This window comes from Diplotaxodon limnothrissa, linkage group LG6, assembly GCF_057381915.1.
Source record: "Diplotaxodon limnothrissa isolate DT_005_m linkage group LG6, D_limnothrissa_male_GT1.1, whole genome shotgun sequence".
In the NCBI taxonomy this organism is placed as follows: Eukaryota; Metazoa; Chordata; class Actinopteri; order Cichliformes; family Cichlidae; genus Diplotaxodon; species Diplotaxodon limnothrissa.
The window spans coordinates 35,592,410-35,664,136 of record NC_140601.1 but is presented as its reverse complement, the minus strand read 5'-3'; the positions used below and the strand labels follow the sequence as shown (position 1 = coordinate 35,664,136).

Below are 71,727 nucleotides of genomic sequence, written 5' to 3'. Positions count from 1 at the left end.
TTGAACTGGAGGACAATTATGGCTTAGCAGGAAAACAGCTGAAGTTGAGATGAAGGTCTGCGCTTCGGTTACTAAGGTCATCAGAAGGCAGAGTCAAAAGTGCAGCCAATCCACAGCCAGACATGTGCTCCACTTTAATAGAAGGCGCCCATCCAAAGGTCAAATCACTGGCAACAAAATTTGTCAGAGCTTCATTTAAAATGATTTTTTATATTATGAAAAGAAAAAAAAAAAAAAGAAACCACACAACAGCACAAGACGCAGACATTTTCCAATGTCACATAAGATGGAAATTTTTTAACAAGTCTTGAAAGGGTCAGACTTGTCTGGACGGAGACACTCGAGGAGGAGTGATCTCTAACAGAGATCTTTTCATTTCTACAGTTTAACCCTCTCAGGCTCAAATTAAACTTTTTGTTGCTAATGCACAACCAAGTCCTGCAGTGGTACTTCTGAGTAAAAAAAAAAACTCATAAAATATGTATGTGGGGTAATCAGGTTGTTAGTGTTTAACTATTGCAAATCTGCAACGCCTGCCTGGAGAGGGTTAAGTGCTCTTTGGAAGACAGCAGGCTTTTTGTAGATGGTAGATTAAATTGTTGTCTATGGGGGCACGGTTTAAAACCTTCAGAGTACATTTCATAACCCACAGATAAGAGTAAAGTGGTCTTTTCTACTGGTTTACACTTTTAACCATTCACGCTTCCCTTGCATGCAGACAGCACTAATGTCCTTGGAATTTATCCATTTCCCATTTGTAGCAAAAAAGCAGCAAAAATAACCAAGAAGGGCACCAGTAGATCCTCTGATGTAAGCAGTAAAAGTGTTTACATAAATGTTACTGAAACAACTGTTTGAAAAAGCAAGATGTATTTATTACCACACCCATCTGCAGCCAATGGACAGGTTTTTTAATCTTCGAATTGCACTATACTGCACTTAAAATAGAGAAAAGATGAGTCACTTCAGCGAAGGAGTGGAGGCAGCGTTTTAGTCTTGTTCAAAGAAAAGCAAGCACAAAGTGTAGAACATAATGTGGAGAAATGGCTGTGATGTTTGTTTATGACAGATGATGTTTTCTGTTTAATAACCAGAGAGGCATGAGTGAATCATAAAGATGAAGCCTCTCTCACCCTTGTAACTGAAGTATAGGAAGGAGGGTGATACTGAAAAGCACACTCATCTGTGATGACTTCAGCTTTTGGACTAAATACTAAACAACCTCCAAACTCACATGTATTCTTAATGATTTATTACCCAGGTGTTGCCTTATCTCCATATCCATGACACTGGTTCAGCCTGCCGTAAATAACCTTGTGTCCTCTCATTAGTAGGACAGCCATGTCTCCCTTTGGCCTCGTTGGCACATACCCACACACAAACACACACAATCCCCTGTGAGACCTGGCCAGCCATCACCATCATAAATCCATGGGACGCACAGTCTGGCAGCGAGGGCTGGGCAGCTAATTATCCAGACACGAAGAGCTGGGCATGGAGGTGACCCAGACGGACAGATGGGGAAACCCAGATATGCATATGCAAGCTGGTGGCAAAACGTCGCGGGTCCTCCGCATGAGAGGTGGACACCCTAATCTCACTTCATGACCGAGAATTAAGTAATCAATTGGCTTTACCCACTTGTTGCTAATTAGGGTCACTTAGGGTAAGCATTTGGCTTACACTGGATGGAAAAGAGCCTGGACAGGTTTCTCCTCATTGCAGGATCTCACTGCCGAAAGGCCACTGTGATATGTGAGGTTTTTTTAAAGTGCAAAATATAAAATGCTATACAACCACTGCATGTTTTAGTTTCTAGACTCTAGATGCCACAGCCAAAATCTTTTACTCATTCAATAATAGTAATAATTATTATTATTATAATAAAGAACTGAAATCTTGACAGCTTGAAAAAAAAAAGCAAATTAACTTCTTTAGGTTTGTGGAGACATTTCACCTCTCATCCAAATCAAATCAAATCACTTTTATTGTCACATCACATGTGCAGGTACATTGGTACAGCACATGTGAGTGAAATTCTTGTGTGCGAGCTTCACAAGCAACAGAGGTGTTGTCATGGTTCGAGGAGGTGCTGGCCGGGCTGGGCAGAGCCGCCAGCGGAGACGAGGAGCTGCTGGAGGGGTCCTCCTGAACCCCCAGCGGAGACGGATGCAGAGCCAGCGGGTGCGGGGTCCTCTGGCACCGCGGGCGCTGACTGTAGCGGCACAGGGCACGCAGCCGGCTTAGGATGCGACGGCTGGGGCTGTGTAGGGCAAACAGTCAGTTTAAAGTGTGTCAGCACCGCGTAATCTTCAGCTGGTGAAGAAGGCTCACTAAGGCTTCCAGCTGAGGTGGGCAGTGACTGAACGGGTTGCTGGGCTAAGCACTGAGCTGGTGACAGAGACAATAACTGAGCTGACAAACTAACAGGCAATGAGGCAAAGGACTGAGGCGGTAACGGAGCGGATGACTGGGCAGACTGTGGAGCCGTTAACTGTGCTGAAGACTGAACTGGTGACAAAACAGGAAACTGTGCTAATAACTGAGCCACTGACTGAGTTATGGACAGCAATGCCAGTTGTAGTGGTAGTTGCGCTTGTGGTAGATTAGGTGTCTGGCTCTGGGTTGCTCTCCTTCTGGGAACAGGAGCTAGGCCTGGCCGAACACCAGTCATCCCCACCCGAGGAACAGATACGGGTGCAGGGACGAGCTGGTCTCTGGCTGCCTTTACCCTGGGGGCTGGTGTAGGTGCAGGAGCTAGCTGGACCTCTGTCGCTCCCACCCAAGGAACTGAGACGGGTGCAGGAGTCAGCAGGGTCACGGCTGACCTCACCCGGGGAACCGGAACAGGCACAGGCGACGGCTGGGTGTCCATCAACCCCACCCGAGGAGCAGGTACGGGTGCCGGGATGAACGGAGCCTCTGCCAGGCTGGGGATAGAAGCAGGGACCGGCTGGACCTCAGCCACCCTCTCCCGAGGAACTGATACGGGAGCAAGGGAAAGCTGGGCCTGCGCTGCCCTGGTTACAGGAACTGGAGTTTGAGAGCAGAGTTCAGGAGCAGCAACAGACACTGGGAAAACCAAGTTATTGACGCCAAACTCAGTTTTAGGAGATCTAGGTTTAAAGCAAGCAGGTCCTAGGAAATCCACTGCTATAACACTCTCCAGGTTAGCGCTAGCAGTCCTGGAGGAGGTTAGCTCAGGGACAGTCACCGAAGCAGTTTCAAAACAGACAACATCAACAACTGTCTCTTGAGGAACGGTGTGCTGTCTAACACAGGTCAGAGAAGGAAGAACGCCAGAGACAGTTCTTTTCAGAATCGAGGCTGGAAGGACAAACACAGGTTGAGAAACAAAGTCAATTTTCATATAGTCCATAGGTGAACCAACTCGGCAGGCTGACTCAGATTGAACTGGATGGGGAGCCACACAGTCCAGGGACGAAGTAACACCCACAACCGTTTTCACAGCAACAGGTTCAGAGGAGTAGCGAACAGGATCAAGCATGCGTTGCCGTGGGTCACAAAACTTGACCTGATCAAGCAACTCTTTAACGCTTAACCCTAGTCTTTCAGTTAGCTTAGCAAAGGAAGCAACCATCTTGTTACCGCTCACTCGAGAAACTGAATGATTAAACACTGGTTGTGGACCTGACTGGGCACCACTGGACATGTCAAAAGACACAACGGGTTGGCACATGAAACAGTTACTAGAAGGAGCATCAGTTACAGAACACTCAGTCTCAGATGGTTTGGCTGATGATGGTGGTGGTGTGTGGCTGAGTTCAGACTGGAAAACCCCAGAGTGTACAGGCTGGTTAAAACAGTTCTGTGGGGCTGCAATGCTGGTAGCAGTGTGTGGGTGAGTCTGGTGTAGGATAGCTGTCTTAGGTTCAGCTGTCTCTACATGTAACACATTCATATCGGTTAAATCAAAGGACATACTGCGAGCTTTACAAAAATCAGAGGGCTCAAAAACACAAAGGTTGCTAGCAACTGGTGAATGATCCGACACCGAGGTGCCTCGCTGTATAGTGTCTCCAGAGTCCAAACACACAGTGGTGGAGTTATCCGATTCAGGAAACACAATGGCGGGCAAAACAGAGTTACTCAGTGGTGGAAAAGTCATGAAGTCCGGGTCCAGAAAACTTGGGCTGAGAGTGTGACGCACAGTCACTCTCACCCAGGGATGAAAACTGCTCCGCTGCTCGGGAACGCCGGCGACGTGAACGCCGTTTTCTCCGGGAAGGGGGAGGAGACGAGCCGGACCGCGAATCCTCCAGCGGACCGGGCTGAACGTCCTCCGACTCTTCACACTGGAGAGGCAGCTCCGGGCGGATGCCTACGGTGGAAACGAGGAAGTCCCGGATGTGGGGGTGCAGCGCGCCGAACAGCCACGGGAGTCCGGACACCATCCGCTGTAGACGGACGGCTACGACCTCCCGGTGTTCGTCTCCTGGCAGCACTTCCCACTCCTGACAGTGATATTCCACCGTGTAGATTAAATCCTCCCGGAGCTCAGCGGAGGGGTTGTGAGTTGCTGGGTCCATGTCGTGGTCGTAGTCTTCTGTCATGGTTCGGCTGTGTGGCAGGCAGGATGAGGACCCAATCGCAAAACTCACAGACTCAAGGGATGAACTCAAAAGGCAGCTTTATTGCTGACAAGATGACAGGAAAATACAAAACTTAAACTGGGCACAATAAACTAATACTTGGAGAGAGACACAGGGAAATCCACGCAGCATGAGGGAGACTACGACGCAGACATAAATACACAGAGGGTTAACGAGGGAAGTGGGAGCACACGGGGAACACAGCTGACACAGATAATCATAACGAGACAGGGCAGGAGTGAACACAACATGACGCATACTGACGAGAGACTGTCAAAGTAAAACAGGAAGTACAGAGGTTCAGACAGGAGGAGAGAGCACGGGGAGAACACAGACATAACAGGCTGGGGAAAACATGGAATAAAACACGAAAGGGGACAAGGGCTCATGAATACATAGAGGGGCACACAGGGGGTGAGAGTCACAAAGGGAAAGCACACAGGGAACCACATAACAGGGCAACTCAGGAAACAGAACCTAAACAGGGAACTGAATACAAAAATACAAGAGAACTAAGAATACTGGGCCAACACGGCCCAGGACCATGACAGGTGTGCAAAAATACAATAATGTAAACAAGCAAAATACAAGAATGGCTACATCTGAAACTAATAAATATATGTACAATATATAATAGTATATGCATTTCTGGATGTGTATACTAAATATTTTTCTACGTGTGTGTGTGTGTGTGTGTGTGTGTGTGTGTGTGTGTGTGTGTGTGTGTGTGTGTACACATATTTTACAAATTAAATAGAGTAAACAATAAATAAAATATATAAAAATATACTGAGTTGAGACATGTGCAAAACAGTGGCATTACTGTACAGTATGGAGTGCATAATGTTGAAGCTCCAGTAGTGGAGGTGAGGTGTCTATGACGTGTTCAGCAGTCTGATGGCCTGGTGGAAGAAGCTGTCTCTCAGTCTGCTGGTACGGGACCGGATGCTGCAGAACCTCCTTCCTGATGGAAGCAGTCTGAACAGTTTATGGCTGGGGTGACTGGAGTCCTTGATGATCCTCCCCGCTTTCCTCAGGCAGCGCTTCCTGTAGATGTCTTGGAGGGAGGGAAGCTCACCTCCAATAATAAAGGCTCACTTTATCAATAGTGCATCAGATATCTCAGACTCTCCACCATTTGTTTTCTATTGAAGAAGCTTCTTGGATCAGAGGTGAAATGTCTCCACAAACCTAAAGAAGCCTGTTGGCTTAAGAGCTCTTAAAAGCTCTTAAGATTCCCATGACCTGTGAAAATACTTTAAAAGCCAAAGAGCACAAATTGAAAAATGATTAGCTATGAGAGGTGCAATGAATGAGGCTGGAAAGGTGGGGTGTTATAGACACTGTAATATACTGGTGGAAATATTTAAAGTATACATGACTCATACATTTATACATTAACCCAGTGGTTAAGTATCTGTGGTTGGTATTTCTGGAAGAAACCTACAAACACCTAGAATGATATTTACACCTGTCGAAATGCAAAATAAGAGGTAACTCTGGATAATCACAATGTTACAGTGCAGTACAATTACAGTACCCACTCATATTTAATAAGCCCGATTCATACTTAAAGGAAAGGAAGAAACTATCTTGTCAAGTGAAAGACAAAATGAAAATCAGTTCAACTTGTAACAGTCTTTGGATATTTTAGAACAATAATCCATAAATGTAGACTTACAAATGAGTCAGACCACTTCCATTCAGAGCTGGCACTTCATGGCTGTCTCCCACCTGGTGTAGTCACGCTCCAGTGGATCGACTCAGTGGGGGAGAGATCAAAGCTCGCCAGACTCAGCCCAGCTGCTGATAGAGTCATACTACTGCTGCACTGGGTATGTTAATGGGGGAGGCACTGACAGACAGGCGATGGCGTCCTGCTGTGCAGCAAGGTGCCAGAAAGTCAAGGTGCATAGATGCAGTATGTGTGTGACTGTTTATATCTGTATGTAGTGGACTTGATGAGCAGACTGTGAGTGGGCTGTGTGAAGTGCCAGGAAAGGTTGGGGTGCTTTAGTATCAGAGTGTCGCACTAAAATATTTGTCATATGAAATGACTTGGTAATTTCTTAATGGGGAGGAATGCATAAGACAGATAGTTGTTTCTATTTCTGACTCTATTTACAAGAATCTGTCAAAAGTCTGCTGTTGGGAACTCAGCTTGAGCTTGACACCAGTCAGTTTAAATAGTGTAACATCAGAGATCTATTGAAAATTATAATTTCTTCTTGGACTATCAGTTTATAGCCCAGAGTAGTGTTTTTATTTTTTCAAGTGAAGTTGTGTGCCATTTATTTACGACTGTGAAATATCCAAGGGAGTGAAGTTCAGGGTGGTAGATGGAGTTGCAACATGACTTGGATGCAGGATACCAGGGTTTGTGCCAAAGATTTTCAATAAACATTTGCTCTTGTTTTAGCTATTTTTCCTCACCCTGGTTTATGTGCCAAACCAATGTCACAGGACCATAACAGTTGATAAATACGAGTCAATAAATATTGGAATCAGAATCAGAATCAGAAACTTTATTGTCATTGTCATGAGAACAACGAAATTAAGAATGGTCCCCGATCATTGCATCATCCCTAGCAATATCAAAATATAAATAAAACAATAAAATTCAATAAATAAAATAGATAGAATACTTAAAATACTAATAAGATATAACAGTAAAACATTCACATACATTCCCACACCCATGCTTCAGACCGTGCATAGATTAACACAAGAGTGGCGTGATGGACATTTTTTTGTAGTATTCAGATGTGTTATTGCAGTTGGATAACAGCTGTGTTTGAGTCTATTAGTCCTTGCTCTGATTGCCCTGTACCGTCTGCCTGAGGGCAACAGTTCGAACAGGGAGTGGCCAGGATGTGAGGTGTCTTTTATGATGTTTTGGGCCTTTTTAAAACAGTGGGCGTTGTGTAGAACTTCCAGTGTGGGGAGAGGGCAGCCAGTGATCTTTTGGGCGGTGTTAATGATCCCTTGGAGTGCTTTCCTCTGAGCCCCTGAATGTCAAAATGAAACTGAATGTCAAAATGAAATAGTGATTAAACACAGCTATTGTTTTACAGAGTTATGCATGTTCAATGTCATTTGGATGCTTGTTTTTACAAACAAAATTCAATTGGCCTAAAGATTACCATTGAGTGCATTCATGTGCAAAGGTTGTTCTTTTTTTTTTGTTTTTGTTTGTTTGTTTGTTTTTAACCACCTGGGACAATAAAAAAAGGTTAACAAAACCTAATGTGTTATCACAGTAAAGTTGGGGTCAGTGTTTCAGCAAACTTTTTGATTTTTGTATTTACAAATCAAGTGAACAATGCTGGAGTGGTATGTTTTAAAGTGTAATATTTTGTAATATTCTTGCTGTCTTGGCTGGTAATTTGGCTGCACTGATGGCTCACATAGTTATCGATCCAGGGTGAGTAGCAGTGAGTGAGTATGCAACTGGATGAATATATCTGCAGTCCTTTATGCAATTTTGATTTTTTTTTTTATTTAGTGGTCTGCGTATCATCATGTATGGTTATGATCGTAGTGCTGTGGAGGACTTGCAAAGTTGAGCACTTTAAAACAACACGCTGTTGTGGAAGTCTCCATTCCTCTGTTTGAAAAGTCAAAAAGTGTTGAAACTTCAACATTCTGTTTCACTGGTCTGTTTGTTACATTGTTTCTCAATATATCCCTTCTCAGAAGTCTCTGATTTTTATTTCATAAAAACATGTGAAACTCAAATCAAACCAGGGTCAGAACTCTGACGTCATGAAGCTTTAACATTTGTCACATCTCTCTAACACCCAACCCGTTCCATCGGCTTTTGTCAGCGCTGGTTTCCAGTGCAATCAGGTTTGTGTTCTGCATGTCACCTAGCAGCTGGCTGCATTCTGACAACCCAATCAAGAGCACCAGCGGGAAACCAGTAGGACCTAGTCACACTCAAAATGAGATTACAGTCCAGTTAGCAATACACCTGCAATCATGGTCAGAGTAACAAAGAGCAAATAGCATGATTTCTGTACTAGTGAAATCACTCACGTGTTTTTGGGCTCTGGTATAGTGTTAGCTTGCACATATTAAAACGAAAAGTTACAAATTTAGCTACAAATGCTTCAAGTACATGTGCATGAAATTCCTTATGTAGGCAATGCAAACTACCCACTACTCACAACAGTCAAGAGTAGCTGTATATCAAATAAATAATAATATACACAATATTGTATGAAACAGTTAAGATTTCAGCAACAAAAAAAAGCTAAAGTTGGGGGGAAAGCAGTGCAGAGTAACTAAGCAGACAAGCATCTATTCCTCACATAAACTGGATGTAGGTGGAAGAAAATACAAGGTTGACTCCAGCCACCCCAGCAGTCATCTGACAAATTCATTCTAGTAACACTGTGTTGTACACGATGGATGGATCTGCCAACTGCCAACCTCTCACCTCCCGGACCAATCAGAAAGGAGAATGAGGTTCATTATTCAGGACAATTAGCCAATGGGTTGAGTGTCCTCTGTTGTTACTCATGGCTCATTTGGTCACAGTCAGATGACAGTGCCATGTCTACTCAGGCTGCATGCCACTCAGGGGAGCTGACACAGAAAGAGTAGACAAGCAGCCAGTTCAAGATCTGCTCAGTCAGGAATACAGCCCTGCTTTCTGGTGTAAGGTGTGCTATATGCTCATGACTGTATTCATCCTCTTTATAGCAGATTCTGCAAAATGCACAAATACTGTAAAAAGTGACAAGAAATAGAGAGATGGGGAGTCATAGCTAAAGACAAGGTAACAACATAATATAGCAAGCATTTGATGAGGTAAATATTTTACAGCTTTTATCATAAAATGTATGTGGGATTAAGCCAACACATTAATTAATCCAGAAGTCTCCTCTCCCACAGTATTATGACAACAGTCTGTAATGTTGTAATCAGTAAAGTTGGCTGTTGTATTTTTGCATGTGGGATCCTAGTTATCTACAAAGGAGACAGCATTTATAATTTTTGATTTATCAGTGTTGTGGCGTGGGCTCGTATGTATGATGTGTGGTACTCCCATATGGGATTCTGCCTGTGCATCAAATTAATGATTAATCATCAACCACAAATGCTGCTGAAATAGCTGATAACTTCTGAAATCTGTTTCTAGTCTTTATAGCAAATAAGAGTGTTATTCTTCACTAAAGAGGGGTGGTTGTGGACTAGAGGATGGGGGTATTTAGTGATGACTGCCCCTTGATGACCGTTTTTTGACTGGCTTGACTTTGGACTTTACGTTTTAAAGCCAAACCTCTAGATACCTCTAGATCTTCTCATATCATTGCCAAAGTTTTGTCACATTTATCAGTGTATCACAAGTACAGCTTTGCTTAACCACTTTCAGCAAGTTTTTGATGTATGTATGAAGGGTCCCTGCTCCCTCCTGAATAGTAGCTCTGACACCTGCCAATCCTGCCCACTCCTTTAACCCATCATTATATGGCTATAAGAGTCTCAGGGCACTGGGTTTTGGTTGGGACCCTCCATGCAATTTGAAGAGTGTTTGGTAGTATCCATCTCCTCCCTGTGATCGTTTGGATAATCATCCAACCACTGAGCTGACTTCTCTGCCCCCATCCCATGGAAATGTTGGCTGACTTTCTTGCATCCTTGTAGTTCTTTCTGGACTATAGGATACACAGGTTGTATGTTTTTATGCCCAGTCTTGCTTTTCCAGTCTCAGTCACCTTCCCTTATATGGCAAATTATATTCTTGTATCCTCTCCCTCTACCCTGGTAAGGTAGATGAGTTAGTCAATGTTGTTTACACCTCTTGCAAAGCTAAATGTTATCCAAACACAGGAGGCGGCTGATGGTCATTTCATTGCTAAATCTGAACCCATATCTATGCTCTGTGCATATGCAATGGCCTGGGAGCCAGCCACATTAAATTATTGATGGAAGTTATCAGGGACCATTTAACCTCTAGTACTAGTTGCTTAGTCGTAGAGTCTTGGTTGATTATGCTGATTGTGCTTACTAGCAGTTACGATGCTTGATGTGTGCTTCATTGATGTAAAGAGGCAGTTTATGGGCTTGTAGGTCAAAGGTGGTGTACTCATATGTCTGTGTGAGTGCCTGCTGTTAGCAGTTCACTAATTATGCTACCAGGTAATTATGGAGTGTTGTTAGTTGCTTCAGACAGTAAGAGTGATTTATGTCTGTTTTTGGTGTCCATTCAAAATGCAACTTTCTCATTTTGAACTTATTTGACCGTTTCTTGTTTGAAGAGTTTGCTGTGATCTGCTCTTAGATCCCTATATGGTTGCTTGTTGAAACTCCCTGAATGGGGTCTTGAATGGGAGAACAGATCTTTGTCTTCTTGGTTTCTGGTGTTTCTCCTCACATTAGTAGTCATAATCGTGAGTCTTGATTTGCAAGTTCAAGGTGCTAGCACGCTAATGGGACTCCCTTGTGCGCCTGTTTTAGCCAACTAACATACACAGTTTCTTGATGGTGATTAAGCACCCTGACATGACTGCTTTTCTGATTTGACAATGTATAAATAAAACTGAGTTAGGGTTAGGGTTACGGCATGCAAACCCCTCTTCCACAGATGACACTTCGATACTGTTTTGATTAGTGCTGCAGTGTGGCATACCAACACATTTTATTTCAGATGCTAACAAACTTGATCAGTGGACAGATTGAGTTGACTAGTCCTGCTAAAAGCAGGCAGCAATAGTTCCTGATTAATTACTTTGACTGACCATGCACATTACAACTCAGCAATACTTCATCAGTACATCTATTATTCAAGGATAGAAAGCTGAATTAGTTTTATAGATTTGTGTGTGGCAGCCGAACGAATTGATTCCTAAGAACAGTGCATAAAATTCAAGTCTTTGCAAAGTTTTGGAAAGCTACTCAGGTCTTTAGGTACAAGGTTTACTGGATTTTGAATTGATTTAATTCTTAAAATATTGAGACTGAATCATGTTCTAGAAATATACCAAACTTTTTGACTTCTACTTGCCAATGTAAATCATTTACACTGTATGGCTGTCTAATCTCATGAGCTGGTGGGATCTTATGGTACCTGTGGGTGTTTGAGCAAACCTGAAGTCATTATTAAATCTACTATTTTTGGTTTTTACTCAAGGAGTTTCATACTTGAAACTAGGGCTGAACGATTATGGAAAATAATCTAATTGCGATTTTTTGCCCCAATATTGCGATTGCGATGCGATATGCGATTATTTTTTAAGGTCTTTGTCTTCTGTATTATTAAACAAAGACAAGCAATACATCATATAGTATGGCCAATACTATATTACATTAATTTTAAACTGTTCTTTCCTGGAAGACAGACCTCTGTTATGATGACATGAGGTGATGCATGAATTGATGACTGACATTTTTATTTAACTTCTTCAATCACAACAGTATATTTGAACATACACAATAGTTTATTTTTAGCTTACAAACATCTGAGCATAAAGTGCTGACAAGGAACCCTGGTGTAAACATTAAAATGAAAGTCAGTACAATGTGCAGATTGCAGAAATATACATAAAAAAAATCAGTGGCTTTACCACACTCAGTTTTTCGGCATCTGTGAACTACTAGACAGTCATTCAATTAAAAAATAATATTAAATAAATAAAACTAATAAATAAAAAATACACACATCTTACTGATCTCTGCAGTCAGTAACATTACACATAAAGTGCAAACATAATAGCAATTGTATAAACACACACACAAACACGCCTTTAAAATTTAAAGGCGTGAAATTGGACGGTTCTGATTAGCGTCACCGCTGTCTCGGTGGAGTTTATTAAACTCGGCCGTCTGCTTCTTGCTATCTAAAATATAACCAGACACTGGTGTAAATTCTCGACTGTCTCATATTTCTGTTTAATAAGTTTTCTGTTTGACGTTTAGTCAGCTGTGTGAAAACCAAGGAGGAACCCACCCGGGGGATTAATAAAGTTTTATTTTATCTAATCTAATAACTTTAATCTCAGCCAAACCGATTTACTCACGAACAAACAAAACACTGAAAAAAGCCCAACAATAACATTTTTAGGTTGTCTAAGTGACTTATATATTACGTTTAACCCGAGCAGCGAAACTCCGCGGTGATCTGAAAATGATGTGCCGGGAGTTGTGCCGTTCTCGGCCGCATCAGTAACACTCGAGCTCCCGGCTAGCTGTCGAGCTGGTGGGTAGCAGACGCCTCTGAAAACGTCGAAGCACTTTTGCAAATATGGGATATCTTGATAAACCGAGCAGATATTTGATGTTTACACAACTACTTTCTCGCCTGAAAATATGTTAAAAGTTTATTTTGTGACCCAGAAAGATTAGTATGAGTAATTTTAAAACTTAGTAGCGGCCGCCATTGCTGGAAACTAGAGTTTGGCTGGGCCGCGCTATGAATTCTGGGATATGGTAGTAATTTGGACAGCCTTCGGCGCGTCGCTGTGACGTAATCGGTCTACAAATGCGGCCTCAGGAGGATGCAGCCCATGAATTTGGACATGTCCAGAGTATAATCGCAGCCTTTGCGGTTAGAAAATTGCACTTGATCATGTCGCGATATTATCGCAAATGCGATATATCGTTCAGCCCTACTTGAAACAGACGGACGTCGTTCTTTTATAATTTTCAGCTCTGTAATGAGGTTTAGGTTAAGTATACAGAGTTGTATAGACTACCTAATGCATGACTGGTCTTTAACACCTCTGTTTGTGTATAGGAGAATTACATAATAGCTTTAGTGGGAGTGTCCAGAAAACACGGTTTAATCTGTAGGATTGATAAGCAGGTGAATATATAAAATGACTCCGGTTTCCATTAGGCATGTTCCACCAAATTGTTTATCGACCCATATCTCAGCACTGACACTCTCTGATTAATGATGTTATTAGGGAGGGAGGAGCAATGGGGGCTAGGACATGACAAGCCATTTTGAGACTGCTCAAAAACACTGAGCATGAAAGCGTGTGCTTGTGCATTTGTGCATTAAGTTTAAAACATGCCCATTCTGCCATGTGTGTCAGCATAAAAATGTACATTTTAATGTGGCCCTCATCATTCTTTCGTGTTTATTCATGCTGTTTGTAGGTCTCCATCACTGACTTTAATGAGCTTTGTGGATATTAAAGTAAACATGCATGGATGTACAGTATGTATTAACAAACTCATCAAAAACAGCGTAATGTATTCTGGCAGTGAAGTGTTTTCGTGCTGTTGTACCAGTGTGGGGTAATTTCTCGGATAAAAACGCACATTCTAGCAGATTATTGCATCAAATACTTATTTGTGAATATCGTCTCCACTCTGGATTGCACTTTTGGCCAAATGGAAGTGCTTTCATTAAGAACGACAATGGCCCTTTCAGCCTGGTTAAGTGTTCAGCCTACATTTTGAACAGCTTGCTAATAACAGCAACCAAATGCCGCGGTTTTTGCAAATGACAAGCTATATTCCAAATTTCCGCGTTTATGCTCTGTTTTACAATGAGTCTATGACATTGCAGAAGAGGCATTTTCCCCCACTTCTGTAATGACAAGGGAGATGATTTCTCCGAATCATATGTTAGGAGTGATTAGTAGTCCAAAATCGTCACTACCGCACCTCGTGTTTTTGCACACACACTTGTATCACAGAGGAACGTTTTTTATTTATTTATTTCCATCTAAGGCTGAAGGCAATTCCCATCACTCTACCCGCTTCTTGAAGTACTCTGTCAGCCATCAGTCCCCCTGGATGGAGCCTTGTCCACCGGCTGTGAGCCCAGTCAGACAGCGGTACTGTAAGTCTAGGTGACCTTTGAGCTGTGGCAGGCAGCAAGTCATCTGACACCTGTCTCATTCACATCTGCTTCAGGACCCATGGGCTGCTGATTTTTAGTATGTGTGTGCTTGGACTCATGTGAGTGAGACAGAGTGAGAGAGAAAGAGTGAGAGAAGCGGCCGTGCCTCACTACACCTCCGACGGATCAGTCGGGAGGAGGAGAAAAATGAACTAATCAGCCTCTCCAGTGGTGGAATCTCACCCAATTTATTTCCAAGCTAACAGGCGTTGGTTAATGAGCTGAAGCAAAGCATCCTCTCTTTTCCTTCTCTCTCCTTTCCTCCTGTCCTCTGCTGTTCCACTGGTAATTCTGCAGACCAAACCAATTACTCCTGAGAGCATCTATTCATTCGCACACACGTTCACATTTGTGTTACCAGTCATACATGTTCACAATGCAGTTTGAAGAGAGAAAAATAAAGCACACTGGTATATAGGCAGTCATTTTGAAGCCCTTTGTGCTCTTTGAGCTCTTTGTGCGTCAATTACAAAAAGTCTTAGCGAGGGTAAAGTTCCTATTATTTTAAAAAGCTGTGAAATTGAGAGAGCGCCTCTATCTAAAGATCTTACTATTGAAATAACACCTTGCTGACTTTCTGTTAAGATGCAGTTCAGACAGCTCCATGACTGAGCTATTGTGGAAAACAAATCCTTGCAAACCTACTGCGCCTTTTTGGTTTTTATGCTCACGTGGCAAAATAATGATTTTGAAAACCTTTTCTTACTGTACCTTTGTTTCAGCAACATCTCATGAATAGGCACATCTTACTAGCTCTATCCCTCTTCTCAACTTCTCCGACTAACTAGAGGAACAGTCAAAAAAACATCTATCTCCACACCTTTATATACCAAGGCACAGTGTGTATTCTCTCATCCATCAATACCTTCCAAAACTATCACAAATTACTGTCTGAGAATCAATTTTTTGGTGTACAAACAATGGTTAGAATTAGGCACAAAAACCACCTGGCTGGGTTTAGGGAAGAATCATGGCTTGGATTCCAATAAGCACTTAGCTGATGTGGGAAAAAAACATTGTGGTTTGGGTTGTGGATGCAATACTAAACGTATTTATGGTCATGCATAAAACAACATTGACTGTAAGTTTGAAATAGGAACTGCACATCTGTCTCCTCTGTTAATGTATAATTCATTTTTCTTACAACCTTGTGCATTCAAGCATTAAAACATTCAAATGCTTGTCTCGGAATCTGATGGCGGGAACATCATGCTCGACGTCTCGACTAAACGTCCAGTCCTCTTCCGCTTATTTAATTGAGGGTTGCAGGGGGTGAGGTAGGGGGCTATGTGGGGTCAGCTGGAGACTAGTTGAACTGCCACAGGGTGAGAAGCTGACCTGTAACTGTTTCCATGGTGTTGTATATCTTCCAAAACCATGTTTGACATGTAGGAAGAAAGATAGATATAACAATACTGCACATTACTGTGAGACTAGTTTTTCTTCTCTTTCTTCACTTCTGTTTCTTTGGCTTTGGAATTTTGGCTCAGCACACACCACCTAGCATATATTCTGCAATCAATAACTATAATAGTTATGGGCTTGTCTGCTGATATTGTGCCAGTATCACCAAACATATCTGTGAAAAAGCATGCTCTGAAAGTTGTACAGTATAACTGAACAGTGAACAGCTAAGCTGACCTTTTGAGAAAATGCCAAGAAAACCTTCAAGCAAAATCCCACATTCCTGGAACAGCGGTTCTGACATTATGGATGGGGATTTGTAAAATATGTGGCAGTGAAATCTGACTTCCAGTGCAGGAAGCTAGCTGACCAAAAGCCATGGAGTAATTAACCCATTACAAACATCCTCACGCTCCAAACCTCATTTATATGGAACTGAGAAGGGCTACAAAGGTTTATAGGAAGCTATGATCCACTGTTTTCTAATATAACACAGTGATTGTGAAAGTAGTGGGTAAAAAAAAAGTCCATGCTAAGTTACATATATGTCAGCAGTTGGTGCGGATAATAGAAAATTAGCTTTTGCATTAGCAGCAGTCTGAATATTAATATACTTAAAATGAAGGTTTGACTCAATGACAGATTCATTGTGCTCCACTAAGTATTCATTTACATAAGAAAATTATTTAGAGTATTCAATAATAGATAGTGATGGATTTTTGTATCCTAAGCTCTAAACTGATAAATGTGCTAGTTTGATTAAAAGTGACAACATAACTGTAGTTAAGCTGTCAAATGTTACATCCGTGACAGCGTTCATAGGAGGATAATGTAACGATCAAAAGCATATACAGCAAAATTTGAGCCGAGAGAAACTGATGTGTCAACTCTGATCACTTGATAGAAGAGGAGAGCTTAAATTAAGTTACACGAATAGTTTGTGCTATTTTTAAATGTGGAGGATGAGTTTCATGTATCCTCAAACTGCAGAGTAGTCAGGTGGGAAGCAGTAGGACGCGGGAGTGACAGTTTTCCCCTTGTCTGACCTGTGACACATGATGTTTATGATCTTGACCTTGGGGATTTCAAAACCCATGCCTTTTAACCACACGATTAAGTGATTTAACACGCATTTTAACAAGCCGTGGGTGACTAAGGACATCAAAGCCCTCCTCAACAACAAGAAGAGGGCTTTCAGAGGGGGCAACAAAGAGGAGGTGAGGAAGATCCAGGTGTTACTAAAGGACAAGATCAGAGAGGCTAAGGACAATTACAGGAGGAAGCTGGAGTGGAAACTCCAGCAGAACAGCATGAGAGAGGTGTGGAGGGGCATGAAGACCATCACTGGATTCAGGCCAACCAACAGCAGGGGAACTGAGGGAGGTGAGAATAGAGCCGACGAGTTGAATCTGTTTTTCAATAGATTCGACACCACAGTGTCTGCTCCCACCCCCACAACCTCACCTGTAGTCAGCCTGGAATCCAGAGCCACACCACTGTGCCAGCCTCTCTCTTCACATGGCGCTGTTGCCTCCTGTGAGATTCCTGACACCCCTCCCCCACCCATCACCTTCACTCAATACCAGGTTGAGATGCAAATGAGGAGACTTCACTCAGGCAAGTCTGCTGGACCAGACGGAGTGAGTCCCCTTGTCCTCAAGACCTGTGCCCCCCAGCTGTGTGGAGTCTTTCATAAACTGTTTATGCTGAGTCTGAGTCTGCAGAGGGTCCCGGTGATGTGGAAGACATCATGCCTCGTCCCTGTACCAAAGACGCCACGTCCCAGTGGCCCCCAGGATTACAGGCCCGTGGCATTGACCTCCCACATCATGAAGACCCTGGAAAGGCTCATCCTGGACCAGCTGCGACCCATAGTAAGACCACACCTGGATCCCCTTCAGTTCGCTTATCAGCCTCGTCTCGGAACTGAGGACGCCATCATCTACCTGCTCAATCGTGTCTACACCCATCTGGACCAGCCGGCGAGCACTGTGAGGGTCATGTTTTTTGACTTTTCCAGTGCTTTCAACACCATCAGGCCGACCCTCCTGGGTGATAAGTTAGCAGCGATGCAGGTGGATGCTTCTCTGGTGTCCTGGATTGTTGATTACCTGACAGGAAGACCACAATATGTACGTCTCCCACAGTGTGTGTCTGACAAGGTGATCAGCAACACAGGGGCACCACAGGGGACTGTCCTCTCCCCCTTCCTCTTCACCCTCTACACCACAGACTTCAGCCACTGCACAGAGACCTGCCATCTTCAGAAGTTTTCTGATGACTCTGCGGTGGTTGGATGCATCAGCAGGGATGATGAGACAGAGTACCGGGCTGTGGTCGACTCCTTTGTCACGTGGTGTGAGCAGAATCATCTGCAGCTCAACGTGGCAAAGACCAAGGAACTGATCGTGGACTTCAGGAAGACCAGGAAACACTTGACCCCTGTTTCAATTCAGGGGGTCAGTGTTGACATTGTGGAGGACTATAAATACCTTGGAGTACACATTGACAATAAACTGGACTGGGCTAAAAACACCACAGCACTTTACAGGAAGGGCCAGAGTCGTCTCTATTTTTTGAGGCGACTGAGGTCCTTCAACATCTGCCAGAAAATGCTGAGGATTTTCTATGAGTCTGTTGTGGCCAGTGCGATCCTCTATGCTGTTGCATGCTGGGGGAGCAGGCTGAGGGTCGCAGATGCCAACAGACTTAATAAACTAATCCGTAAGGCCAGCAATGTTGTGGGGATGGAGCTGGACTCCCTCAAGGTGGTGTCGGAGAGGCGGATGCTGTCCAAGATAAAGACAATGTTGGATAACACCTCCCACCCACTCCATGACATGCTGGTCAGTCACAGGAGCACGTTCAGTGAGAGACTGAGATTACCGAAAAGCACCACTGAACGACACAGGAAATCATTCCTGCCTGTGGCCATCTCCCTGTACAACGCATCCACTTAACACACTGTTTGCTGCTACAACTACACATGTTTCTTTTCCAACTATTTATTTATGAGTGACTTATGTATGTATGTATGTATATATATGTATATATTGTACTATTCTTAGTTAGTGTATTGTCTGTCTTGTCTTAATGTTGGTTTAAAATGGAGCACTGTAACAAAAAATAATTTCCCCCAGGGATCAATAAAGTATTCTGATTCTGATTCTGATTCTGATTTTGCATTTAATCTGAGCTCATTAGTGTGAACCCGAGTTTGCTTGTCACGTTTGATCAGCTCGTTTCTGAATATTCATCCAGAGACGTGGGAGGAAAGGCCAAGAGTTTAAGCCCCGCAGGCACCGACACCAATCACTCATGAGGACAAGGCACCTGCTAGTCATGTTCCCATGACAAGTGTCTTTTCCCTCAGTGCTGTGGAAACCAGGCGTCCCTCTGTGTGCAGAGAAAGAGAGAGTCAGAGGGAGCACAGACTCAAGCTGAATAGCTCAATATTCTATCTGAGCCTTGTCTCATAAAGAAATCAATAAAGTCAGAACATATTGGAGCACAAACGCTTTTCAACACAGTACAAGAAAAATTCCAAGTGATGGCTCCCATTCAATAGCACACTCTAATAGACTGTTACACAAAATCTAGGACATAATCTAAATTAAAATGTGCCTGTGGATCTTTGCTTCATTGTGAGATTGTTTATTTTTTTTTATCTTTCACTTAGCAGTTTTTTGTGAGCTCTCTTTTTCCAAACTTAAAGAGACGCTTCTTTTCTTAGAGGGGAAATGGCAACAATTAAAAGAAAAGTGGCTTTAACAAATTCCGAGCATATCTCTGAGTGCTGCTTGGGTAGTAATTAAGTCCTCCAGAGTGCTGCAGCCATTAGACTCTGAGCAACCAAATGAGGACACACCCAGCCCAGTGTGACCAGATTAAAAGAAGAGAAATCAGCCCCTCGCTGCTCCCAAATGTCCGCCATCGCTTCGGGCAGTCCATCAGTCTACAATGTACGACTTGAATCACGCTCCGTCGGTATTAAAGTGACATAAAGTTCCCAGCTGGCTGCTTAACAACAGTCATATAACTGTATTTACACCAAGCTGCTCCCCCAAAATATTGTCTCAAAGCTTTTCAGGACAAATGTGTACTGGTCTTTTGGGTATATTTTGTGGGATGATAAATGGCTTGTAAAAGCATGACAACACTAACTTTCTTTTAGGCACCATCACTTTCTTGGCAACATCTAGCAGAGGAACAGATGCTGCAAGTTCAGATAATGTTACCTCTAATACCCATGAGAAACATCATCACACAAAATTGAAAAACAAACAGTGCTCTAATGAAAGCGATATTCCACGTTTAGCTTCTGTGGTCTGTTCAAAATCATTTTCCAAACAAAATACAAAGGTGTAATGGCTGGAAATAGATAAAATTGTGTTTTTTCTTCTCTGTTTCAAGCTACCTGATAAGCTTTCTACCCTCAGTAGAAAAACAAGCATAATTTAGGCAGGCCACAAAGTCAAGCTGAGCCACAGACCCAGCAGCTCAGCTCAGTGCCAGCCGATATCAGCCCCCATACTTGTAGATATTACAGTGAGAATGTACAGTATATCTCTCAGATACAGTTTATGACTTTTGCTTGAATAGGTGACGCTACTTTGTAGCATTGATTCAGCAAAGCGCTGGAAACATTCCTTAGAGATTTTGGTTCATTTTCACATAACAGTCTTGCAGATTTGTCGGCTGCACATGCACAACGCTAATCCACTCATTCTCTGATCACCCCAAAGGTGCACTATTGGAATGAGAATAAAGCAAGATCAATGCCTACATGTTGTTTACGCCTAATCTCATCCTGAGTGTCACAAAAGAAATCAAGACTCATCAGACCAGACGACGTTTTCTGGTCTTCTGGTGTCCATCTGCAGTTTGGGTTTTCTGTTCTTAACTGGCCATTCCTGTATGAGACTTGCTCTCCTGCATACATTTGTTGTAACGCATGTTTTTTTCTATCTGTTTGATGGAGTCTGGGCTTTCTCCTCTGATCTCTGGCATGAACTTAATTCATATTTTCTATCAGTGATGTTTGTAGTACAAGTCAAACACCTCACTGATTACCTTGAACATATCAGACCAGTATAGTCTCCACCACCAGTGACATAGAGTCCAGTTCTTTCGATTTGTCTTTCACTTGAAGACCTCCTGAAGAAATATGACGCGAGTCTACTTGGGAGGAAACAAGGAAAACCCTTTCATTATCTCCTGTGTCTGCGGTGTGGGAGAAATCAATAGAGGTGTCCATGCTGGATTCATCTATATTCTACTGTGTGAACCTAATACCCTCACATTGGGAAAGGAAGATGAGTGGGTGGTTTGAGGGGAAGAGGTGAAAGAATTTGAGAAACAGGGAAACACACTGGAGGGGAAAAGGACATTTGAGATGGAGAGGTCACAGAATTGTTTATACACAAAGTTTTTTGGTGCACTCACACAGGTACGAGCGACTTGCAGCTTTGGGGAAGTTTTCTAGATTTAGATGCAAGTGGGACAGTGGCTGTGCAAATATCACTCGTGAACTGGTTTGAACTGCAGCAGAAAACAAAACCTCTCCTAAGTCTAAGAGATATAAATGGAGACAACAGCATGTGGAGTTTTTTCTGAAAAAACAAACATATGAAACAGAAACATAACAGACATAACAGGCATTTCAGCTGTGGGAGTCATGCTAACGAGGCACTTGTTCAAACTCCACACCCGCACACGTTCTAACAACCACATCACCTGTCACTGGGAGCCTCATTAAGCTGACAGGCGCTGGCCTGTCAGGGCAGGCCAAGACGTCAGAGCCCTCTCCTTCCTGTCATGACATGATGGATCTCTCCACCACTGGCTGCCAAGCTGCCACTCAAGTCCACCTTCCTGTGGCCGTCCATCAGGAAACACTCGCAAAGCATCCTGTTGATCAGCTTATTTGTATATCCACCACCACCTTTCACTCTCAAGTCTGACTGCATGTCCAGGAGAAGATCAAGATTAGCTCTTTTAGAAAGTTCTTCCCCTGTCCCCACTGTCAGCATGTGCACCAAAGTATTTGCATGAATGGAAAACTTTAAACTGTGCTGTATACCAGCATTGCCTGTTTATATGGAAATAAGTGGCAAATAACAGACAAACTGAATTTCTCACCAAAAATCAGATTTCTTCAGTGTTCTGAACATCACAGCAGAACAAATTATTTTCCAGATAATTCCAGTTGCTAGTTACACTTGCTCCAAACAGGTGTAGTAGCATTTGTTTGGAATAATCTTATTTACCCTTGTTTGTCTCTTAAACTGCCAGATCTCTATTGAATTCACCTGGTAGAATACACCTGGTACTGGACAGGTACACGGGGTGCAGAGTTTATAAGCACAGCTCATAGGTTATTTGAGAGTGAAATATCTTCAGAAAGTTTTGTAGCTTCTGCTCTGTGAAATAAAATAAATACATAAGAATCCACAGTTTCTGTCAGAAGCATTTCAGGATTTGGATTTCCTTAAAGGGTGATTACTTTAATCTGTGATGTCAAACTGTCTTTCAGCATAAGCGTTAAAGTAGCATTAAAATCCTGAAATGAGTGAATTTTGCTGCAGACTAGAGAAACATTCAACTGCTAATGACGACTCTGACTTTGATGAATTCCCTCGTGAGGTTTGGTATTTTAAAGTCTTTGAGGAGAACCAATAGACTGTCAGTACAAGTGATGATCAAGCCTGACTGGACAGCTGTCAGCAAATGGGTGGCAGTGAGAGCTGCATACAGATGTGGTGCTGTATTGATGGTAGATATAGTTCACTGGTTTCAGTGCTATTAGGGTTTATATGGCTTTTTTGATGTGGGTTTTGTAGAACTAAATGTCATAAAGGATCATCCATACTATCTTTCAAATTCTTCATGTGATTGGCTACAGATCTCAGGTCTGTCACAAAATCTCGAAAAATGCATGGTTCGATGAATGTTCTCTTGTTTTAAGGATCTTGCTGGCTGCCTGCAAAGAAAACTAAGACCTATTGATTAAAGTCATGCTTCATTAGGTGTGACTTTGTACTTTAGCTTAGATCAATTTCAATGAATTAACTTGTGACTTCACTAGAAAGGAATAATAAAGTCAGATTGCCGTGCACAAGGATGTATAGCTTGCGTAATTTAGGTGCCCCCTGAAAAGAGATACACCGCACCAGTGTCAGTGCTATGACACAGGACCAGATGCCGCATTCATCAATGTTGAGCCTGTGTGCCAAAAAATCACAGTTACGGTAAACTGTTCTTTTATGTAGTTAATGACTATTTCTGAGATCCACTTTCACCATTGCAGATTTCGCATTATGAGCACAGAGGTCCACCTAGGTCAGCCGGCCAGTTGGTGCATTTGTGTGCAGAGTTTGCATGTTCTCTTCTGTGCATTTTCCTTAGCTAATCCTGCTTTCTTCCACATTTGAAAGACATGCATGGGTTAGACCATTTAGCATTTCTAAATTGGCAATAGCTGTGAATGTGAGCAGGAATGGTCGTCTGTAACTCTTGTCCAGGTGTAAGCTGCCTTTTACCTTCTGATGGCTGGGATACAATGGATGAACTGGGTATATACAAATGTCACATAAATGTGTGAGATTTAGCCATATAGACAATTTTGTCTATACACACACACACACACACACACACACATATAATAGTTGCTTTTCAGTTGGTATTACAGATTGAGTAGGAGGTGGCATCTCAATTCCACGTCTCCCTTACAATATTTTGGTTTCACTTCAGGGGTGGCTGTCATGTTGCCCAACTTCAAACAATCTATGGCGTATACCTGCTGGTGCCTGAAGTCTGTGAGCCCAGCAAATCTGATACTGAGATTTGTTGACTGTCAGCCTTACACAGAGCTCTTTAAGTAGTTATGCAAACACCTTTTAACCATGCTGAAGCTGAATACACAAAGACGGACGTTAATATCAGACAACCGTTAACTACCTAGAGACACAGGACATTGAATTGTATGATTAACTGAATGTATTTCTTCAAACACATCTCCTGAAGCACATGCACACCTCACAAAGTGTAAGTACACAGATATTGTCAGCTTTGGAGATAACAGTATCAGACACCTGACACCTCCAGTGCTCGATCCCTCCATCCAACATTCCTGTGTGTCCCTTTCTCTGTTAGTATCATCAAAGAGCAGCTGGTAGCAGACGGTGTCCCATTGAGATGTGTATCCATCTGGTGGAGCCATTTGACAGCAGACAGCTAGTGAGGCACACGTACGCTCAGCCAGTTTGTACCAATTTAATGCTGCATGGTCTCATATGTGAGTCCCAGCGGTGACCCTGTGACCTGCCCACAGCAGAGCAGGCGGGGTTGTAAATAGCTTGGTGCACATAAGTAATGAGGTTATCAATTAGAGGGAGGCTTGCTTGCATTTGTCCCTGTTATGATGCCGTGTTGTCAAAAGGGCTTCTGGGAAAAGGGAATCTAGGTGTGAATTTGTAATTTTCACTTCATTTAAAGACCCAGAAGCTTGTTTCCTATTATGGGATGTTTTATTGTGAGCAGATGTTTTCCACTGCAGAGAAGGTTTGAGGATTTGCACGATAAATTACCCAGACAAGGCTACAAGTGATGATGTCCCATTATCTAGAGAAAGATAAAACTGTGCCATCAAACATTATATTTGCTTTCTGAGCTCATCCTCATGCACACAGAGACCACATATTCAGGTTTGCTGTGGATTTCTGTTTATACGTGGTGACCCACCGATAATGGCGTGTGTACTATGGTGGGTCACTCAGTATTCCTCTCAGCAGCTGGCCAGATGAAGTGAGCCAAAGGGTCCTGGGAGGTGAGGAGACAGAAAAACAGCCCAGGCCAGGGATCTTATACTCTCGTCGCATCCTTACCCTCAGAGGCCATGTATTATTCACAGAGGAAGACAAAGGATGTACCTCAGCTTGAGGCTTGGCAAGAAGAAAGAGGAAAAATGATGAAGGGAGGGACAGTAGCAGCCAGAGATGTGATGATGGCAGCAGTTGGGGGATGAGAACTTGTGAGAAAGAGATAAACTGATGCAAAGTGATGATATAAATTTAGTCAGGAGATCAAAAATGAGATGAAGATTGCTTGCTAGTATAAAAAGCTGTGCATCTACAGCAGCAAACACTTGAGCATTTGATATCACTGATTAGCACTCCTTCAGTCAGAGGGGAGGAACTAATCAGTGAAATCACCTGCTGTTGTGTGTGGCTTAAACAAAATCGTGCATAAACATGATTTCAGTGGCACAGGGTTGGAGCCTGAGGAGCTAGACAGGAAACGCTCTTTTGATTGTGGGAACTTTTCGGAAGCAGCCTTAGACTGCAAAAAAAAATCTATATTTTTTCACTGACAATCCATCTTTTGACTGCTTATATGAAAGAAAAAAAAATCCCATATCTCAGCATATACATCCTTGATTCCTCTACTCACATCCTGACCTCATGTTTTAGTCCCTCATAACACAGATTCAAGATCAGAGAGACAAGAAAGAAACATCGGGGGGAGAAGTGGTGGCAACAGGCATATCATAAAATTTGGAGCTGTAATTTTAAAGCGATGTAAGCTAAAAAAAAAAGAAAGAGACTTGGTTTAAAGTGCCTTCATTTGTCAGTTCATTCATAATGAATAACAGTGTTCATGTAAACGTTGAGATTTCAGACCACTTTGAATTCAATTCTGAAAATAGGACCTATTTAATGCATCATGGGTAAAAAAAAAACAAACCTATGCATCCTCAGCTATAGATGCTCCAGCAAGTCTCCTGATTCCTCGCTCCGCTCTCCTCTTGGTGCATTTTAAGAAGCGAGAAATTCTTCAACAGGGCATACTATCCCAATTTGCATGGGACAAGAGGCAGGGTACACCCTGGGCAGGGCTAACACAGAGACAGACAACTATTCACATTCATATTCATGCCTATGAGCAATTTAGAATCACGAATTAACCTAAGCCCCACTTACTTCATGTCGTTGAAGCTGGAGCGATGAGAGAAAACCCACGCAGGCGTGGGGAGAACATGCAGACTCCACACAGTGAGGATCATGTGACAGTTTGGTTTAAAAGTCCCCTAAAGTTACTACTAAAGTAATTATGTTAGGGAATAATTTCTGTAACATGTGGATCTAAATAAACAGTGACACACCTGCAATTCACATTCTGGGCTTCACCCTTATTCCATGACTGGTCTGCAGTTATTACACTGAACAGTTAAGACACAGATTATTGAAATCAGCAGGTACGGAGTAACCTGCCAGTATTTTATTTCTCTACTGTCCAGGCATTAAGAGAAAGGAAATCACTTTCTGTTTATAAAACAACAGATTTTCTTTTAATGCCTGCACAGTAGAGAATTACTTAAAATATGTGTGTGTGTGCTTGCTTTCACAATAAATACATTTATGTCTTTAAACTTATGTGGTAATGATTTTTTGATGGTAAAAGCTGTGCACAGCGCATTTAGATTCTGACAGCGTTCCATCCATGTGTCTTCCGTCTTGCACCAAAGACCGCCCACACTAGCTTACCCATTCCTCCTCAGGCTAACCAACAGTAGAGGTCAGTGAGGATTTCACACTGTCTCACACACATACCTTACATGCCTCTTTTTTCTTTTGTTTTGCATTCGCACGGCTCTGCTAATCATATGCACCAAACACCAGTCAAATAAAATTTGCATAGAAAACCCTCTCGTGCTGCCCCTCGCCTGACTGTTCATGTACCTAATTAATCTAATTCATCAGAAAAGGTATGTCTGTGTAATCAAAACCCATGTTTTGTATCTGCCAGCACCATCATTATCCTGACACCAGAGCTCAGCAACGTGTGAAGGGTGAGACAAGACGATGAAACTTTAATTCTGGTTTTCCTCCTTGTTTCATTATCCTCAGTTATTGTGAAACATGACATTTTCCAAAGGCTGACACTAGAGCCACAGATTCCTCAGTATGTTTGGACCAGACATTATTGACAGACCAAGTCCAGAAATGAAAGTTTGATTGTTTCGCCGTAGCTGTAAACATAATTAATAAACACCTTATTAAGTCGTGCATTCGTATTCGCTGGATGTGTAAAACACAGATACATTTCTCCTGACATTTTAGCAAATCCATACAACTTACAAGTAACACAGCTGAATATCATGAATAATTTTGCATATATATTGAGCAAATCTTTGATTTAAAAATAAATAAATTTGCTCATCACTATGCTGCCCTGTCCTGGAAGGGCAACTTTAATGACTAGTTGGGTGCTAATCAATACTAGTAGCACTGCGAGCCAATGTTTTAGATTTAACATTCAAAGCTCATTCTGCTGATGTATAAAAGAAAGGTCTTAGTATACGGAAGCTTTTTGGTCAAGGCTTCCTCAAGGGGTGTCGGCAGCCATGCCTGCTGCTTTTGTCCTTCTCTATAATGTGACTTTGCTCAAAGACTTCTACAACTCCAGACTGATCAACTTCTCCAATGCATACACCAGACATCCCTCCGTCTCTCCACACCCTTTGTGTCAGTCGTCCTCCCCTTTCGTCAAGCTCCAAAGCCCATACACATGACAGTATAGACTACAGCACCAGTCTGTTGGAACCAAAGGCTGAGCAGAGCGATGAGGGGAAGGGGAGGAGACATGTGACAAAACGAGATGGATAGAGAGGAGGAGAGAAAAAGAGTCAGTCCTTCCCAGAACCTGTCAGCCTTTTTATTACCATGATGTCTGTGCTTTTATCACCGTACCCGCCAACAAAAATCTCTTAAAGCCAATGGGCCGGCAGCTATGCTGAGACCTTGTTGAATGCGAGCGGGCCTGAACAGTCCATTGATCCGTTAGGCATTTGAGCTTCACTTGTGTGGGATGTAGGGAAGGGCACTGGAAAATGTGTAGAGGACAGGCAGCGGCAGTGGTCAGTGAGACTCATTTGTTCAAGGAGAGATTTGTGGACAGGCAGAAGATTAGAAGACACCGCTGGTACATGGCTCACCTTACACTGTGAAGAGCTGTGCAGCAGACACAGACTAATGCTGTGTCGTAGTAAAACAATTGTCCCCTTGGACTAAAAAGAAAGGAAGGCAGAAAGAGATAAGAATCAAACAGAGATCATGCGAGCTTTAATTCATTTTAATCTACATAACTTAACATAACGGAATAAAACCAAATTATTGGAATTCAAATGTATTTGCATAGATATAATTACATATCTTTGGTGGCCATTCAATGTAATGAGCGATTCATAAGCTTCTCTATTTCAAGTCAGGAGACTTTCTTGCATGGACCTGGCCTCCATTATCCTCCCATATTTAAGATACACAGCTAAGAGCATCACAACTCACTGAAGAATTGCTAAATACTTCCAGACAAGCCAGTGTAAGGCATATTGAATTATTGATATTAATATTGATTAATAGAACCTAACTCAATTAAAAAATGCCTGAGCACTGGAATGCTTAAGCATGTGGAACCACATGCATGATGACACACCTGCAGTTCACATTCTGGGTTTCACAGTTGTTCTACTGTTGGTCTGCATTTACTAAACTGAACAGTTAGTTCATTTACAATCATGTGATAAATGTAAGTCTCCAACATCTTCTGCTGGAACTGTTTGGCTCTTGTGTTTCACTGTCTTTACAGCTCATTTCTCACTTTGTTATTTTGAGCTGGGCAGAAAGTATAAGAGTACAGCTGGTTTTCGATGGGTTTTGCTAAATAAAAGATTTCTGCTATGGCTCCAAACAACAATGATGATAGTGCTCAAAGTGACCCAAAACATTAAAGTTGCGGTCCAGAAAACTTAATAAAAAGAGCATGCTATAAAGGCTGCAGATTTAACTTGCACTTAAACACAACTGTAGCGAGAGGCAGCCTTGGGGATAAAAATCCTGTTTTCGATCATAATATGTATGAATGACGGGAGATTTTTAAGGCTTTCTGTGCACTCTTGCTCTCTCTGATTACATTAGTGGGGACACAGCCACCTCAGCTGTCATTGCATCTGGCATGCAGTAAGTAGGCATTAGGTTTCATAAAAGGGTGACATGACACACCTCTTTGTACAGATAGAGACTGGCACTTAGAGTCGGCCTGGTTTGCATCTAGGCTCACACACACACACATACAGGCTTCAGCTCCCACAAAAAGCAGCCAGTAGATACTATTACACATCATCCCCACCGCTGCCCGTCTTGTCATCATTCCTAATGAATATTTAATTTCCCCCCACCCCCGTGCCCCCTCTCTCTGGCCTTCTCATCAAACGTCTGGTATTAATGTGCCACAGACGGTGTGCTGCGCCGCTCTCCCTCCACTGCTCTACGATGACTTGTGTCCTGGCCAATGCACTATGACTGGTATAGGTGACTCAGGCTGGGCAGTGAGCCACTGCAGTGTGGGACGACATGAATGGAGAGAGTTATGTTAAGTGACAGCGTGATGCAAATATGCAGGCGAAGGCCCAGGAAATTTGTATAAATTCACTTGCTGTAAGAACGAAAACCTCATTGGAAAAAAGGTTTTCTATAATAAGAATGGAGCTGTTTAACTGTGGGAATTTACAGATCATCTGGTTTATAAAGTTCACACTACTCCACAGTCTGCTGTTGTCATTAGTATAAGACCTCATGGGTCACTGAAATACAACCGGGAGCTGCAATAACACTGTTTAAGATGCACAGGCAGTGTTTTCTAAGCATAAGCAATGACAGCGTGTGATATATGCAATGGAACGACCCATAAAATCACACTAGAATGTCAGCAGACTGTAAGATAAGGATCCCTGCTTGCAGAGGTACCTGAGGGAAAAACAATTTTCTCAAGAAATATATAGAAGTAATAGTAACTCATGTCTATAGAAGACTGCCATGTGTATTGAAGTTGAGTGACAATGTTATGTGATTAAACTGATGACACCGGTGTGTGTTGTTGTTGCAGCTTTTATTCCCCAGGTTGTTGCAGACAGACGCTGAGCTGAGTGGCTCACACTAATTGGCTGCATCTCAATCTCATCAATTCAAAATGCCAGCAGAGGAGCCCCAGTATGGCGTCTCAGCTGCTGTCAGAACGTTGTGCATTGAGTGACAAGACACCGGCACTCCTTTTCAATGAAATGGATGGAGCAAAAGGAGGTAGTCCATCCAGGATTCACATAAGCGTTGTTGTCACATGTACAGTGTGTAGGTGGGAGAGGAGACAGCCTAACAACTGTCACAGATATAAAAAAAAAAAAAAATAATAATGATGGTCAAAAAGCTCTCTATTTAAAGCACAAACTGATGAAGAGGAAAAGGGCAGAAAAGTAATTTTGCTTGTCATCAACTATGCATTCTACCTGTATAAAGGTTCTTTTAGGCTAACTTTTGAATAAATGCCTTCCAGCTTACCCATATACACTATGTTATATACTGCATGCTGTAGCCATTGTTACTGCCATTTATGTGATTAATTAAGCTTCATAAAACCTCATTAATTTGACTCTGTTAGCATCCTCCAGGGCTAAACAGCAAAGCCAATCAGAAGTGTTCAGTAGCCACTAGAGGCTGGCCCAAAGGCGAGTACATCCCTACAGACTCCTGTGTTAAAATGCCCAAAATTATGTTATTAAAAAGCATGTTAATAGCCTGGGACAAAAACAGGTTTTGGTCTCTGGATAGTGAACTGCATAATGAACTTTATTTTTTTTATAGTTCATCTATATAGCATGTTTGCTATATGTTGTCTTGACAATGTTTGTACTATTAGGAGCTTTTTTTAAATGAAGACATACAGTATTGTGCAAAAGTCTTCCATTACCTCTCATTTCCTTATATTTTGCTTCCAAGGAGCTAGACTTGTGGTCGTTTGAAGGTTTTCTTTGGAAATTGACTGTTTTCTCAATCTTTCAGTCCAGTCCTTGTACATGACCATTTTCAGTGGTGTTTGTGTTTGGCAAGCCATTTAACACTTAAAAGGCACCTAACTCAAGGGATGAACCAGCATGTTGCCTACACATAACAGATGACTTAGTAAAGAACTCATTTTTAATCATATCTTAAGGCATTTTGAGATTTTAAGCAAAAACAAACAAACAACATAATTTGGTTCCACGTCTTTAGTCATAGCCAGAGACGACAGTTCGACAGGTCTAAAATAGTATTTTTGACTCAAAGAGCTATTAGCAAAAACTTGGCATATTTTGTGTGCAATGTGTTCTTAAAAAATCTGAGGAAACTCAACAAAAGGGGAAGGACAAGAGAAAAAGTCACAACCCTAAAAAAAAAAAAAAAAAAACTTTCCCAAAGTGCAGAACTCAGCATAACTGAGGCAGTGCAGGGTCTTTACTGAGAACGTTTTCATACCAAATACTGATTTTCAAGGTTTTGGGAGTTTTTTGGCTTTGTGTTGGCTGAAGAATTTTGCGCAGCACCGTAATATATCTCGCTGTGCGGTCCAAGGCGTTTATGCTCCATTTTTGTATTTTAGTCATCTGCTAATTGCACTAATTTTCATGGTTAGCAGCTTGCTAAGCAATCTTGTTGGTGTTAGCTGATAACTTAGTCCAGAGTTTTGTGCAAATATGGTAAATTGTGTCTGAGAATTTTCTGAGAAAAACCAAACACATGCCAGAATACTAAACAAATGGGTGATGTAGAAAGCTACATGAATAACTCATAAAAATAGTGCATTCAGTTAATTTTAGTGTTCCTGTAAGCCATGCCAGCACACCAACAGGCAATTAACCCAAGCCTTGCAAGTGCTGCACCTTAGAGGTTGAAGAGGCATGGTTAATGCGATCTGTTCCCCCTGATGTTTCCTCTACTGCAGGTCAAAATGCCAGATGTGAGGTCATAAACCTGATCAATAATGTGGTTTGTTTATTATTAGTTGGCAAAGGCTAGTCAAAAAATACGAACTGTGATCAATTTAGCTTGTTTTTCCATCAGTTAATGCTTAAAAACTGTCCAGTGCTCCGGCTTTGTCTGATGCTGTGTACAAAGACAGGGTGGGGCGAAGTTCTCAAGACAGCGCAGAGCACATTTGTTATTCATGTGTAAGCTTCCTTTTCACACTAAAACAATAGGATTTCAGTTGAAACATATTCCTTTTAGGCAGCTCTGCTGTGATTTAAGCCGTTTAACCTCGCTTCCCAAAACATCAACTTGTGCAGGCTGTTCTCTAATGTGCCCTAAGGCACTTTATAACACGTACTGCTCGGGTGAAGGGGAGTAATGAGAGAAGTCAGACTCAGACTTATTGATTTTCTGAGTCGACTTCTTGTGATCCAGAACTGATATAATAGGAGTTTTGTACTGTAACACTTAAAGGATGAGGAGTTACAGTTCTTGTCTGTTATATTATCCTATAGCATTACACTGCCCCCTACAGGTAAAGCCATAAAAAAGGTAATCTTATTCCAGTCAAACTTTATTGATTATCTGAAAAATTAACAGATTCTGAACAAATGACAATTACACCCCACCTCCCTCATCTTCCGTCTCCCACCCCAACCAAAGTAATCAACTTCTGAATGTAGACTAATTGGAATATCTTTCAACTCAGTAAATAGTCAGTGGCCTTTTCATCTTTCTGTAAAAGGCAGCCACCGCTGAGTTCAGATGAATTCAATACAGAAAAAAAGAGCTGGGGTACATAGATTTCACAGTGCATTAAACTGCTCTGCAGTAAGACAATGAGCTTATGAAATCACAATCCTGCCTCATCAAGTTTATCTAAAGGTCATGAACGACCCTTTGTAGATATTCATTTTCGATTCAGTACATGGGTCTTCTGAAATTTAATTTAGCTTGTCACACATATTTAATCTTATGGAATATAAATGAGAAAAAAATGAAATCAACCACACTTCTGAAAAAACACGTCATAGCATTCAGACTAGGTTATCGTTCACATCCGATTAAACATGTTAATAAATTAATCAACTCTTAGTTAGCCCTATCACTCCCTACCCCGCCACCGCAGCCCATCCTTCAAAGAAAACAAAAACACAGTATTCAAACCAAAATTTCCCGCATCCTGTACCTGAGCAAACGGAGGAGTCAAAAAGTCTAACATCACACTTAACGCCTAATAAAATGCCATCAGGAGTGAATGCATTACAGTATTTCATTGGTGATTGACTAACAACCATATTAGCTCGTTAACATCTTTGGTTGTCTTTCATTTGTAACTGGAAGTTACAGAGTCCCTTGTTTGTGATGGGATTATAAGGCTCAGTTCAGTCTTAGATCAAGTCCATGGGGACACATCAAGTTAAAAACATTTTAAGCTTGTGAAAAAACCAGCACATAGTTTGGAAACCTTAAATATCCTTAAGCCAGCGGTTCTCAAACTATGGGGCGGGGCCCCCTGGTGGGACATAAATCCACTGCAGGAGGGTTGCGGACGACCCAGGGAAAAATACAAAGTTAAATTAAGCTTTATGGCTATAATTTATGTACGGTATGTAAAATAATCAACTTTGCTGATGCTGAGAAAGTGTGTGTGTGTGTGTGTGTGGCATCTAAATGGAGGCATGCCAGGGAAAAAAGTTTGAGAACTGCTGCTTTAAGCTAACACTTTATCAAATTAAAGCCACGTTTCAATGACTTGGCCCCAGTGTTGATAGGCATACAATGTCTCACGGACCCAAACATTGTTAGGACTATTAAAATAAGCAGTGTACTCATTTAAAAAAAAAAAAAACAACAACAAAAAAACCCCACAAAACGCTGTTGTTGACCTGGATAAATTACAAATATAAAAAATGGCTCATATTCTATTACAAATATCAACAATTTTCTTAGACTAAGATTAATTGTGGACAAAAAAACAGTCTGTAAAATGTCAGCTATCGGTCCAGTGAATCAAAGTGGCAGATGAGGTGGAGGTGGTGGTGGTGGTAAAGGGTGTTGAGTGGTTCATGTTGGGCTTCACCTGGGCCCTGTTTCAAACACACCTTAGCAAGCTAAAAAGTTCACTAGCACACACAGCACTTGGTTGGTAACAATGAAGAAGTGTAACCCTGGTAACCCATTGCTTTCCGATGCTGGGGTCACGGATGCTAGCGGGCAGTTTAGTGTACGAAGATGTGGCTTAATGTGCACCTCATGTTCGCCTGGCTTTCTGTCTCTTGGCCTGACGTTTGGCTTCATCCATAGCAGCACTTTCGCTGCTGGCTTGAGCCATGCTCCTCACTCCCTGGATGCGGCTCCCCAACTGTAACAAAAGGGGAATCACCTGCAAACAGGTCAGGAAAAGGCATTAAATGAAGCTTACTGGATCAAAAACTTTAACTATAAAAACCAACCATGCGACAACTATTAGAATTACAGGGTATTAATACATTATAGGCTTGGCCTGGACAAGGCTCACTTCTAGTGACATTTATTCCTCACATTTAGAAATTGACAAATCAAACAAAAGCTTGGTTGAATAGTCTGCCTTGATTAGATGCAACTTGTTCTGTACCTTCTCATAATTGTAGGCCGCTAAGAGGAGAAGTAGAGTGAGCGGCAAAGCTACGTAAGACCCCTGAGCAACATCCTGGTCGGGCACTTTACGCTGTGGGAAAGTGCACACACATTTATATAGAAACATACTGTTCTGTAACAAATAAGACAAAACAAATATTCTTTGTAGGAAAAATATATACTTAAAAACATCTGTATCTTACAGTAGGGTGGAAGGTAAGAGTGACATGTTTGTAGTAGCCAGTGGAAGTGAAGGAGACTTGAGGCAGTGTGAAATCATATTGGGAACGGGACAGTGTGGAGTACAGCATCAGTACGTAGCTCTAGAAAAGAGAAGAGAAAGGTGACTATGGATAAACAGCAGTGTATTCTGGGTCACGTTTTACTATGAATTACATAAAATACGCAATTAAGGACTAAGTAAATGATATTTCAGTAGTGCTGTCAGCATTAACGTGAACTGACCCACGTTAACGCGTCAAAATTGGCAAATCCCTGTTAACGAGTTAACGCAGATTAGTGTGAGGGGTCACTCGGCGTTAATGCAGCTTAAGCACGTTAATGTTGCGTTAACACTGACAGCACTATATTTTAATAATACTGGCTTAAAAACCAAAAACCATCAAGTTGCTTTGCATGTTTCACAGTCGAAAAATAATCCTACTTTTATCTTATACTCGGCCTCACTGAACTGAGGGCCTGCACCACCTTCAGAAAGGTGTTTTACCTCCTCTCTCTTTAAAACCGCTCTCCCTTTAAGCCAGGTTTCTTCTGATTGGCTACTACTGCTAAACAGAAGGTTTGAACAGCATGTGGGTGGTAAATTTGCACATATGAAGAGCGCTGTCCCTGACATAACCATGTTAGGGATGTCCTCTCACACTGACATTATACATGTCTAATAGTAGGAAAGAATTGTCTTAGTGGTCTGAAACACGAACCTTTTGGCTTACTGGGATTACTAAACGTACACTGACCTCATTACTCAAACCAGTAAAAGCATAACAGGAGCTCTTTAAGACTGAATTACCTCGCCATCTCTGTCCAAAGGAGGGAAGTGAAAGAAAAGGGACTGTCCCAGAGAGACGCTGTTGATTGGATTGTCCAGATTGTCACTCTTGTACAATTTCACCTGGGGGGGGAAAGTGTAAAGGTAAAGCAAAATGATTACAGGTCTAACTTATCTACAGCTAATGCAAAAGCCTTGTAGAGACTTAAAAGTTTCAAAAGAAAGACAAAAATGCCGGGTTTTAAACGTCCTACTGATAGTGTTGGAAGGTGTTCAGGAGACGTGATGATGTTTCCACTGAGGTCAAATTGATTGATCTGCCTGAAGGCGATAATGTTGACCCCTTCAATGTCACTACTGCCAACCTGAAAGGGAATATAGAGCTCATTATATAGATGTAACAATGAAACTTGTGAAGAAAATATCCAATGTGAACCACGGATCAAGTTTTTTGTTCAAGTCACACGGTGTGATAATAACAGAGAATTAAAGGGAATTAAGGCATTTCCAGCCTTGCGAGGGAGATTAGGAGCGCTGCACTTTTCAGACAAGCTAAAATTATGAAGTGAGAGGTTTAAACTTTGGCAATGGGATTATCGCTGCTTTTGTTCTGAATATTGAAAGGACCCATGTGATGAGGGTGCCGATAAGTCATAATCACAGGGTTCCCACAGTTATTTTAACAATTCAATTACTAAAGTTTTCCATAGCCCCCTTAATAGTTTTCAGAAGTGTTAAAGCAGTGCGAGTACGACTTGAAAATGTGTGCAAAATTCCTGAACTTAAAGCACTCAGTGAGCTTCATTTAGTAGCAGCTTTGCCTTCAAGAGTAATCCAAGTCAACTCTGACCCACAGCTTTTAAGTCAAAACAACATACTTCCTAAACATAGATAACTGCACCATTAGCTACTGACAAAAAGTCTAAATATGTAGCCAAACATGTAAAACTAACCAGTTATGCTTAAGCATGTGTGCCTTCATGACACTCAAGTGACCCCTCTCATATTTAAAGCTCTAAGAAACTTGGTATAATTGTAATTTCTCCACCCCATTAAAAGCCAAAGATGCTGAACATCTGCACCAGACAAACTTGAAGCAAGCTGCTGCCTACCTCTATAGCTCTGTGTTGTGGCAAGGCCCTCTCTATGTGGTCGTTGCCTTCAGCTCGCAGTTGAATGAGATATTTGCAACCCGGCTGCAAGAAAAACATTAAATGAGTTAGAGGTATAATCACATACACTCCATTACAACTGAGCAAATCATATACAGCTTACAAATCACACTTTGCAAAATCACCAGTTTCCCTAGTAATCCAAGACAACACCTAGAGGCCATGATCTGTTTCAATTCTCAAGTCTGGTCTTATTTTAACAGCTCATCCCGTCCTCACCAGCAGACCCCTGAGTCTGAATCGGCCCTCCTCATCAGTGACCGTGTCCTCGCTGTAGAGGCTACAGTCTCCCTGACCCACGGCCTCCACAGCCACGTCCCACTCTGCATCCCCGTTGAGAGACTGCACCATTCCGTAGCAGCTGAGGACAAGTGTACAAGACTGCAATGAGCACATGTGCAAGCTGCAGTACCCACCAGCAGATGAGTATAGGCTCAGTAATTTGCACACTGAAAGATATTCCTATGCTTGCAAGCTAACAGTGGACAATGTACACTCATTTACCTGTACGCAGTTTTGATTCCAGTTATATCAATACTGAGGTTTTCACCCTCCTCCACTGTAATCATTTGAGATGCCGGCTCAAAGCGGAACTCCTTCATCATGGGCTTGAAGTAGTACTGACCAGGACTCTGAGGAAAAAAAGGTGGGAAGCAGAAAATACAGGATGGACAAGTGAACCAAGACACAGGGCAAAGCATCCCTAGAATTACCGTCAACCACCAACAATGTTTGGCAGTCTGACATACTACTAAAAGAGGTTTCTTACCAAGTTATTGAAAGTGAGGATGCCAGTGTCTTGAGTCAAAAGGTTGGAGCGAAACTGACCCCCACTCAGAGAAAGAAGCACGCCGGCGAGAGGCTGACCGTCCTCCGATTTGATCTACAGCACAGACAGAATACTTGTTGATTTTACTGCTAGACAGGGACCAAATCAATTAAACCCCTTTAATCTTTTCACAATAAAAGATCACACGGAGAAAATATAATGAAAGCCCGTGGCTCGAGTGAGCGCCAAATTGTGGGTGTAATCAGGCTGACAGGTGAGCTTAATTTCAGAGAAGATGTACAAGTGAAAAATAAACATGGGCACAAAGCTCTGTCAATGCTGAGCAGAAGATTTCAAAGCAATTTATCACACAGTGTGAAAAGGAAACTAATACTGATCATTTGTGTCAGGATCTCACGGTCGCAGTAGGTAATTGCAGATCCTTTTAACAAAGGGCAGCACAAAGGCAGTGTACTGACAGCACGCGGCAAAACACAAAAAAAACATTTTTCCAAAACATACAGTAACAAGTACTTTTCATTATGTCACTTCTTTATCTCATGTCCAACCACCATAATCACTGAGGGTTAGTAGTTGTGAACAAACAGCTGGACAAATATAAAAAGTACCTAAACGTCTGATGATTACTGGGAGGTAAAACATGCACGTGAGGATGGCTGCATATACCTTGAAGGTGACGCCAGCCAAAGCAAATGCCTTAAAATCTCCCTGGGTGCCCTCCACGGGACTCAGCACGAAACCTTCTTTACTTGCACTGATGTCGTACTGCCGGTCACTGTGGAGCGGACCCACACTGAAGAAAAGCGGGGGAAAAGTTAAGTGAAGGTCGGAATTTCTTCAAGATACTTGTTTATTACTAAATGCAACGTGATTTGAACACAAGCCAATCTATAAAGCCTATTATAACGTCAATACTAAAACAATGGAACAATGTCAGCGTTAATCTCATTAAAATGACGCCATAACCGCCAGCTGCACGGCGTCAACGCGCCTCGTTAACGCCGTGCAGCCTAACGCACGGGGCGATCCGCGTTAACTCGCTAATGGAGATTTGCCGCGTTAATGCGGTTATGGCGTTAACGTCATTTTAACGAGATTAACGCTGACAGCACTACATACAACACAAGCTTTACTCATGTGAAAGAAAAGAGGCATGTTTCTTTGCTCTAAGGACACAAAGTCTACTTGCAGCCCTGTGAGGCTGTCCCCGTGACCCTAATTTTACAGACTAAGATGCTTACAACAGCATCAAGATCGCAGATCACAGGCTTGATAATGTATTGCAAGCCCTGCTTTTCTGCATACTGATTCAGCGCCAATGTCTCTAATGCCACCTGTGCTTTCGCTCTTATGACAAGCCAAAAATATCTGCTGTAAAAATGCTAGCCTGGCTGATGCTTCGTAAGTTTCCAGGGTTTTTTTTTTTTTTCTTCAAATAAAGAAAAGAGGAATAAACAGGTGAACACAAAAGTCATTGAAATTCATCCTCTGGGCACCATGAACATCTGGGGCTCCGAGGTAATGAATCCAACAGTTGTTGGGTTATTTCAGTCAGTAACAAAATGATGATGGCTGCGCCCACAGCCATGAATCTCAACTTTTTTTCTTTTTTAACTTTAACTTTTTGGTCCTAAATAGAAAAGACTTCACACCTCACTCCAGGCCAAAAACCTTATTCTTTAAAAAAAAAATGCATTTATGAACTACCCTGTTAGTATAATGACTTGCTAAGGCAATAACATTTATAGCAGAACCCGAAGGCAGCATTACCCGAATGAAAAATGCTTGAATATCCTCGCTCTCATTTTCATACACCCTATTTTTATCACTGTGTTCTCATACCTGTATGCTCCCATCTCATTAGTGGCCACAGTAATGAGTGGTGTAGCAGCGCCTCTCTCAGTGATAGATATTTCCACACCTTGTAGCTCTGGTGACACCTTGCCTTCTAAGAAAAGACCTGCACGACCGGTGATGTCCACCAGCCGACCTGGACACGACTCTGTCAACAGCAAAGATGCGGTTTATTTAGAATAACCTGCGTGGGTTGTATCAGAGTCCGTTTTAAGGTTTCCAATAGACTTTCTTCTTGTGTGAATTTACCTCCGGTGATAGTTGCCTCTACTTCAGGAGGGTAGAACAACAGCTCCTTCGAGGAGGGAGTCACTGTGATCTTCTCACCAGCCCTGCATATTTACACAGAAAGAAAAAAATCACTAACAGCAATGAACAACAGTTCTAGACTCAAGTGAGCCTCTGATGGTTATTATTAGCAGATGTCAGAATTCCACTCTTAATTTCTCTCAAGTCCTGTTAATTTTCTACAGAGATATAAAGCTGGAATTTCCAAGTTAACACTAAAGTGAACAGAAGTTTTGCCGTCAGCCCTACATGGTATTTTAAAGAGCAAAAACTGACCTAGCCCAGTAGGAGAACTCATAGTGGAAAGGGCCTGTCAGTTCATCAGCCTTTTCTTGGATAGGAGGACTATCGTCTCTGGCACCTCCTTCCTCTTCAGCTGCACGGCGTTCTCGCTCCTGACGTCGCAGCTCGATCTCCTGCAGTTGCTGCTCCTGCCTCTGCTCCTCCAGGCTCCGCAGCGGACCCAGCACGAGCGCCGGCTCGCTCTCGATGGACGACCTGACCAGGGGGATGAGGTTTTAAAAATAAATAAAAACGCTAAAGCTGGTCATTACCAAACACGCAAATGCACGGCAGCATTTGAGCATACGAGACTACTCATGCAGAGTCATAATTACTTGATCGTGACTGTGACGTCTAGAGTCTTGTCGGTGGTGATGAGTCCTGTCATGTGATGCCGCACTGCAGTCAGGGTCAGAATGCTGGGGGCTGAACTGTTACACACAGGTCAACAGCAGTCATTAGAATGCTTTGGCTGCATGGTTGCACTGCATTAACCCAGAAATAAAAACACACGACGTTACATTACTTACGTATCGTAGGTGTAGAAGTCCTGCTCAAATTGGTGGCAGGAGCGAGGGGTGACTTTGTAAACACCTGGACAAGCCATTTTTGGCTGATTAATTATTACGTTCCAGTGGTATATTTAGATAAGTCGGACATGGTACAGTTGGTACAGTCTGATATTTTTTGATTATGCTAATTTCTCCTATGTTGAGCTAATGAGAGGTCAGAATAAAGAAACTCACCAGGCTTGGAGAGGCAGAAGCGGTTGACTCCCTTAGAGAGGTTGTACACGCCAACGTTTTCAGGTTTGCTGCCATCTTGGAAGAACTCCTGTGCAGCACCACACATTCAATAATACATATGGAAGTGTAAGCATCTGATCTAACAGGCAGCATGTAGTGCAAGTGGAGTGAGCTACTGATTACTAACCAAAGTGATGGCATGGGAAAGGGAGCAGCGCAGGATGTAGCCAATCTGTCTGAACTCCACCCCCAAGACGTCCGATTCCAGAACCTCCACCTCCACTGACTTATGTTTCCAGCACCACTCCTCGTGAGAAATACTTACTACAAGTGGTAAAGATTAGAGAGAATAAAAAGTGAGAAATACATTTTAAATGACAGGGGGAAAAAAGAAATATGTGAATTAAATATGTCACACTATTATAGGTGGAAAAATATCACAAGTTCCGTTCAGGATCTTTGAATAAAAAAGAATTTAAAAAATGATTGCACACATATTATATATAAAAACTGTCCCAGCAACACTATAAACTGAATAAACATGCATGTGTGCAGATCATTTGCAGGCAGTGAAAGAGTTTGTGTGGAATGAACAGATGGATCCACATTACCAGAAGGTGGGGAAACACTAGTTGAGTAATGGCATGCCTGCTGAAAGCTGCTGCTATAAACCAGTGATTGAAAGGCTGATGATTACCCGCTCATTTCTCTATTTAAGAATAACTACTATAACTTTCAAATAGAAGTGTGCATAGATTGAGGGGTTTATATTGTACAGAATGCTTGACTCAGTTGTTCCAGTGAAAACCTGACTGCATGCAGAGTTTACATATAATTTAAAAAAACTAGAAGTATACTTAAAACCTTTGTATTTCCCGGGCAAAACGTTGTCAAAAGAGAAGCTGAGGATGTCGCTGCTCCCAGACAGAGCCACTGCCCTCCTCTCCCCCTGCCTACTCGCTGGCTGCAGGGTTACAGAGAGGTCGTCACAGGAAGCTAAAGGACAACCAGAGAACACAAGGTTGGCTCGTGTGAAAACATATTTCTTTATGGATTAAAGCTGCATCTTTGGTAAACTTTGTCTTCTCAAAAAGACTGTAAAGTGTAAATTACTAAGACTTTTACCTAGACAGTACACCTTTCCAGAAACAGAAGCCATGAACTGGGTGAAAACTAGGTCTGTGAGTGGTTGATCCACAAGGGAGATGTCCAGGGCCTGAGGCTGCAGAGCCAGGCCTGCTTTCACCTCTGCTTCAGGCAGAGATACCTGAACACACAAACAAATATCCTTTTGCTTAAAACCATATTTTTTAATCAAACAGCTACATGAACACTAAGCTTAACTGCTTTGGTTTGATGACACAGATGAATCTGTATTTCTGAATAAAAAAAAAGTTAAAGATTTGGGTTTTTTGCTTTCCAATGACAAATGAGTTTTTCAGATGATGATCTGTTGCAACTGTTAAGCCGTAAATGTGCAAATATCATAGAATATGGGTAAAAAGCACCATCTGCGCTTTAGGCAACATGACATCTGTTCATCTTTTAGGAGGCTCACCAATTAAAATTTAGTATGCGTGACATATGTCGGTTTCTTGTATATATTTAATACCATTTGAATTAGCTTTCAAACTGATTAAATAAGAGGTTATAAAAATTAAGATATGGATATGTCATATAAAATAAAATGCTGCTCGAGTCTTACATGGACACTGTAGTCTCCGGGTTTGGCCTGAAAGCAGAAGGCCCCCTGATGGTCAGATTCAACAGTCCGAATGAAAGCCTTGTCTGTGCTCTTGTGCGTCAGAGTGACCTTGTAGCGACCTTGCTGCTTCATGCCTTCAGGCAGGCGGCTGATGGAGATCTGGCCACAAACACTGAACCTGTGTTGGACCAAAATGAGGAAGTCATGACAATATGAAGAACTACACTGCAGCTAAATTTATGTAATAAGCTACTAATTCTTATAACGTACCCTGCTGTGACGATATCAGGAAGTTGAGGCGTATTAGGAGCGATCTTCACTGTGACTGGCTCGAAGAACATGAGCTCTTTGTTGACACGGATGGTGTAGGTACCAGCTGTCATGTTCTCCAACCGGAAAGAGCCATCTTCTTTGCTGACAACTGTGAGGACAGAGTGGTAAAGCAAGCTACAGTTTAAAGTGTGACAGAGAACCACTTCAAAAACTATAGTTAGATATTCTACTGAAAACATGAGTCTTCTTTTGCGATTACCCTTGATCTGGTTGTTTAGGTAGACTGTAGCATCGGGCACACCTTCCCCATCAGGACTGTTGAGAACCCGGCCAGTCACAGAGAAGCCCATCACACGGAAGATGGGCTACACATAAAGAGACAGAATGTCAAACTTGAATATTTTGCACAAAACTTGTTTCCTTTTGAAACTTGCTGATACACATTAATAATAACTATTTTAAAAAAATTAAGATATAACAGTTCTCTTTACCTCTAGTTTCAAGCTGTTGTGTTCCACCTTGAAATTCATCCTAGAAGGAGCAACATCAAAAGTGATCCTTTCTCCTCTGTAGAAAGGTATCTGAAGTGAAGGATTTCACAGAAGCACATTTAGATGGAAAAACGATTACATCTCTAAGATAGAGGAGATAGAATTTCATTGTTCGCAAATAAAAATGATGCTTTCATAAAACCCATCATTCATACCACCTTGTCTCTTGTAGTTATATCGGTAAAAAAAAAAAAGTTCATACACATGTAATTCCTGCACTGGATTCGGATTACCTAGCTAAATGTGGGGTGGATTAGAAAACAGGAAACATAAAACATGTTGTAGTTGTCATTACAATATATTGTAATACAATCCTATGAAAGTCTTTGTTTGGTTAATTTAAGTAAATCACCCAAACCTCTTTAAATGGCGTTAGAGCTGTTTAAATAGTTCAAATAGTACTGTTGAAGTAAAATTTGTGTGTGTGTGTCATCAAGTTTAAAAAAGCAAGATTTAAATTTGCGCTGTTTTTGAAATACTGAGAGGAGTAATGGAATAACGAGTACCTGCTGTGAGTGGTTGGATAAGGAGCTGTGAGTTTCATCACCTCTAACTCCTCAGCAAGATAACAACTGACTTTACCGTGTCTCGCTCCAACTCTCCTGTTTACTTTCTATTCAGGCTCCAATGTATTCAATTAGGAGTGAAGCAGCTTTGACTGATAGGTGGACACCTATGCAGGTGGCTATTCTGGCAGCTGTCTGCTAAGCTTGACCTCAGCCAAGCCAAGTCACTGAACATGAACTCAATCATTTTTGTGCTCTTGGTGCTTTTCAGAGATTAATAAGGCTGCATTTGTGGTCCGGTTTTCGGATCAAATTGTAGTACTCATTTGTATGTTATGCAGCGCTAATTAGCGTGTATCTATGACTGTCTAATGCCCTGTTAGAGTTAATGGATGTAACTTGCTGGCGCTATCTGATAATTAAACACTCCACCCTCTCATCCAGAAATAGGAAACATGGAAGCAGCCAAATAGAGGCTTCAACATAGGAATTCACAAAGCAGAAGATGATGTAGCTAATCTTATGGCACAAAGGAAAAGACTTCCTTATTAAATCAAAGTAGCTGCACTGTGTACTTATACATCATTTGGTCTTCTGTTGTATTTCTGACACAATAGCTCAAATTGACAGCAGTCTTCTGTTGGCTTTTGCGACAATAACTCACCACAGTGTACTCGCCGCTGGCTAACGAAGGAAAGACAAAGACACCATCATCTCTGGACAGAGCGCTGCACAGGTATACCAGCGTGCTGTCTCCAGAATCTGCACCCTCCACTGGGGAAGTATTACAACCACTTATGTCCTGGAAATGACAAACATTCAAATTGAACCAATGGAGCAATGCGAAATTCAGCATATTCCAGAAATTAAAGGACGTGGAAAATGTGTTAAGTTAAAGTAAAGTGTTAAAGTGTGATCATTTACATATAATGTAAGACGGATATGAAAAGTCGACATATTTCTGTGCAAAAATGGAAATTATGGAGGTTTACCTCTCTCTTGACTGTGGCTGAGTAAAGCAGGAAGGTGACCTCTTTCATGGGCTCTCCATCACTGCGGACCTCCCCCGAGACATCGTAGCCTCCAACCACCAGATGGTCAGCGGCCGGGGCATTTGCATTGGAGACGTGCACTGAGGTAGTACTCTATATGAAGATGGCAGAGGTCACCCATAAGTTGCATTAAGAGATGGAATAATGGCCCTGTCAGGTTCACTGTGATTACTGCTGGAGCTCATTAGTTATAACCTTGCTCACCTGACAAGGAACTGTATCAGCTAAGCAAGTAGGTGAATAATGAAGTTTTCTACCCTCAAGCGATACAGAATCAAACAGACCTCTGAGATCATGCATTCTCTACAGTATTAATGACAGTACTTTAATTGGAAACTGGGATGCTGTGGTACTGAGCATGATGGCAGGTGGGTATGGGGGGGGAAATAATGTGGGAGAGCTTATTCGCATCATCAGTTACAAATCTGACAGTGTATTTTTGTACACAGATTTTAAATCTTTCACTAAAAGTTTACCACACTCTTTTTTCATCTAATTTTAACATCAGATATGAACCAAGTTACACTTTGTGTCATTTATTTTACATCTTGCAAAGTCCAGCTTTCTTCAACAGTCCAAAGACATGCATGATAAGTTGATCATCAATTCTAAATGGGGTTTGGTGGATGTAAGATGTAAAAAACTGACATGAGGCACTCATAATAGAACATGGACAACACGTTTTTAACGCAACGTGCAGTTTAATATCGATTGCTAACGTGAACAAACCTGTTCGAGAGTCCAGGAAGGATGAGAAGCTGTGATGTCATACTTTCCTGGTAGTACTTTAAAGAAGGTATACCTGTGTAAGCAAAAAACCACAAAAAAAAGAAAGAAAGGGGCAAGTTCATTTCAAACATCTGTATAATGCAGAAACAAACATAAGGTGTGAGTAACTTACTTTCCTCCAGGCTGTGTGGTGACACTCTGGAGCTTCTCCCCTGTTCCGGCTCGGCTGAGTTTGACTTCCACGCCAGCTGGGCCCATGAGATGGCCCTTACTCAGAACCTGAGCAAAACACAATATATTTGAGGAAACTAGACACTAATCACCACTTGATACTACTATTTATTTTATCAATAACCTGTGTTGCATTGGTTAAAGAAGCTTTAAAGCGCTCCAAAGTTTTCTTGCATTTAGATAAACCCCATCAAATGTGTCAAAGCAGTTTTTTTTAAATCACACATTTTGCAAAGTAGACAGTCTTGACTCTTAAACTTTCTGTCCACATACTATAACAATCTAAATTTCTTTTCAAGAAGACCATTCTCACCGTTCCTGACACTGAGAATCCCGTAAAAACAAAATTGATGTCTTCTTCTTTCGTACAAATGTCACTGACTCCATCCACATGCAGGTCGACACTGGTAGGCTCTGATGACAGTTAAAAGTCCAAAAGGAAAAGAGACCAGAGAATATGGGACAATGCACAATGGCTTTTATATGATAATTTGTGAATTATGGGGATGTTTCTGTGAGAGTCTTACCAAAGCTCCACCCAAGCGGAGGCTCAATCTTCAAAACGAAATCTCCCTGCGTTAAAGTGACAGCTTGATTAAATTCACCATCAGTGAAAGAATTAGTTAGAGCTAATCAAATCAGTTGCTGGCATACCTTGTCATAGAGAGGGATCATGAAGTAACCATTGATTGGAGCACAATCCGTTTGATATTTCAGTGATCCTTGTTTGGTATATAGTTTAATCTGAGAATGAAGAACACACAGTGATCATTAATCATAATGAAAGTTATTATAGTGTTCATACTATAATAACTAAACTGAGCGATTTATGTCAACTAGCAACAAAGAAACAATCTAGTCTGTCGGATTTAGTTCATTTCAATATCTTAATTAACCAAATTGCTAATCCCATGTAGCCCGTGAAAAAGAAGGGATTAGGACGGGAGCACTTACTCATCAACGCCTGCAGGTTTTAGGATTAGCAGTGAATGCCTTGTGTGATATATGGATATTAATGCGGAGTTACCATCAGCTATCAAGTAAGTAGCTAAATCAATGTCAAACAAGACCAAACTCACAAATGTTTGCGAGCAATCAGAAACAGATTAAACACAAATACACTGCTTTTGTATTCATTTCATTCAAACTGTCATTGAAACGAAAAACTCCGCCCAACCTTTAGCTTTCTACCACAAACCAGCTAGCTGCTGGTTAGCTGCTAGCACGCTAGTCGGGACATTTGCACTCTCACCTCGATCAGAGAGTAATTGATTTCAACGTCGGATTTCACGAATCCACCGCATGCCACAACTATGTCATCAGAGGATACGGCCAAGAACTGGGAGTAGATGACACCGAATAAAATCCAAAGGGATCCCATTTCTGCCCGGATCGTAATTCTGAGCATTTTGACTGGTTGAGCCAAGCAACCGCACGCTGCCTCCGGTTCCGTACCAGCTGAGGGGCTGTCAATGAACTGTCACAGGCGGCGTCTGCAGCGACCTCTGGCGGGTAGGAGGTGCCATTTTCTCATTCGCTCACGGCCGCTTGTAACGTTTTAAGTTGTATCACTGCCCTCTTCTGGTTAAAGTTACAAACGTCTACGTTTTTACCGAACCCTAACATCCCTGATCCATTTTCTAACATCTCGGTTGCTGGAGAGGACATTGCTTTTTCATATTCTGGAAGTATCATACCCTGCAAAATACTATACTTAAAGTAGGAGGAGAAAAATACCAATTAACTCATCTATAGTGTTAGCGTATTGTGTTGGCCTTGTAATTATTCCATTTACTTTTTCAATAGCCAATTCGTAATCTTATTATTACCCTCTCCTTGATTACCCTTTATCACTTTTTATATATCATCCAACTGCCTTTTGTCATAGCACCATGACAGAGATTTTACCACCATCTGACTATTCAAAACTGAGTATTGCACATTCACTTATATCAGTTTGTTCCATAAAATATCTGCATACCCTTCATGTAAGAACATGAGACTAACAGAGTGAGATTTAAAAAAAAAAAAAGAAAAAAAAAAGGAGAAAATATACTTAAGAAAACATTTATTTTATATGTACAGTACCCACAGTCACATTAAGGCATCATGAAAGTACAAGAGTATTTTCACCCAAATCTGACAAAAAAAACAACAACCCCAGAGCAGGGACATTGTTAATAACATGCCCACAGTCCAGAAGATATTTTAAAAAGGTACTAAAACTAAGTAAAAAGTAGTGTTAAAAGTAATTTCATTCAAAATGTATTAGGCACAGTCATAAATATTCATTTGCATATGCAACAACACCCACAAATAAACAAGTCAACAAGGAAGCTGTAGTAAAAAAAAAAAAAACAAACCCCCAAAACCCTGCGTTAATACATTTAAAGTGCATGAGATTGAGAAAAGTTTTAAAAACAAGTCCAGTAGTTTAAAAGAATCGAAGTCCTTCTCAGAAGGAAAAGATTACATGCAAGTAAATACTCTACAGCTCAACAAAAATAAAGTTTTGATTAAAGGAAAAAAAATATTTTTGAGATTGTCAATTCATATATTCACAAATATTCAGACTGTTTTGTTGGACAAACAAACAAACACCAAAAAAACCCCACTGAAAAGGTCAGAAGCACTGTGAACAGGATATTTGTTTACAATGCAGTGTTTTCACAGTTAATTAAACACATTTAAGATATTAGTCTGAAAAGTTCAATTGTCTGCTTAGACAATTGAAGAATTGTCTAAGCATGCACCTCTGCTTTGTTCAGTAAAATAAGGCCTTTGCCTTAAACTTGAGTGGAGGAGCTTGGAGCTGCATGGGCCAGGAACACCGCATCACTGAAATTGGTGGCGAAGCTAGTGTGGTAGCTAGGACTGCTTCTGCTGCTGCTGCGGCGGGGTTGGAATTTGGATTGTGGGGATCTCACACCTGAGCGCTTCTGGGCCTGGCACAGCTTCTGGATCAGGAAACGCCGGTCGCGGCCCTCCTGATTGACAAATTAACACAAACAGATTTCAGTTCACACTGTATTTGGCAATAACTGAATTGATAACAAGAACACTCAGAGTACGCAACTCCCCCTGAAGGACAAGAGCTATAATAAAACTTTGACTTTTTATGATGTTTTTATTACTGATATCGTACAGAACATATTGAAAAAATAAGGTGTGTAACTTCGACTAGATTTTCACCAACAATAAATTAAGCCGTTATCTGTACCTACAATCACACAAAATTTGAAAACGATATCTTTAAAAGTGTGGGCACTAGACTTCTAACAAACGGAACCAATTACATACTCCCTCCCTTGGGGGGGGGGGGGGGGGATAAGACCTACCATTTCTAGCTGGTGTCTTAGTTCATTAATGACCCTCTTGTGTGCTCCAGCAAGTGCAATCACATAAAACATGGCCAAACTGGAAAAAACATGGAAACAAAGTATAAAATTACAGCAGAGGAAAAACAATGTTAAAAAGGTGAAAATATATAATAAGAGGACCAACCATGTGATAACAAAGAAAGAGACAGCAAAGGCCTCTGAAGAGAGAGCACGAAGAAGCTTTTCGACTCCTTTGGGTAGCTGAGAAACTGTATCTGGCACCACGTACCAGGAGGTTTCGTAATTAACAAAAGGTCCACAGGCCCGAGAACAGTTTATCCTGAACAAAAAGGAAGTATAAGTGAGTGCATACAAGTAAGAGTTCCTATATTTATCCATATTAAGAAAAAAAAAATTATATGGCAGTGGCCAGATTTTGACCTTTGGCATGAATATTTCTGCTAGAGGTTCTTTTAAAGCTCCATACAAACTATACAAATATAATTAGAACACAGTATGAACATTACTCACTGTGCTATACTAGCTATGACAGGCACACAGGCAAGAGTCAGGCCGATCAACAGCACACCGAGGAAAAAGAAGTTGGAGCTGGATGCTCGGAAAGGACGTGTGGCTGGACGACAGTTTTTGATTAATGATACCTAGCAAACAAAAATTTGCAAATGAGGCTTACTAGAATATTTCATGCTTTTTTCCTTCACTCTTGCAAGGAAAAAAACTACATGCATTCAAACCAAAATGTCACCTTCTTGATGTAAAAAATAAAGAAATATTTGAGGGTGCAGATAGCAGGCAGCAGTGGGCAGTAGAAAGTGCCGATCCAGCAGATGGTCTGACCATAGACGATCTCCAGTACATTCTGAGGAATAGAAAACTCCTGTTGGCTCATCCATTTAGCCAGGGCAGAATTACTGTACCTCAGAAGCAGTCTGGGTAGGATAGAACAAGAAGGACAAAAATGACTAAAGCAGAAATAATCAGAGAAAACAAAGCCTTCAGTGACAGAATAATTTTAGCTACATTTATTTAGACTAACTAAGCTAACACTAAAACTACCATATTTTTCAGACCATAAAGTGCACCGGATTATAAGGCGCACTGTCGATGAATGGATCTGTTTTCATACATAAGGCGCACCGGATTATAGGGCGCATTAAGCGAAACAAAACAAGTCAAACTTGACTCAACTCATTCCTCTTTCTTCCTCCACTTCCGTACCATTGATTCATTAATGCTGAATTCTCTCACAGCTGCTCTATTCCCATGTTGTTGCAGTATATTAATGACTAACCTTGTATTGTGGATGGATTGTCTCAGTTGTTCTCCTGACTGAAGTTTGGTGCATTTACAGCATCCTGCCATGCGATTGCATTTGTCCCTAACCATCGGTAACCCTAACGTTAACTTTTATCGAGTGGAAAAAAGTTAGCGTTCATCCTCCAGTTTCACTGTGTTTATGTTATGCTAACATAGCTGTGTCATTAGCGATCACGTAGCACATCATTATATACCAGTTAATCCAACTTCAGTAACTCTACAAACATCACTGCTGTTTAGTTTTCTGTCCTTATTTATGCTGGAAGTGATAGCAGAGCTGTACATTTTAATTTTTTCAGAAATCTCAGTCAGAACATGCTATATCATGTTTCGGTGTAAACTAGCGAGCTAACTTCATGCTAACTTCTAACTCTGTTAAATTTAATAAATTCTGTTTTGATGGATGCCTGGATGTTAAACTTAATTGTTCCACCTGGTAAAGCAGCAACGCTGATCATTTTATTAAAGATGAAGGAATTTAGACAGTTTCTAACTCTCAGTGATGTCGCAGTATTCATCTAACTTTGGGACCTGAAGCGGACGAAGTTTTAGACCCAGATTACTCCGCGAGGCTCCTGACTACAGTAGCCGTAATTCTCCGACAATCCATCCAAGCGGTGCGGCTCTGTAGCTTAGTCGAACTAAAACATTTTTGACAGATTTTTTAGCGCAGTGTACCACATAAAATCAGTTCGAGGTCAGCAAGCACAACCAGAATTCACACATAAGGCGCACCGGATTATAAGGCGCACTATCGAAAAATACGGTAGTCCAAGTCAGCTCCTGTAACTGTTACATTAGAGATTCTTAATCTTTTATGAAGGTGACATGTTTACACCTCTTCAAATGTCATGAGATGATCATAAAACTAGATGAACTGTACTTTTTTTCTACTGTGGATAAATGAGGTCTTACTTTCGAGGAAACTCCACAAAGATGGTGACGGAAACGATGACAATGAAGTCAAAGATGGTGAGTTTGTACATCTCTTGGCCCACATGCGTTTCCCAGCACTGTCGACAGCAACAAGGATATAGAGACTGGATTTTACCATACATACAATGTCACGATTTAAGAAATGTATTTTATAGGGTGATTAGGAATATACTATTTTTTTAATACTTTTTAAAATTAAAAGTCTAAGAGACCAAAATATGGGCACATATTCGTGCAGTTACACTTAACATATGTAATATTCACATTCTAACACATACAGTGGGGCAAAAAAGTATTTAGTCAGCCACCGATTGTACAAGTTCCCCCACTTAAAATGATGACAGAGGTCAGTAATTTGCACCAGAGGTACACTTCAACTGTGAGAGACAGAATGTGAAAAAAAATCCATGAATCCACATGGTAGGATTTGTAAAGAATTTATTCGTAAATTAGGGTGGAAAATAAGTATTTGGTCACCTCAAACAAGGAAAATCTCTGGCTCTCACAGACCTGTAACGTCTTCTGTAAGAAGCTTTTCTGTCCCCCACTCGTTACCTGTATGAATGGCACCTGTTTGAACTCATCATCTGTATAAAAGACACCTGTCCACAGCCTCAAACAGTCAGACTCCAAACTCCGCCATGGCCAAGACCAAAGAGCTTTCGAAGGACACCAGGAAAAGTATTGTAGACCTGCACCAGACTGGGAAGAGTGAATCTACAATAGGCAAGCAGCTTGGTGTGAAAAAATCAACTGTGGGAGCAATCATCAGAAAATGGAAGACATACAAGACCACTGATAATCTCCCTCGATCTGGGGCTCCACGCAAGATCTCATCCCGTGGGGTCAAAATGATCATGAGAACGGTGAGCAAAGATCCCAGAACCACACGGGGGGACCTGGTGAATGACCTGCAGAGAGCTGGGACCAAAGTAACAAAGGTCACCATCAGTAACACACTACAACGGCAGGGAATCACATCCCGCAGTGCCAGACGTGTTCCGCTGCTGAAGCCAGTGCATGTCCAGGCCCGTCTGAAGTTTGCCAGAGAGCACATGGATGATACAGCAGAGGATTGGGAGAATGTCATGTGGTCAGATGAAACCAAAGTATAACTTTTTGGTATAAACTCAACTCGTCGTGTTTGGAGGAAGAAGAATACTGAGTTGCATCCCAAGAACACCATACCTACTGTGAAGCATGGGGGTGGAAACATCATGCTATGGGGCTGTTTTTCTGCCAAGGGGACAGGACGACTGATCCGTGTTAAGGACAGAATGAATGGGGCCATGTATCGTGAGATTTTGAGCCAAAACCTCCTTCCATCAGTGAGAACTTTGAAGATGAAACGAGGCTGGGTCTTCCAACATGACAATGATCCAAAACACACCGCCCGGGCAACAAAGGAGTGGCTCCGTAAGAAGCATTTGAAAGTCCTGGAGTGGCCTAGCCAGTCTCCAGACCTCAACCCCATAGAAAATCTGTGGCGGGAGTTGAAAGTCCGTGTTGCTCGGCGACAGCCCCAAAACATCACTGCTCTCGAGAAGATCTGCATGGAGGAATGGGCCAAAATACCAGCTACTGTGTGTGCAAACCTGGTAAAGACCTATAGTAAACGTTTGACCTCTGTTATTGCCAACAAAGGTTATGTTACAAAGTATTGAGTTGTATTTTTGTTATTGACCAAATACTTATTTTCCACCCTGATTTACGAATAAATTCTTTACAAATCCTACCATGTGGATTCATGGATTTTTTTTTTTCACATTCTGTCTCTCACAGTTGAAGTGTACCTCTGGTGCAAATTACTGACCTCTGTCATCATTTTAGGTGGGGGAACTTGCACAATCGGTGGCTGACTAAATACTTTTTTGCCCCACTGTATGTATAACAGCTAATGCAAAGATACAAATGAGTTTGACACTGGTACCTGTGGCACTACCCCTGCAAACCACTGTATATTACATTATGGCAAAAGAGGATTACTTACAGGGTAAAGATCGTGGTTGTAGCCACAAATACAGGGATCATCTTTACATTTAGTGATCCGAGACCAGACAGAAAAGAGCAAAACCACAATACTGGTTAACCGCATGAAGACACACCTGTGAGGATAGGAAGAAAGAAGGCAAATCAGAAATACTTTCAAGTTCAAATCTGCATCTATGAGTAAGCAGGTTAAAACACAAGACTCCATTTTACCTCATAAGAGTGAAGCGGATCTCAAAAGCAGGAGAATAGTCCTCAAAGTTGATGATAAAAGAGAAAAGTACTGGGGTAATGAAGTTGGCAAAGGTGATAACAATTGAAGGTAGATACTCAAAAATGAGATCTACTATGAAATTCACCTGCAAAAGAGGAGAAACAACAAATACCTTTTATCCTGTGTTGCCAACATTTACCAGAAATTTCTACATAAAGGTTGAATCAAAGTGGGTGGAGAGAAAGAATATTAAAAAAAATTGTCTTACCTTTTGGTCATTCATTTGGGCTTTCTGGGAGAAGATAGTGGCTAAATAAATGCAGTAGAAGCAAGCAGCCAGTACACCAATGACGAAAAGATTCAGGATGAGACGGATGAAGTAAAGCCGACATTTTTCTTTGTGGGTGCGCTCTGCTATTTTCTGCTTGATCTTCTCATCCTCCAAATCAGTCTAAAGATATAAAAATATGAATTTTAAAATAAGGCAAGACAACAAAATGATGGTGTTTGATTATTAATTTTCTTTACTTTAGACTCATCAGTAAGACTAATGAAGTTTTTTTTGTTGTTGTTGTTTTTTTAAACTCGCTTTTGGTTGATTTTGATTTTTATGTTTTAGCTTCTGTGAAGCACTTTGTGATTTTTATCTTGAAAGGTGCAATATAAATAAAATTTTGCTTTTACTTTACTTTAAGGAACATCAAGGGACAAGTGTAAGCAATTCTCAGTGATGTATTGCACCCTCTCTAACGTGCATATGAACTACTACCTCCAGGACACAGGTACAGGGTAGAGCTGCATCAACACTGAAAACAATTGGCAGCTATGTGGCAACCAGGGACAATAGAGAGTGAATGACATTCAGTGACTTCATGTGGTTAGAGGCTAAATAACTGCTGGCACTGTGAAGCAGGCGGGACCTGTGATAAATTTATTTTAACTTCCTGGTGAGGATTTGAAGCGACTACCAATGATAGCACAGAATACCGCTGATTAGCATGTGACCCCGGTAGTAATGCACGTGGGAACTGGGGCCTTGAATGTCACTAAAGCCATAAAAGTAGATTATATTAAAATGCACATCTTATTTTTACTTTAGAGTAACTGTATGTAGCTGCTGGGGTGCCATGTAAGCACCCATTTTTTCAAATTAGTTTAAAACAAATTTGTAAACTGGCCATTGTTTTGACTAGCCAGTTTAACAATCATGCTTCTGATGTATAAACTAACCTTCAGCTCATAGAGCAAAGTCTTTTTCTTCAGCTTTGCAGCATTCTCACTGGTGATGCAGAAATCCCAGCCAGCAAAGATCTTGTTGCAAAAACTCTGAAAGCAATCCTCATCCTGAATCAGATTATGTTTGAACCCGGTGGCAGACCTTCGAAAGAAGAAAACACTCAAGACCACATCTCATCACATAAATGTTATTTCTTATGAGTTTGCCTTTTTCATACCTTTTAACAATCCAGATAAGACTGAGGAAGAGGTACCCTATAGTGACCAGCAGGTATGCCAGTGCCAAATTATAAGTTATGTGGGAGAAATGGATTTTTTCCATATTGTAGAAGCCGTAGAAAAGATAGGTCTGTTCCAGAAAGCCCTGCAGATGAAGCACAGCAGGTGAGTACAGAAACTACAGAGTGGACTCTTTCTCAGGAGACTAATAATGTGACAACACTTACTTCGCCAGAAAGCAGATCAGTAATATACTTATGATAGTTAACAAGACCTCGACGACTGCCACTTTCATACACGCTGCAGTAACCTGTAATATAACAGATAAGCTAAGCTTTTTCATCTTTCTTGCTTAGTATATGCTTCTAATTGAAACAAACAAACAAATAATCCTCTCACTATCATTCTGGCTGAAGGTGATATTTCCTGAAACATGGGGTGCAATGATGATGGGCAACATGACAAAACCGAACATGAGCAGAAAGATGATAAAGTTGAGTGTGACCAGGAAGCGCAGAAAGGAGAAGTAAGACAGGATCCCTGTTCCAAACATCCCTAGTGACAAGTGAAAGAGGCAAAAAGGGAGAACTTAAGTCTGACATAACACAAAGGTACACTTTGTCTTAGCAAAATTATAATTACCGATTAGCACCATCTGAACAGAAATCCAAACAAGTCTTTGAGACCAAAGAAACAATTTCTGTCAGACAATCTGTTTGTCTTTCTTTTACCTTCTATTAGGTGGATGTCTCCCCTCCAGAGCTTCAAAGAGCTCAGCCATTCTTCGCTTTCATCTCTCATCCTCCTCAGATACTTGCGGGTGCTTTGTCGCCACTGTTGCCAGCTGCTCAACTCTTGAGCATCTTCTGCACACCGTTTCCTAAAACATCAAACAGTCAAATAAACTCCTGACACACAAAAACGTTATTTAGCTATTAGTGAAAGAAGTCATAACAGACTACAGTTTCCTACTGTTTGCGTTTCTCAGCCATGGGCTTGGCTAGTTCTCTGATGTGTCGCTTCTCAGTCTGACTCTTCTGTTTCACGGTTTGTCTTACAAAGGTGTTTATACCCCATTTCCAACTGCCAGATGAGCCAACCCTTGCTCTAGAGCTGCCTCTTTGTTTGGAGCCAACAGTTGACGACTTCCTGCGGTACAGCAGGGACTGGTAACTGGGGAGCTGGTCCAGCAGAGGGTTACTGCTGATTCGCCCACTGTGATCAGTGACAAACACTTGAAAAGACAAACAAAGTAATGTTTCTTACATGACATTTATTTTTGCTCTTCTGGAACAGATGCTAATATTGCATCTGTACAGAAAACAAAACTCGATGAAATATACATAATACAAAGTAATATGACTGTGTTTAACACTGAGCTAATTACCCCTGCATTTTCACAACAGTCACTTCAAATCAGGATCAACCCATCCATCCATCCATCCATCCATCCATCCATCCAAGTCCACATAAAAATATGGACAGCTACACGATTCACTTGATATTGGGCTAGCACAGATATATTTCTAAGGATGTATATGTTGTCTGAGATTTGCATAAATTAAACTTTTTTTTATTTGCAGACTCAAGTTGGATTCAAGTTGAGATAATAACTACATCACCATGCAAAAGACACAAACCATCCCTCATTTCTTCATGTTTTGCTATGAAATTGAGAAATAAGTGCAGAGATCTACTGACAAGTGCAATCATGCATAGAAATAGCGTAAAAATGCTATATTTGTACAGCTGTACTGTACAAATACAATGCAGCTTGAAAGTCAACATTTCATTTGACCACCTTTATTCTTCAGCACAGTCTGAATTCTCTTAGACAAGTTTGCTTTTTATTTTTTTCCCTCCATATATTCAGTTTTATCAAAGGACCACCACACACCATGACAAAAGAAATGAGAACAAACTGATATTAACATAGTGACTAAAGATAAAATTTAAACCATGAAAAAAAAAAAAAAAACTCCAGAAAGGCTAAAAAAATGCTCATCAACACCATTTAAAAAATAGGTTGTAGCAGTGGAGAGAAAAGTACTACCTAGAGCTCCAGCAGGAGGGGCCCTTCCAAGCCAGGAATGAAAAAAATGCTTTTGTTTACATTTTTTAATCCCTATGTAAATTATGTCATAATTAAACTGCCTGAATAAATCTGTTGGATGATTACAAAAATAATAGAAGCTCTCTGCCAGACTTACAAATTTAGAAATGGTTTAGTCCAACACACATTGAGGCTCAACCTTATAGCACAGTTACTTTATTCTCTCCAGGTGACTGCTAATGAGTCTCATTACTCATGTCTTTCTCCAAGAAAGCAAAATTGAGAAATGGCATTAAAACAAAAGAATTGAGAGGCAAAGGAGGTAAACTGAGTTCACTTGTCAGCCATTAACACATTTCTTTCAAAAGGAAGGTCAGCAAAGATAACAGCTAACAGGTTAAGAATGGTTAAGAGGCTGTTGAAAACGTTAAATCAATATAGGATGTCTCTCAAATTTACCAAGCTAAACTTAACACCATTATAACATGTGGCCATGAATTTCAGAAACAGCCAGATAACCAGAAGCAGGTCTCCTCCAAATTATTTGACACATGATGAGCTCGTATCTTGAGAACAAAAAGTTATTTCAAGTAATCATTTGTTTCGATAGCAGCTTGAACTGAAACTTTACTAAGACTAACATCAAGTAGAATTCTGCTTCTGTATGTGGAGCCAGCTGTTAGGCAAGCAAGGCATTTTGAGGAAGCTGGTATATCTTAAGGCTTAAAATACCGAACTGACACTTCTTCTTAATCTAAATAAAAAAAGAATGAAAAGGAAAAAACATTCACATGCCAATAGTTTCGTTAGATGTAGCTTTTTCTACATCTAGAAAACCCTCTGGTAGCATGTCTGTGGAAACCATTTTTACGTATTACTGAATCACCTGGTTTATATCTGCAAGACCTTTAAACTGCCATATGACTTCTGTTTGATAACATCAAAGTAAAACAAACAGAAAATGGCTGTCACAAGTTCAAAACATTGAACATATCATAAATCTAATTTAATCTAATGTATTTTTAACATACTTTAACATACTGATATCAGGTCTTCTCAAGGTACTGTTGTTATAGTGTTGGGATTCATTTAAAATTTCACAAATATAAAGATAGCTACATTATTCGCAAGAGTTAAACTGTGCCTCAATGATCAGAGTTGACCTCTGACATGAGCCCCAAAAGGATGAAAACTGAAAAATTATACTTCAAGTAAGAGTTTGTGTAGCAGGGTGAGCAAGAACATGTGATAGAGGATGGTGGAAAGGAAGAGAAAGGGGGAATTGAGGTTGCACTGACTGAGAGTGGTGAGAAGAACGAGAGGAGGACAGAGTTTTCTAACACTTTTCTAAGTGACAGAAAACTGAGAAGAAGCTGTTTTATATTATGGGAATAATAATAAAAATCAATACAAATGAAGAAAATGATGCACCCTTAAACTCGACATTCCACAAAAGTAATTAATGATAAATTGTAGATCACAGGATACTGATATTTCAAACTGTGCACACTTATGAGCTTTTAATAGATTTTTAATAAGTACTGTATACGAACAGGTCACTACTGGCTACCCTAATGTCCCTAACACCCTGCGCCTTATAATAAGTTTACACATACAAACAATAACATCACGTCACAACTCAAGTATATGTATCTACAGCTAACAAAAACATTGTTAAAATTCGACACTCCTTTTTACGTTTGCCTCCCAGGAGAAAAGACAATGGCTAACCAAGGGAGCAGACTGTTTTATGAGCCGACAATTGAGTTTCGACACCGTAAACACACTCGAGCCAAACCAGACAAACAAAATCTCTTCCTGCTCTCATTTGAAGGTCTTCCTGTAATCGTTATATGACCCTCTGTCAAATCATTCACCAGCACAACAAACTTTTAGCTACTTTTTAGCGGCTAGCATTATTAGCTAGTTAGCTAATGTAGAAATAAATTGGGTTAATTAATGTTCTGAAGTAATGCACGAACTTCAAAAATACCTGAGTCGACTTCCATTGTTTCCTTTCCGACAGAATAAATACAGCTATTTATGTATTAGCTAACAATTAACCATCAGACTTCGTCAAAAACAAGGAGTTAACTCTCCCAGCTGTCAGGAAGATAATAGCAGTCTTTCCCAACATCTACTTCCTGGATGTGGATACAGCTCCGGGAGCGACACTAGCTATTATTTATTTATGTTATATCTGGGTGTCGTGTTTGGTTTCATTTTATAATAGTCTGTGTTGCTAGTTACATGTTTAATATTATATTCTATGCTATGTAGTCATTTTTGTAGGATTTTTTAAGCGAATGTGCTAATTATACTAATATGACAGGTTTAAGTTTAAAATAGGTTTTAGTTAACTCACAGTCTCAAAAGAAAAAAACAAAATTATGAACATACAGATTACATATTATATTAGTTAGTTTCACAGTCACACAATATATTCCCAGTTTGTCTATGTTTGTCCTTTCACTTCATTAAAATGCTTGCTCACAACTCTTCCTTCCCTGTGTGGAGCATAGTAAACCCAATTCGCACGCTCATTTTTTCCGGTTTCCGACTATTTGTTTATTGGTTAGGTTTCATTTATCTGTCTGTAACAGGATTCAACCCTATAGGTCAGCCTTTTGAGCCTTATCACCTTAAGTTTTAATAAGGATGCTAAATAATTATTAGCACTGGCGGTTTAATTATTCATGTCACAATCTAGCGTAACCTTTCAATATCCAAGTGCCAGTCCAAAAGCAGCGGACTTTTACCTTTGTGAGCTCAGGCTAAACTTCCTGGTAGGAGGACAGTCCTTCTTTTTATGTCACTGACGGTAATTCAGAGATACTCCTCAGACTTTTAAGCTGCAACTCTGTATTGTCAGGACGCCCTTTTAGATATATTCTCTCCATTACAGGACAGTAACCAGGTAAGCAGAGGCTAATAACAGAGCAGAATGTCATTTGACAAGTTCTTTTAATCTTTACAGGTTTGTTATTATATGAGAACCTAACTCTAACTACACATTTCTTATAGGTTTCCTGTTTCCATAGTTCAGCCATCAGTCTGTTGTTTTCTGTTCATTGTTATATAAGACCGAGGTGTTCTCTTGCCATAATATAATGGTTTTTGTGAGAACCACAGAGCTATACCACTGCAACCAAACCTCTTTCCACAGGCTGAAACCAAACCTCCTACATGAATTTATAATGATCGGACCGAGCGCTCTAGAGATCAAATTGCACATGCTTTCTATGAAGCTGCCTCTATACAGAAAACTATGTGGTATTAACATGTTATACTACTTGTTTAGGTTTAGTCTTTAGCTTGATAACTTGACTTCAAGCACAATTCTATTGCTTTATTTTAATATTTGTCTTTTATATGGAATAAGTCGTTTACATTTTGCCACTTGACACCGAAATCCTCATATTGGGAGCGACTGGGGCATACTGAGCTGAGGAATCACTGCTGTCTCCAAAGAAAAGCAAACGGATCGATTTGAAGGATCTCATGACAAGTTACAGGAACGGGGGATTTTTCAACCATGCATACCATGACACCGAGACTCTGGAAATTGATAGAAGGTTTGTGTTTATATTATAACATAAAATTTGTTTTTGTCCTCAAATGTGCATCAGAGAAATCTTTTTTCCTGAAAAGTATAGAATTACAATTTGTCAAAGAATGTGTTTGTGAAGGAGTTTGAGTGGTGTGTTGTGTGTGCTTGTAGTAAGAGGAAGTACTGTGAAGAAAAGGTCAGAATGTCAAGCAAGCAAATGAAAAACTAGCTTCAACAGGATCGCCTCAAGAAAAAGGCAACAGCGCGAATTTGTTATATATCTTTGCTTTATCCTCGGCTGGTTCATTTTAGTGTTAATCTTTTTGGTACAAGATTTAAGGTCTGAGGATTGTGGATGATTATATGAGAGCCCTAGAGTAAACTTTAGCATACTAGTCTCTGCAGTTTACTGTTAAAATGAGTCCAATACTCTATAAGACTGAATGTACTTTAAATTAAATAAAACCTCCACAGTTTAAATTCAAATAACTATATCGGTGACTTGAAATTTCTGTTCTCTTCCTGATGTGATAACGTCAGTGCTCTTAGGTGTCATACGTTTATATAATTTATTAATAATTTAATTTATTCTGTTTGGGCTCTAGGGCTTCCAGCAAAACCCATCATACTAACCCCTATGACAACAAAGACCCAACCTGGTGGGGTGACAGGGCTAGCAATGATGCTGCTATAGGGAGAGTGCCTCAAGGTGGCTGGCAGGAACAAAGCTGGAGGGGTAGAGAAAACATCCCAATGGATGCCATCTCCATACGCCCAAGGAGTCCTCCAAGGCACCATGGACCCAGTATGTGTATCACCTCTTTGTGGCCATGTTAAATTATTTAACTATAAAGCAACATAAAGTTTTTGTACACATTTGTGTTTGTTTGATTGAAAAAGTTGTGTTACTTGTTCAGCAGCTTCGTTTTTTGTATATGCCAGTGGATGTTGCTAAGTAACCTTTTGTTGATACTTCCTCTCTATCTCCTCTACATTTTAGATCACAGTATATTTGGGATGGACCCTGAATATAATCAGTCAAGATCTATTCCACTTCCATCGTCTTCAGGTAATACGCTTCATGACACTTAAGATTACACAGTTCCTTTATGGTATAACTAAACACACATTAATCTGTAAAGTTTCCATCACAGGATAATCATTTCACTCAAAAAAATCTGTTGTTGGATGAACACAATTTAATCATGGCGCCTTTTTCCACGTGATTTAACCAAGTACAATAACCGATTTTTGACCATGTCAAACCAACACATTTGGCATTTGGTGGCTTAATGTAATCAGATTATGTTGGATCAGCGTAGTATACTTACATTGACTTGAAGTGATTTATTTAAGTATGTAGAGTGAAATTTGTTTTAATTGATTCTACACAAGTTAAAAACTTTAGGAAAACGCAATGAAATCTTGTTGTTTGAACAACTACTTTGTTAATCAAGGCAATTACTGCTAGTCGTGCTCAATGAACCAATATGGGGGTTGATGATTTCATGGAGACAAACAACCATTTGCACTTATATTCATGGGTAATTTAGAATTCTTGCTGTGAGGCAACAGCACTAACCATCACGCCACCAAGCTGTCAATCCAGGCTTACCAAAACTAGGAAAGCTATGATTAGAAGGCTTGATGCAGAATTTTCTGTATGTTTTTGTCCTTGACAGGTTAAACCACAATAAATAGCGATAGCATACACGTGGTGTAGTTGTCTGCCTCTTAAAACTCCAGCGATTTTCCTGCAGTTTGACATCTAATGTGATCTTGTGAATTTTGTGAGTCCAGGCAACTAACCACTCTTACTAGATTGTATCATGTCATCTCAACAAGAACAAATTAAGTTGCTGAATTTCATGCAGATGCTACATGATTTAATTACATTCACCATTGAAACATGAAATTATTTAGTTCAAATTACAAGTTTGAATCTTGTACATGTAACAATTTCATTTTTTTTTTGAGTGTTCAAATAACATTGCCATTCATCCTCATACTCATGTCTTCACTAGACTGTATCCTTAATTGTGGATATAATGGATGTCAACAATAAAAGCTACAAGGAAATTGGCATAGAAAATAAAACAGAGCAAAGGGGATTATTTAGTAAATGTTTTTTGCATGAAGTTGCATGTTTTTTGCATAAAAAGTTACAGCATACAGTAGAAGTGTTTGTTGGTCGGTTTTTCAACTACACTGAAAAAAAGGGATTGGCCAGCTCTTGGATTTATGTAAGTATCTTGTGTGTATTTAACACAAGTGCCTCATGCTTTAAAGTTAAGTGTAACTCTATAGTAACTCTATAGTGTAGAAACTACATAATATGCAGAGAGGGTAGATTAAATTGTTCATGTTTGAATCAGAATCAGAATCAGAAAGGGTTTTATTGCCAAATGTTGAGCAGGTTTACAACATTAGGAAATTGCTGCGGTGCTTCAGTGCAAACATGCTGTCATAAATTGCGCTTAAATAGACATGAAAAAATAAAAGTAAGAATAAGAATTAAAAGTGCTACGTAGAAAGATATATGCATGAGATATACATGAGATATATACATGAGAATAAGAATTAAAAGTGCTACGTAGAAAGATATATACATGAGTGCAGGTGGTGATCAGTGCCAAAACATGGAATCATGCAGTGAACACAGCGTAGGGTCATGAGCTAGTGGTGGGAACAGTCATACGGTTATTGTTCATGTGACCAACAGCGAGTGAAGTAAGTCAATAATATAGCAATGTTTACATCACACAGGATTTCAGTCTCGCACGCTTTGGATCGTGGTTTGACGAAGGCATCCATCTCAGTCAAGTCGAGCAGCCGCCTCTACTTTTTTGGTAAACCGAAAGAAGTAAATTGGGTGGTTGTTACATTAAAAAAGCCTACCTTTTAATTTGAACACAAAAATTTCATGTTTCTATCTTGAACGTAATTAAATCATGTAGGATCTGTATGAAATTCAACAACTTAATTTGTTCTTGTTGAGATGATCTGATACAATCTAGTAAGAGTGGCTAGTTGCTGGACTCATGAAATTACACAGACAACTACAAACACACCACATGTATGCTATCGCTTTTTATCATGGTTTAACCACATGTAATGGTGGCATTAGTGCTGTTGCCTCACGAAGGTCCTGGGTTCAAATCCACAATTTAATGTGAATGGTTGTTTGTCTCTGTGGTAGACTGGTGAGCTGTCCAGGGTGTTCGCTGCCGAGTGACCTATCACTTCAGGCTTATGCCCCTGAAAGATAGGAGGATTGTAGTTGTTGTAGACCCGTTCACTTTTTATGGTAACCAGACTCTAGACTTTGTTGAACATTATGTAATATGAAGACAACATGTAGTATTTAAGTGACCAAGTAGTACTGGGGTAAAAGTTATTGAATAGTGTTGAAATAAAATGACAAAATTGTGAAGGATTAAAATATTCCAAGAGCTCAACTTACTTCATCTAAACATGTTTCAGTTGTGTTTTCTGAACACAAAATGCACAGGTTTATTGAATAGGAATAAGTTGTGTTGATTTAACTCATTTGTCTAAGTTTCTGCCAAAGCAAAACATTTGTGTGCAACCAATGTCCACTATTGAATCAAGTAAATCCAACATGGCCTTTTTTTCAGTGTATAGTTTGATTACCATAGAACATGACACAGATATACAACTTTGATTTACATCTGTTTTCACTTGTCTAATATCTATTTCATCACCTATTACATTAAATACACAAGTAAACTGTATTAGCAACTGTTGGATGGACTGTCATGGAATCCATATAGATAGAAATTCAGGATGAATTATAACTATGTCTTCCATTTCCTCCCATTTTATTTAATCTTTATGCTTCTGAAAGACTAAAAAGAAATTCCAGAGTCATACCAAGACTAAAACTAATGCATGCAAATAATACACACAGACTGATACTCTGACAATAACTGCAAAGTAATACAGTTTGGTGGGCAATGGCACCAACACCTTCAGTATCATAGCATTATATGAAATGAAAATAAATATGAAATCATAAATTCATCAGAAATAAAGATTTTGAACAAACAGTTGCATATTAGGACCCACATTAGTTTGTATATGGTGCTGTGTCCTGTACTATCAGCAGTGCTTTCTGTCAGTGTTTTTGCAGTCGATATTTATCTTTAGATTTATAAATAAGTAGCAGCTTATTGTTATTATAGAAAAGAGTAAGTGATAAAGGCTGCATAAACGGCTGCAGGTGTTACATTTAAAAATGCTACCCAGTTCATTTGCTGACTGTCACTCTGTTCTTGTATCAATCTCATGCTTTTGAGTTTGAAAATCCACAATAATCACAACAGAAGGCTGGCTGTCTTTTGCTTGTGTGCAAATCCAGGAAAAATGACAATGCGGTGGAGAGGAATAGCGATGAGAAGGATGAGCATGTTTCCTAATGCAGATCATACCCAAACAGCTTTCACAGAGGATGCCATCTGGAATGAGATGCAAAATGGTAAGCACACCTGAGGGGTGTCAGATTATCCTGTGGATTTTTGGATAGTGAATTATGACACCTGATATGTATTCTGAAAGGCAGTACTCGCAAAGATTTAACAGCCAGCACTTGTCTTGTCATCTTGTGTCTGGCAGAGCAACAAAACTTGCTCGAGGAACTTGCTGCTCTGTCAACACGAGACAGAATCCAGGCCATTCGGGATCTTCCAATGAGCTTTAAAGACAAGAAACATATCAGGTGGGTGAGCCACAAACAAATAAAGATGATAACAAAATCCTTCTCAGTGTCATTCGAAACATTTAGTTAAACATTGCATCCTGCTGGGAACCATAAACTAGGCTGTATGCAAATGCTTGGAGGCCACAGGTGTTGCAATAAAGATCTCTGAAGGAAGTATTTGTCCAACACAAATTACACAAGAAAGTACTAATTGAAGTCCAAAGGGGCTTCTACAGCCTGCAGAAACTTGTGATGCAGGTAATTTGCTTGACAAGGATCCCAATGGTTTTACTCTTACAGGAAAGAATTGGAATTACAGTCTTCCAAGAAGTCTCGCCAATTCACATGTTTGGCAGATTGCTCTGAAAAGCTGTCTCTGGTGAGTGTTTTATCTGTCATAAAAGCAACAGCTGCATCTCTTTATGAGCCTAGCTCATTCATAATTTGTGCTCATATGCTACATACAGAATGTTATGATCTTTTTTCAGTTTTCACGAAAATGCGGGTACCATGTAAAGTCAGCCAAGCAGACCCTGAAACTGTGGCAAGGCGCTATGAAAAGCATTGGTGGGAAGTTTGGGACCAGTGTTCTCACCTATTTTGTGTTCCTGAAGTGGCTTCTCATGTTTAACATTTTCTCATTCCTGGTCAACTTTGGCTTTGTCACCATCCCTCTGCTTGTTTACAAGCAAACCCCAAACATTTCTCAAATTGTGAACAACGTACCCCAAAATGTGACCTTCAGAGGACTGGAGATACTAACTGGAGCTGTAAGTAGTACATGCATTTATCTTCTGTTGAAGTCACAACCATCCTTATTTTAAAATTTAAAGCTAATGTAATAATTACCATTTAATTAAATGACTATGTAATATTTAAAGAGCTAATTATTTGGTTTATGCTCATGTCTGTGAAGGTTCTCAGTCATGGCTCATGCTCATGGCTCAAATCTGCATTATTTTGGATGCAGTTATTTGTTTTCCAATGATGGATACAGTCTGGACAGATCACCAGTCTCACATCCACACCTATAGCCAGTTTAGTCACCAGTTAACCTAACATTCATGCACAAAGAGCACATGCAAACCCCAACCACAAGTGGGGTTTCGTCAAGTGGAGTGACAGTGCAACAGCATTTGTTTTCACAAAAGAAAATCTAAAACATGAATCTGCTCTAGATGGCAGATCATAATCAATTAGAACTAGCAAACACTGTTGATATGTATTATGTAATATCATGTTAGATGTTTTCTAATTCTCTCTGTACTGAGTGAACAAGAGTTGCATATATTTTGGATTTCCTAGGGTTACTTCAAGTATACGGTCATGTACTACGGTAGCTACAGCAATGAATCTCTGGTGGGTTACAACATGCAGCTGGCCTATTTCTTCACCATTGCAGTCTATATGGTGCTATGTGGAATTTCACTTATTTTCAGGTTAGTTAAGTCCTCATCATGCTAAAGATTTTACTCAAGTCCACAGGGAATTTGCTTTGTTATGACTCCTCAACATGCATGTGGGAGAAGAGGAGATAAGTTAAAAGAAAAAATTGATAAATATAATAATAAATTATTAGAAAATGTGAAAATTCTAATATAAGTATGCCAAAACAAGCAATCATAACATTGATTAATAGTTGTAGATATAAAAACTCTCATAGCTGCTCCAATAGCTCTGATTCTAACAATGATTCTGAATCTTGATTTGTCCACGTGCAGCATGGCAGTCAATTTCAAGAACAACTATGTACTAGCAGACTCGACATCAAACAGTGCATGGCAACTTCTTTGCACCTGGGATTTTAGTGTAACCAATGAGAAAGCAGTGAAACAGCGCAGGAACAACCTTTGTGTCCAGCTCAAGGTGACTTATAGCTTTTTTCTTTTTCTAAAAAATATCAAATGCTGAATTAACTGTGACAGATTGAAATTCTGTATTTTACACCTACATACACATCAGTATTTCATTGTTTGTCCTCTTGCTGCTCACTCAGGAGTCTTTATCAGAAACGGCCCAGCAGGAGCGCCTTACAGTCTCTGAAAAACTGAAGCACTATGGGATTAATTTTAGTTGCTGGCTTCTCTCCACAAGCTTGGCTTTTGGTTGTGCAGCCAGTATTTACTATCTCTGCGAGTATGAGATTGAGGTACATAAGTTAAAATGGAATAATTAGACTTTGGAATTACTTGTGTCTGTTAAATGTAGACTACAGGCAATGTGAATGCATATTTTTTCTCTAGAGAAATCACTTTTCTTGTTAGTAAAACTAGTAGAAACTAAAAAACATGTAAAAATATATACCTCACCTGTACTCTCAGAGCGTGAAAATCTAAACCAGGTGTCATAAATTTACTGAAAGTCTTGTCATTTACCAACAGTGCAGGGTTTTTATTGTTTCATTGCATACAGTATTTGTCATTATCCACTATCTTTACCTGTTTTATGTTTTACAGCAGCCAACAGAAAATGACAATTGGTCTCTGCTTGAGGAGGCAAAGACACTCCTGGTTCCCTTTGTGGTGTCTTTAATAAACCTGGTTATTCCACTCTTCTACTCCCTCTTCAACAAATTTGAGCATTACTCCACCCACCGCAAACAGATATATGCTCTGTTGATCAGGTGAAATAAAACAATATATGTATATAAATATGTCTATGTCTAGATAGATAACAAAATACAGATATCTTAGTTTACCATTAGACCGGAAATAAGGAGGCAACTAACCTTGTTTTGGTGTGCCTATGACATCATCACAGAGTCACCAGCATGGTAGCAGGCTCCCAATCTTGTTAGAGTTAATTGCAGTGTAATTTGTGGGCTGTGTTATAAAACAATGTAGGACTTCCTGAAGTATAGTGAGAAGACTGGGAGTGCTAGGATCTAGGAACAGTTCTAGGACCAGGCTTAAACAAAAGTATATATAAAGTATAGTGGTATCTATGTAAAGCCATGACTGTATATATGTAAAGTGGTGCAGCTATCGACACATCTATAAATTTATAGACCATAAATGCCTTAATGGTCTTGCTCCCCCATACCTTTCCGAGTTACTTCAGCCTTATATTCCTTCGCGGACCCTTAGATCAGCTGCTTTTGGTTGTCCCAAAATCTAGGCTAAAACAAAGAGGGGAACGAGCCTTTTCAATTATGGCTCCAAAACTTTGGACTACGCTGCCTTTAAATATTAAACAGGCATCTTTGTTTCCTGTTTTTAAGTCGCTTTTGAAAACACACCTTTTTTCGATTGCGTTCAGACTGGTGTGAGTTGATATGTTTATTATGTGTAGTATTGTGTTTTTATGTGAGTGTCAGTGGCTTCATCTTGTGTTTTACTCCTTTGTTTCTGTACAGCACTTTGGGAAAACTTTCTGTTTTTAAATGTGCTATATAAATAAATTGGATTTGGATTTGGATTTGGACATCTAGCACAAAGCAAATATAATTATTTATTTAACCAATAATAAAAATTGAAATACTTTCTTTTTTCACATACAGAAATGTCTTTCTCAAGATGTCCATTCTGTCTGTTTTGTGTTATTATTGGATGAATAAGGTGCCTGCTAAAGGTTCAGTAAGTAATAAATATCCATTTATCTATTTATTTGTGTTTTTTAAACACAACATACGTTTATTTTATCTGTCCCTACTTTATTCATTAGGCATAGACATTCATTCGTGAATTTGTTTCATTCATCAGGGTTGGGAGTCCATGGTAGGGCAGTCTTTGTACCGTCTGGTCCTTTTTGACTTCCTTTTCCTGATGTTGGGATCTTTCTTTGGAGAGTTTCTTAGCAAGTGAGTTATAGAATTTCAATTCATATTTTATATTGTTAGATGAACCTATGTTTAAAATCACATACTCAATTTCTGTCTAATAGTGTGATCGGGACAAAATTAATACCACGCATGGGGGTTCCTGAGTTTGACGTAGCCAGAAATGTGCTTGAACTCATCTATTCACAGACGCTGGCCTGGTATGAACCATATGAACAATACATTCGACATTTCATAAGTTCTAGCAGTGTGTCAGTGGATTTTAGTCAAATCTTATGTTATCTATCTTGATCTTGGACCTTTTTTAATTATTTAAATGCAATCGTCTATTTTCTCTCCACAGGATTGGAATCTACTTCTCTCCTCTGCTACCTGCCATGCAGATTTTCAAATTCTTCATCCTGTTTTATCTAAAGAAGGTAAATGCTGCTACCAGGACTGCTCCATGCTCCATAAGGGTCATGTTACTCTATTTGCACACCTCAGTCAATAATTAATTAAAATCCTTTCATCACATTGAATGGATGCTTTATTTTGGGTAATGGAAAAGACAGCCTGGGTTTCGGATTTAAGGAGTAACCATTATGGTTTAATGGTACCAGACAAGATCAATCAATCACTGAAATTTAATGAACTTTGTAGGATTTGTAATTTGATCTAGGCCGGATCTGCTGATGCTGTGTGTTTCATGAACCTGCTGAATGATCTTTTAAAAAGTCAATTCCAAGCTCTGTTTTCTGTTATGGCTCACAAGTTTATTAGCAAAGTTACTACAAAAATAAATCAATATATTTGTTTATGGATGTGTATTTATGGGGTAGTACAAGTTTGGTTTTTGCACTTCTCAGGTCAGTCTCACACATAACTGTCAGCCCCCACGGCGATCTGGCAGAGCAGCTCAGATGCAAACCATCTTCATCTTCCTTCTCTTCTTCCCGTTCTTCGTGGGAGCCCTGTCAATTGTTGCATACACTGCCTGGAGGTAAGAGGACATGACTTCAACTGTTAAAAAAGAGAAAAATATATCCATCAATTCTATTTTATTCTTTTCTAAGCTAAAATAAAATAATATATTTATATATATTTGTCTTTGATTAATAATGCATTTTGTACTGAAAATACAGAAAGGTTCCAGTCTCAGTCTTGTTTTGTTCACTCTGTCTTGCTCCATAGCCTGACTCCCTCAAAGTCCTGTGGCCCTTTTCGTGGACTCAACAATTCCTTCAGTGCGGTTGATGTCTGGATAGATGATCTAAAAAACATCACTGGCTCTCAGTGGGTCGTCGAGATTTACAATAATGTCATCCGGAGTGAAATCTTCTATTTTCTAATCACACTCATCATCCTGTAAGTGCATAGTGCAAGTGCTGTCTTATGTACACAGCATGTACTTTGTAACGTTGACCGAAAAAGTCCAAGCCATGTTTTGCATATAACTGAGCTTTGCATATAAATGCACATATGTACTGATGCAAAATTTGTGTCATTAAGCAAATGGTTTTCCTGTGTGCAATTTTACTGCTCAGTGTCATCATATACATATTGTGGCAAGTCACTAATGGTCGAAAGGAGCTTATTCGTCATCTGAGACAACAGATTGTCAATGTGAGTTTGTTCTAGAAACTGTTTCCCTTAATATATGTTTCACCAGACATCAGGAACAAGTGGAACTTATCTAGTCTTGAATACATTTACATTTTATGTTTTTGTTTTTGTTTGCCTGACTGCTTCTGTTTCCCTCCCACCAGGAAGGGAAAGACAAGTCCTTCTTGTTAGAAAGGTTACAGGACCTTCAAAAATCTATCCCAAACAAAAACACCAAACAGAAGAAACAAAAAGGGGTTTGTTGTTAAAATTATTTCCTGCTGACATCACTTTGCATGTAGAAGCTTGTTATCAGCCTTACTGAATATTTTATTTACTGTTTAGAGCATGAAACAGCATTCATATGATCACTCATCTGGTGATCAGTCCAACTCAAATGCCATGGTTCAAGCTTTACTTGCACGTCAGCAACTTGAAGAGGAGGAGAAAAGATACAGCATTGGTGGAGTACCTGTTCCTTCTGAAATGTCTAACTCTAGTTCTCTGATGCAAGCCATGTTGGCCCGTCAACTAGCTGACCAGGAGAATGAAGATCAGTATCCGATGCATGATGAAAACCCATCATCTTCCAGTGCACTTGCTCAGGCCATGGCAGCCAGAAACAGGGTGGAGGATGAAGACAATAATCAATATGACATTTTCAACAGATCCAGTGCCGTCACACAGGCCATGCAAGCCAGAAGAAGAGCAGAGGACACAGAAGATGACATGGGTGACCTGCCGCATCCAGTGTCAAGTGTCATGATGCAGGTCATGCAGGCCAGGCAGCAAGCACAGGAAGATGACAGAATTCAGTGGATGACTGCTCCACCACAAAACCCTGGGCCTTCAGGCTCTAGTGCTCTTATCCAGGCCATGCTAGCCCGGCAGGCGGCCCAGAATGAATACGATGATGGTTACTGAACAAAATGCTGAGTTTTATCTTACAGTGATGAAAAAACAGATGTATGAAAAACATCCACGTGGCTTTTTAAGACTGAATTTGCACTTTGCGAAGAATATATGAAAGAGATGAGTGTGCAGGTCCACCTCTTAATTCAACTTTTATACAAGTAAATTTTGAAATCTTTCTATGATGGTATGTCAGCCTTGTGTGATGAGTAATCCTAAACATAAATTTGTGCCATTTATAATGTAAATGTTGTATAAGTTGTTAATTGTTGCACATAATGAAATGTGAGCTAGAAAAGGCAAAATAAAGGCAAATGTTAAAAAAAAAAAATGCCCCTGCAAAATTTGTTACAGTTGTT

The 71,727-nt window shown here is 40.5% G+C and overlaps 3 protein-coding genes across 3 annotated transcripts; 1 reads left to right on the top strand and 2 right to left on the bottom strand.

Moving 5' to 3' along the window:
- Positions 1-33,001: 33,001 nt before the first annotated feature.
- On the bottom strand, positions 33,002-46,941 carry nomo (nodal modulator). Its single transcript, XM_085355130.1, has 31 exons — positions 46,772-46,941; positions 46,174-46,263; positions 46,047-46,092; positions 45,833-45,933; positions 45,461-45,567; positions 45,289-45,361; positions 44,500-44,652; positions 44,172-44,309; positions 42,942-43,031; positions 42,710-42,815; positions 42,448-42,598; positions 42,178-42,355; positions 41,598-41,739; positions 41,337-41,468; positions 40,660-40,796; positions 40,473-40,560; positions 40,257-40,320; positions 40,062-40,157; positions 39,721-39,942; positions 39,406-39,488; positions 39,145-39,304; positions 37,969-38,095; positions 37,282-37,395; positions 37,017-37,144; positions 36,732-36,873; positions 36,453-36,536; positions 35,595-35,705; positions 35,362-35,463; positions 34,535-34,654; positions 34,330-34,422; positions 33,002-34,098 (listed from the first exon to the last, which is right to left on the bottom strand). The coding sequence occupies exons 1-31, from the start codon at positions 46,925-46,927 to the stop codon at positions 33,967-33,969; spliced, it is 3,666 nt and encodes a 1,221-aa protein (XP_085211256.1). The 5' UTR covers positions 46,928-46,941; the 3' UTR covers positions 33,002-33,966.
- A 1,286-nt stretch (positions 46,942-48,227) lies between these two features.
- Positions 48,228-58,894, bottom strand: tmc7 (transmembrane channel like 7). Its single transcript, XM_085355131.1, has 16 exons — positions 58,818-58,894; positions 55,744-56,005; positions 55,503-55,651; positions 55,171-55,326; positions 54,999-55,081; positions 54,771-54,916; positions 54,547-54,694; positions 53,585-53,767; positions 53,316-53,461; positions 53,104-53,218; positions 51,093-51,190; positions 49,606-49,789; positions 49,371-49,501; positions 49,024-49,179; positions 48,858-48,936; positions 48,228-48,506 (listed from the first exon to the last, which is right to left on the bottom strand). Exons 1-16 carry the CDS (start codon positions 58,831-58,833, stop codon positions 48,306-48,308), a joined length of 2,253 nt encoding a protein of 750 aa, XP_085211257.1. The 5' UTR covers positions 58,834-58,894; the 3' UTR covers positions 48,228-48,305.
- Positions 58,895-59,670: 776 nt separating this feature from the next.
- On the top strand, positions 59,671-71,380 carry tmc5 (transmembrane channel like 5). Its single transcript, XM_085356325.1, has 21 exons — positions 59,671-59,741; positions 60,207-60,399; positions 60,980-61,179; positions 61,375-61,443; positions 64,756-64,872; positions 65,010-65,112; positions 65,395-65,473; positions 65,583-65,864; positions 66,400-66,533; positions 66,816-66,960; positions 67,091-67,243; positions 67,551-67,717; positions 68,594-68,669; positions 68,796-68,893; positions 68,977-69,072; positions 69,216-69,291; positions 69,721-69,854; positions 70,046-70,219; positions 70,399-70,477; positions 70,621-70,713; positions 70,802-71,380. Exons 2-21 carry the CDS (start codon positions 60,326-60,328, stop codon positions 71,378-71,380), a joined length of 2,928 nt encoding a protein of 975 aa, XP_085212451.1. The 5' UTR covers positions 59,671-59,741; positions 60,207-60,325.
- The last annotated feature ends 347 nt before the right edge of the window (positions 71,381-71,727 follow it).

What these genes read in the sequence shown, in the direction of transcription:
- nomo (XM_085355130.1), bottom strand. Translation starts at nt 46,927, where the DNA reads ATGCTCAGAATTACGATCCGGGCAGAAATGGGATCCCTTTGGATTTTA. An exon ending in CAGCCACAGTCAAGAGAGAG is followed by an intron (nt 44,310 to 44,499) that starts GTAAACCTCCAT and finishes TGTCATTTCCAG; the next exon opens with GACATAAGTGGTTGTAATAC. An exon ending in CCTGATATCGTCACAGCAGG is followed by an intron (nt 42,356 to 42,447) that starts GTACGTTATAAG and finishes GGTCCAACACAG; the next exon opens with GTTCAGTGTTTGTGGCCAGA.
- tmc7 (XM_085355131.1), bottom strand. An exon ending in CCCAAATGAATGACCAAAAG is followed by an intron (nt 53,462 to 53,584) that starts GTAAGACAATTT and finishes CCTCTTTTGCAG; the next exon opens with GTGAATTTCATAGTAGATCT. An exon ending in TTATTTTTTACATCAAGAAG is followed by an intron (nt 49,502 to 49,605) that starts GTGACATTTTGG and finishes TTTGTTTGCTAG; the next exon opens with GTATCATTAATCAAAAACTG.
- tmc5 (XM_085356325.1), top strand. Translation starts at nt 60,326, where the DNA reads ATGACAAGTTACAGGAACGGGGGATTTTTCAACCATGCATACCATGAC. An exon ending in GGAATTTCACTTATTTTCAG is followed by an intron (nt 66,534 to 66,815) that starts GTTAGTTAAGTC and finishes GTCCACGTGCAG; the next exon opens with CATGGCAGTCAATTTCAAGA. An exon ending in TATTCACAGACGCTGGCCTG is followed by an intron (nt 69,073 to 69,215) that starts GTATGAACCATA and finishes TTCTCTCCACAG; the next exon opens with GATTGGAATCTACTTCTCTC.